General features: G+C 43.0%; 1 protein-coding gene across 2 annotated transcripts; it reads right to left on the bottom strand.

Annotated features, from left to right (window-relative positions):
- Positions 1 to 26,889: 26,889 nt before the first annotated feature.
- Positions 26,890 to 53,180, bottom strand: GPR84 (G protein-coupled receptor 84). 2 transcript variants are annotated; one of them, XM_077297928.1, is made up of 3 exons: positions 53,029 to 53,180; positions 52,836 to 52,953; positions 26,890 to 28,418 (listed from the first exon to the last, which is right to left on the bottom strand). In XM_077297928.1, the coding sequence occupies exon 3, from the start codon at positions 28,373 to 28,375 to the stop codon at positions 27,242 to 27,244; it is 1,134 nt and encodes a 377-aa protein (XP_077154043.1). In that variant the 5' UTR covers positions 28,376 to 28,418; positions 52,836 to 52,953; positions 53,029 to 53,180; the 3' UTR covers positions 26,890 to 27,241. The 2 variants fall into 2 exon arrangements, with proteins under 2 accessions (XP_077154043.1, XP_077154044.1); XM_077297929.1 differs by lacking the exons at positions 52,836 to 52,953; positions 53,029 to 53,180 and adding an exon at positions 33,212 to 33,264.
- Between the last annotated feature and the right edge of the window lie 18,909 nt (positions 53,181 to 72,089).

Below are 72,089 nucleotides of genomic sequence, written 5' to 3'. Positions count from 1 at the left end.
TAGCTGTGTGCTTAGGGTCATTGTCTTGTTAGAAGATGAACCTTCGGCCAAGTCGGAGGTCTAGAGCGCTCTGGAAGAAGTTTTCATCCAGGATATCTCTGTACTTGGCCTTATTCATGTTTCCTTCAATAACAACCAATCGTCCTGTCCTGCAGCTGAAAAACACCCCCATAGCATGATGCTGCAACCACCATGTTTTACTGTTGGGATTGTATTGGGCAGGTAATGAGCAGTGCCTGGTTTTCTCCACACATACCGCTTAGAATTATCACCAAAAATGTCTATTTTCGTCTCATCAGACCAAAGAATCTTATTTCTCATTGTCTGGGAGTATTTCATGTGTTTTTTTTTAGCAAACTCTATGCGGGCTTCAATATGTCTTGCACTGAGGAGAGGCTTCTATCGGGCCACTATGCCATAAAGGCCCGACTGGTGGAGTGCTGCAGTGATAGTTGACTTTGTGAAACTTTCTCACATCTTCCTACTACATCTCTGGAGCTCAGCCACAGTGATATTGGGGTTCTTCTTTACCTCTCTCACCAAGACTCTTCTCGCATGATTGCTCAGTTTGGCTGGACGGCCAGGTCTAGGAAGACTTCTGGTGGTCCCAAACTTCTTCCATTTAAGGATTATGGAGGCCACCGTGCTCTTAGGAACCTTGAGTACTGTAGAAATTCTGTTGTAACCTTGGCCAGATCTGTGCCTTGCCACAGTTCTGTTTCTGAGCTCCTTGGCCAGTTCCTTTGACCTCATGATTCTCATTTGGTCTGACATGCACTGTGAGCTGTGAGGTCTTATATAGACAGATGTGTGCCTTTCCAAATCAAGTCCTATTCAGTTTAATTAAACACAGCTGGACTCCAACGAAGGAGTAGAACCATCTCAAGGAGGATCATAAGGAAATGGACAGCATGTGACTTAAATATGAGTGTCAGAGCAAAGGGTCTGAATACTTATGACCATGTGATATTTCAGTTATTCTATTTATTAAGTTTGCAAAAATGTCTACATTTCTGTTTTTTCAGTCAAGATGGGGTGCAGAGTGTACATTAATGTGAAAAAAATGAACTTTTTTGAATTTAACAAGTGGCTGCAATGAAGCCCAGAGTGAAAAATGTAAAGGGGTCTGAACGTTTTCCGTACCCACTGTGTATATATATATATATATATATATATATATATATATATATATATATATATAAGTTTTAGGGTGAGGAACTCAATGGTTTTAATGCAAGTGATGCAAGTTTACATACTGAAAATGTCTGCAATGCTTCTTATGGACATTAGCTGCAACTGCAGGGCCAAATACTATGGGGCCAATTCATGTAAGTGTTTATGCCTTAATTCTGGTGTAAAACACCTTAATAAGGCATAACGTCTTAGGCTTCTTTCACACTAGCGTCGGGCTCGGCCCGTCACAGTGCGTCGGGCCGAGGTACCCGACGCTAGCGTTCTATACGCCGCACAACGGGGGGCAGCGGATGCATTTTTCCAACGCATCCGCTGCCCCATTGTGAGGTGCGGGGAGGTGGGGGCGGAGATTGCCTTGCGCAGGCGTGTACTACGGAGGACACAGCATGAACTTCAATTCAATATTGCAGCCAGCATGCAGCCAGCGGGTAAGGAAAGGGTGTATTAAACACCCGAAAACCCCGCCCATATGACCCAAAACCGGTCCCGCCAAATTCAGGTGACAGGTTCCCTTTAAGTTTTCATTCCAATGCTGGCCAGGTATGCCATTATTAATGGAGCATGTGTAGGATGAGGCGTGGAAAATACAGGGTGGTCCAAAAGTAGGTGGACAGTATGTGTACTAGGGTTATGAAGGGGGAGATTTATCAAACATGGTGTAAAGCGAAACTGACTCAGTTGCCCTTAGTAACCAATCAGATTCCACCTTTCATTTTCCAAAGAGTCTGTGAAGAATAAAAAGTGGAATCTAATTGGTTGCTAAGGGCAACTGAGTCAATTTCACTTTACACCATGTTTGATAAATCTCCCCGTTCATAACCCTATTACACATACTGTCCACCTACTTTTGGACCACCCTGTATATTAAAAGTTACTCTGGCGTAAGAGAGTGTGTTCTGGAGTAAGATGTTCAAATTCAATATGAGTCGCCTCTTATTTGGTGGATCCTTCAGCTGCCGTGCACCACAGTAAGAATTATGCCCCTGCCAGCTCAGCTGCCATGCACCAATGCAAGAAATTTATGCTACTTTCTGTGTTGTAAATTATACAAAAACTGAAGGCCGTGCTCCACCATGCCATCTCACACTTAAGCTTTGCTCATTTCTGGCATAGAAGCATCAAAAGTCACAACATTCCTGCACAACTACGAATGGAATCGAAATTATGCAACATTCAAACAGTTTTATGTATCAGTATCAAGGAGTTTTAAGTGTTTGTCGGCTGGACACTTGGAATGCCAGCAAGGTCTGTGAGTGCGAAGGTTTAGGCTGTAGGCCACAGACATAAGCTGAATTGGAAGTCTCATGCAATAACTCAGGTGCAGATAGCAGCACATGTATCGGAAATCCCACGTCGCTGATTGGTCGCAGCCGGCAGGCCGCGACCAATCAGCAACAGGCTTAGTCAGGCCGCAAATTGGCCCCTCCCTACTCTCCTCAAGTCAGTGCCCCCTCCCTACTCCCCTCCAGTCAGTGCCAGTGTGTCACCCCATCCCGGACCAACTTTTTACTATTGATGCTGCCTATGCATCATCAATAGTAAAATGATATAATGTTAAAAATGATAAAAAATAATAAAAAATTGTGCTATTCTCACCTTCTGACATTCACCGATGCGCGCGATGCTGCCACCAGCTTCCGTTCCCAGTGATGCATTGCGAAATTACCCAGATGAATTAGCGGTCTCGCAAGACCACTAAGTCATGTGGGTAATTTTGCAATGCATCACTGGGAACGGAAGCTGGCGGCATCATCGCGCGCAGCGGGACAGCTTCGGTGGACGCCGGAGGGTGAGTATATAATTATTTTTTATTTTAATTTTTTTTAACAGGGATATGGTGCCCACACTGCTATGTAGTACGTGGGCTGTGTTATATACTGTGTGGGCTGTGTTATATACTGCGTGGCTTGTGTTATATACTACGTGGACTGTGTTATATACTACGTGGGCTGTACTATATATTACGTGGGCTGTGTTATATACTGTACTGCCTGGCTGCTATATACTATGTGGGCAGTGTTATATACTGCGTGGGCTGTCTTATATACTACGTGGCCTTTGTTGTATACTGCATGGGCTGTGTTATATACTTCATAGCTGCTATATACTACGTGGCTTTGCTATATACTATGTGGCTGTCTGTGTTACGTGAGCTGTGCTATATACTATGTGGCTGCTATATACTATGTGGCTGCTATATACTACGTGGCTGTCCTATATACAACATGGTTGTGCTATATACTACGTGGCTGTCTGTGTTATGCTATGTGGCTGTGTTATATACTAGGTGGCTGTGCTATATACTATGTGGCTGGCTGTACTATATACTATGTGGCTGTCTGTTATATACTACGTGGCTGTGTTATATACTACGTGGCTGTGTTATATACTACGTGGCTGTGCTATATACAACGTGGCTGTGCTAAGTGCGACGTACATACATACACTTCACTATATAGTTGTACCAAGCAATGTCATCAGTTAGCAGATTGCATTCATCACAGACTGCACTGGCTTCCACATGATACCTTGCAACTACGACATGACATGGTATAGCACCACCGACTAAGAGAGACCATCTTACCCTGTGCCTCTGAAGGTGGTAATGTGGCAATTAGAATTGTTTCAGAAAAATTGGAAGCATTGCTCGCTGTACGGGCCCTTCTTGGTTGACCATGAAAATTGGAAACATTGCTGGCACCCAATATTCTCATTGTGTCTCTCGCTCTCTTTTATATACTGAAATAAAGTTGGTGCCTCTGTATAGTTACCAAACAAGATTTACAAACCAATTAATCTTTATATTTATTGCTGTCAATTTCCCAGCCATGAATAAAGCTCACACTGTACTATACACAGTATGGAAGGATTATTCACGGTGTAGTTAAACATACTTGTTAGCCCATCCAAAAATGACAGTGTTTGTAATGTTAAGACTATTGCCAATATTACTTCATATGCTGATAAACGCTATTCCTGGCTGTGCCTTGTGTTGTACTGAAAAAAGGCAAGAAAAATACACCCCAAGTTCCAAAAAATTTGAGAACCTGTATAAAATGTAAAGAAGCCAAGAATGCAATAATATGGAAATCTCTTATTGCCATATTTTATTCACAGCAAAACACATCAGAAGGTGAAAGTTGCAAATTTTTCCATTTCATTTGAAAAAATTCATGGCCACAGCGCATCTAAAAGAAGTTGGGAAAGGACCACGTCTGCCATTTTTTAGTATCTGTTCTTTTAAACAACAGTTTGTAAATGTCTGGGAAGTGAGGAGACCAATTCCTAGAGTTTTGGGAGAGATTGCTGTCCCATTATTGTCTGATGTAGTATTCTTGCTTCTCCACAGTTCAGTCCATATGTATTGACAATCTTGATTGTACACTGTTCTACAATTGCATGAATGATTCTGTCCACTGCATGAGGGGGAGAACAGAGATCATAATGTTGTGTATATACATATATACAGTGGGTATGGAAAGTATTCAGACCCCTTTACATTTTTCACTCTTTGTTTCATTGCAGCCATTTGGTAAATTCAAAAAAGTTCATTTTTTTTCTCATTAATGTACACTCTGCACCCCATCTTGACTGAAAAAAAAACTGAAATGTAGAAATTTTTGCAAATTAATTAAAAAAGAAAACTGAAATATCACATGGTCATAAGTATTCAGACCCATTGCTCAGACACTCATATTTAAGTCACATGTTGTCCATTTCCTTGTGATCCTCCTTGAGATGGTTCTACTCCTTCACTGGCTGCAATGAAACAAAGAGTGAAAAATGTAAATGAGTCTGAATACTTTGTGTGCCTACTGTATAAAACAACAGTTTTCTACAATTTTCTAAAGAGATAGATTAATGACCATAGAGCAATAACATTTCCATTAGTGATGTTATGGAGGAAGGAAGAGAGCTCTCCTAAGATTCGGGTCAGTATCAATATGAAGACATGGGTCCCAAGTATTAAAACACTTTCACTTTATCAGATCGAGTGGCTTCTATTCTCTCAAAAAGCATTATTAGATTGATACGTTGTTTAACAGCAATAAGGGAAATGTAGGGAGATTTCCATTTTGAGGCAATGTGGTTTCTAGTTGTCATATAATGCGATGGGTTTTATTGTTTGTCATAGGTGGTCCGTCCCCTAGCAAAATAACTGTAGATGTAAGAGCTATGTGCTATCCAGTAATGAAGGATATAAGGGATACCACTCTATTCCACAATGAGCGAACTACTGGACATGTCCACCATACATGTAAGATGTTTCCAAGGCTATCACATTCTCGAAAGCAAGGGAATATTTTATGTAGATATCCCGGGATATAATGAGAGGCAGAAGACAATAGTCAATACCGTATGTACAGTAGATATGCAGGGACATAACAGGTACAGTGAAAAAGTTTAAGAGATGTTTCTGTTAATTACACTTGATTACTCTCTTTTGAAATTGTTCCACTGTTGACTTGTGAGATCATCGATCTATAATAAGAGAGATCCTCAAGACTTCCTCCCATTGCTCCTTAGACCTCAGCTTTACATTTGGTAGTTAGAGTATATATCTACTATATAATTGTCTAAGGGTCACTTCCGTCTGTCCTTCTGTCTGTCTGTCTGTCTGTCACGGATATTCATTCGCTGATTGGTCTCGCCAGCTGCCTGTCATGGCTGCCGCGACCAATCAGCTATGGGCACAGTCCGATTAGTCCCTCCCTACTCCCCTGCAGTCACTGCCCGGCGCCCGCTCCAAACTCCCGCAGTCACGGCTCACACAGGGTTAATGCCAGCGGTAACGGACCGCGTTATGCCGCGGGTAACTCACTCCGTTACCGCCGCTATTAACCCTGTGTGACCAAGTTTTTACTATTGAGGCTGCCTATGCAGCCTCAATAGTAAAAACATCTAATGTTAAAAATAATTAAAAAAAAATAATAAATCATTATATACTCACCTTCCGCCGCCTTTCCGACTCTCCGGTGACCGGTCCATGCAAGCGTCAGGTTCCGGTGCTATGGTTGGTGTGCAACAAGGACCTGCCATGATGTCACAGTCATGTGACCGCAACGTCATCGCAGGCCCTGCACGCCTGCGCGAGAAGGACCTGCCGTGACGTCACGGTCATGTGACCGCGACGTCATCGCAGGCCCTGCGTGAGAAGTACCTGCCGTGATGTCACGGTCATGTGACCGGGATGCCATCACACCCTCGGACCGGAAGCTGCCGCCTGAACCGAACACAGGCGACAGAACTACAAGGGGCCCCTCGGATGGTGAGTATATGTTTATTTTTTATTTTTTAACCTGTGACATACGTGGCTGGGCAATATATTACGTGGCTGGGCAATATACTATGTGGCTCTGTGCTGTATACTACGTCGCTGTGCAATATACTACGTGGCTCTGTGCTGTATACTACGTCACTGGGCAATATACTATGTCACTGAGCAATATACTACGTAACTGGCAATACACTACGTGGCTGGGCAATACACTACGTCATTGGGCAATATACTACGTAACTGGGCAATATACTACGTAACTGGGCAATATGCTACGTGGCTGTATACTACGTCGCTGTGCAATGTACTACGTAACTAGGCAATATACTATGTGGCTGTGCAATATACTACGTAAGTGGGCAATATACTACGTGGCTGTGCAATATACTATGTCACTGGGCAATACACTACATGGCTGTGCAATATAATATGTGGCTGGGCAATATACTACGTGGCTGGGCAATATACAACGTAACTGGGCAATATACTACGTGGCTGTGCAATATACTACGTGGCTGGGCAATATACTACGTGGCTGTATGCTACGTCGCTGTGCAATATACTATGTGGCTCTGTGCTGTATACTACGTAACTGGGCAGTATACTACGTGGCTCTGTGCTGTATACTACGTAACTGGGCAATATACTACGTCACTGGGCAATATACTACATAACTGGGCATTATACTACGTGGCTGTGCAATATACTACGTAACTGGGCAATATACTACGTGTCTGTGCAATATACTACATAACTGGGCAATATACTACGTGGCTGTGCAATATACTACGTAACTGGGCAATATACTACGTGTCTGTGCAATATACTATGTCACTGGGCAATATACCACATAACTGGGCAATATACTACGTGGCTGTGCAATATACTACGCAACTGGGCAATATACTACGTGTCTGTGCAATATACTATGTCACTGGGCAATATACTACGTGGCTGTGCAGTATACTACGTGGCTGTGCAATATACTACGTAACTGGGCAATATACTACGTGTCTGTGCAATATACTATGTCACTGGGCAATATACCACATAACTGGGCAATATACTACGTGGCTGTGCAATATACTACGTAACTGGGCAATATACTACGTGTCTGTGCAATATACTATGTCACTGGGCAATATACTACGTGGCTGTGCAATATACTACGTGGCTGGGCAATATACTACGTAACTGGACAATATACTACGTGGCTGTGCAATATACTACGTCACTGGGCAATATACTACGTCACTGGGCATTATACTACGTCACTGGGCAATATACTACGTGGACATGCATATTCTAGAATACCCGATGCGTTAGAATCGGGCCACCATCTAGTACAATATGATTTCCTCCAAAAGAGGATCAGAGAGGCTTAGCTGTTCAAATCCTGTCATCCATATGCAATCCTTTATTTACAGCAGCATCTATTAATCATTTACAAGACCATTTAGCGTTTCCAATGCTACAAAATTGCAATGCATCAGTACTAATCAGATGCTGTACTGAGGCTCTGTATGACATCTGTTATTTTTCTCTCACCCATAGATTTGAATGACTGAGTCTCATCCGATTTATGTATTTATTGGTGCATACTGTGGGGTTTTTTTTTATCACGCGCATATTCAGTCAGTAAAAAAAAAAAGTTAATCTGCACTGCCCCATTGAATAACATTGGTCTGAGTGGGGATCTTTTTTTAACGGATAGCACTTGGACTGAATATGAATCATGTGCGTAAGCCCATATGATGTGTGAGTGTAATCTTCATCAATAGGGATGAGCAGACCCATGGAATTTCGAGTTCAGGTACCCGACGCGAACTTTATTCCAAACTATACCCAGAACCCCATTGAAAAAAATAGAAATGCAAACTTTTGAGCTGGAAATCTCTCTCCCCTCTCCCCCAGGATCACCAAACATTGCATCGGACTTGCAGGAGAATTCTATGTTTGGCATTTAACACCAGACATTAACAGTCCGAAACAGACACCGAACATTTAAGTTTGGATTCGCTCATCTCTAGTGATCACCTGTGGCACAGCAGTGTAAGAGGTTTGGGAAAGTGCTGTTTTCTCATTCATTGTCCATGTCGACAGACTGTACATCACCCATGCGGTCACCTCAAACTCAACCTGTTGTAAAGCACATCCCTTATCTCTAGGGGTATATTATGCCTGTTCTATTGCATGATTTATTGTTCCTTCTTCATTTCCTGCCTTTTTCAACATTTGACCACTTGAAATAAACCTGTTAAGGAGTTTTAATCTCATCTATAGAACACCCAGCAAGACTTGGGTGAAGGCACTGCCTACATTGCCTACAGAGACCATATTAAAGGAGTGTGCATTGCAACAATGTGTCAACCCAAGGTGGCCTCCATGAACCATAATGTAATTAGATCACCGTTAGCATTCCCTCTCCTGCATCTGGAAGGGGAATGTGTGTCTTTATTCCTCTCTGCAGAGGGTCTTGCTGATACACAAATTTTCAGACTGGCAAGAGACAGGACTTCTGGAATCTCGTTTGACTCTTTGAATTAAATGTACCTGATGGTTAACGGGGTGGGGCGTGAGTATCTCTTCAAAACAAGGAGGCTGCCTTCAAGAAGCAGGTAAGAAAAGAAAGACATGTTTGGATCTAGGATCTGCTGCTGCCGCCAGGTCCTGCTGCCAGTGTATGGACTATTAGATATTGGGGATCATCGACCACATGGTATTGTGATGTCTTGCCCACCCTGCTGGGTTTTAGGAGCTAGTCTAAGGACTATCGTTGCATTTTCCTTAGCACCGAATTAATGGGTGGCACCCTTGGGTTTGTCCCTGATGCCGTGTTATACACCCTGGGGAACTATATCTGTTTTTTTTTTTAATATTCTCCAAGTGACGCAATAAAGTTTGTTGGATTGTTCACCTGTCTGCTGTCCCTTCCTGCTCTGTTGCGCACCCTCGTCACAAATACAATATTATCATGAGCAAATATAGCTGCAATATGACAAGTTTTATGGAGTTAGACTGATTTTATGCCTTTCACAAGAAAATGAATGAGTTGTACATTTAATGACTTTATATGTAAATATACATCCTTGTAAAGCTGGTGTGTGGAATGATAGAAACTCTGAGCACTAACACATAAAAGCGTAGCCAAGGGAACAGGTTTTATGTGACTCAAAGTGTCTCACAGAACTGTGCCAGGTAAACAAGTAAAGCAATTTTTTACAGCGTTGTCCCTTTATGAAGTACATTATAATACGGAGATTAATGTCTACCTATTGGGGAAAAGCTCCGTAATGCCACAGCTGGAACATAAGAAAAATAAACATATATCCTAATTTATTGATTGTTTAATTATATCCAACATTGCCATTGTAAGAGATAATGAAAAATGGCGGTGAGGTAAACATGATTATATGTTCCTGTTGGTTACACATATCTACAATATACCATTCACTGGTAATAAATGCTTTCCCGTAGTGCAGGATCATAGCATATACTGTATACAGTATAAAGTCTTGTGTTCTGCAAATTAAATCTGTAATTCTATTGTGATCAGCGGCATCGGATACTGTAATCTTTGGATGCACAAAGCTTGTTGAGGCCAAAGCTGCTATGTATCCCCGCACTAAAGTTACAAAATGAAAGAGAACTATAACATTGGTGGTTTACTGTGGGAAAGGCAAATGGCCGGTTAACCACAACTGCGAACAGTAAATCCATTCAGTATACGCAGACTATTGCTCTCCAGCAGAGGTCCAACTTGGGTGAAGTTACAAAATCTAAAACAGAGCCCCCCAACTTTAACCCTTTCAAGACCAGCTAATTTTTCATTTTTGCATCTTCATTTTTCATCGTCTTCTTTCAAGAACCTGAACTTTATTTTATTTTTTTCCATTTGCAAAGAATGTAAGGGCTTGTTTATTTTGTGGAACAAGTTGTAGTGTTGAATGACACTATTCTTTTTACCTTATAATGTACTCAAACATGGGGAAAAAATTCCAACTGTAATGAAATAAGGTGCAGTTGGACCCTTGGCTTTGTAAGTTGTGGCCTCTGTTCACACGGGACGCATTACAGTTGGCACTGGGCAGCCCGCCACATGGCGTTACTAATAGGCTAGGATCCAGTTGCTGTGCATACTCTGTGTGAACATTGCTGCAGATTATTTATTTGCACTGGTGTGCCAAGAGGCCAATCCCTGATTGTAGGCTGGCTGTCTCATTTGGTATTACTGCACCTGTGTAGTTGCCATCTTTACTTGGGCCCGCTGCACCATGATAGTGCATTTGACTTGAGGCCTAGACAGGTAAGCACCTTTGCCTGTTGTTTTGCGGTGTTTTCTCTAGAATAATGGAGGTTTTTTCCTCCTTTTTTCCTTCTATTGTGGTTTTTGCTGCAATGAAATGTTAGAAGAAATGCAATTTCGCCATTGTTTAAAAACGAACAGAAAACGTCTTTATTCAGATGAGTTCAATTGCAATGATACCAAACATGTGTCAATTTTTTTTCTATTTTAGTGATGAAACAAAAATTCAGAATATTGTAAAAACCTATTTTTTTTTTTGCTCTGTATTGTAATTTTCAGAATCTCGTTATATTTTTCTGTTTCTTCTGATGAGGCTGAATGAGGGCCTGCATTTTGAGCAGTCAGTTGACATCATTATTGATACCAATTTCATGTATATACAATGCTTTGATTGCTTATAATTGCATTAATAGGTGGGTGAGATGACTATAAAAACAGAATGCTGGCATTTTGACTTATTTTCTCTTTACAACATTTATCTAATCAGTTTAATTAATTTTCTATTTTAATGGATTGGACTGTTACAAACTTGGCGATGCCAAATATGTTTATTATTTTCTTTTCCTTTCTTTATCTTTAACAGGAGAAAAGGGAGAGGGGGCTAATTTGAACTTTTACATTTTTTTAGTTTATTTGTAAATTATGTTTTAGTCTCCTAGGGGATTTGACTTGTTATCGTTTGATCACTTATGCTATATTCTGCAATACTATAATATTTCAGTATATAGTGAAAATCTTTGTTTCTTATGGAGCTCGGCCTACGGCTGAGCTTCACAGGAGGACCAATATGACAGTAATCTTGGTATTCAGCAAAGCCGCGGCTGTCACATTGACCCATCGGTCTCCCGCGATCGCATCGTGGGAGGCCGATGGGTGCGGGGACTAGCATGTTGCATTTTAATGCCACTGTCAGAGATTGACAGCAGCATTTAAATGACTAACAGGTGTATCTGGGATTTGGGACCAGTCGTGGCTGCTAGAGACAGATGCTATGTAATATTGCTGGCAGGGCCGGACTGGCCATAGGGCACTTCTGGCAAATGCCAGAAGGGCCGGTGCCAGTGGTGGGCCGCTCAATCCGCCGCCCCCGCCGTCGCATTCAACTATACCGGCGTATAGACGCCGGTACAGTTGAATGCAATTATGGAGTGGAGAGCGTCTACAGACGCTCCTCTCCCATCATTCCCCGCTCTGCCTCTGACACTGCGGGTGCGCGATGATGTCATATCATCGCGCACCTGCTGTGTCCCGGGCAGACTGCAGCTGCTGAGACAGGAGCAGGAACCAGGAAGCAACGCTGGGCACGAGGAGAGGTGAGGAGAGTTTTTTTTTTTTCTGGACTGTGGGGCCATTCTCGGAGGAGGTGAGGGGAGGAAGAGAAGAGATGTGGGCTGTATATAGTTCTCTGTGGGCTGTGCTCTGTGCTGTATACTGCTGTGGGCTGTATATAGTTCTCTGTGGGCTGTGCTCTGTGCTGTATACTACTGTGGGCTGTATATAGTACTCTGTGGGCTGTTCTCTGTGCTGTATACTGCTGTGGGCTGTATATAGTTCTCTGTGGGCTGTGCTCTGTGCTGTATACTACTGTGGGCTGTATATAGTTCTCTGTGGGCTGTGCTCTGTGCTGTATACTACTGTGGGCTGTATATAGTTCTCTGTGGGCTGTGCTCTGTGCTGTATACTGCTGTGGGCTGTATATAGTTCTCTGTGGGCTGTGCTCTGTGCTGTATACTGCTGTGGGCTGTATATAGTTCTCTGTGGGCTGTGCTCTGTGCTGTATACTACTGTGGGCTGTATATAGTACTCTGTGGGCTGTGCTCTGTGCTGTATACTGCTGTGGGCTGTATATAGTTCTCTGTGGGCTGTGCTCTGTGCTGTATACTGCTGTGGGCTGTATATAGTTCTCTGTGGGCTGTGCTCTGTGCTGTATACTACTGTGGGCTGTATATAGTTCTCTGTGGGCTGTGCTCTGTGCTGTATACTGCTGTGGGCTGTATATAGCTCTCTGTGGGCTGTGCTCTGTGCTGTATACTGCTGTGGGCTGTATATAGTTCTCTGTGGGCTGTGCTCTGTGCTGTATACTGCTGTGGGCTGTATATAGTTCTCTGTGGGCTGTGCTCTGTGCTGTATACTGCTGTGGGCTGTATATAGCTCTCTGTGGGCTGTGCTCTGTGCTGTATACTACTGTGTGCTCTGTGCTATATATAGTTCTCTGTGGGCTGTGCTCTGTGCTGTATACTGCTGTGGGCTGTATATAGTTCTCTGTGGGCTGTGCTCTGTGCTGTATACTGCTGTGGGCTGTATATAGTTCTCTGTGGGCTGTGCTCTGTGCTGTATACTGCTGTGGGCTGTATATAGTTCTCTGGGCTGTGCTCTGTGCTGTAGGCTACTGTGGGCTGTATATAGTTCTCTGTGGGCTGTGCTCTGTGCTGTATACTGCTGTGGGCTGTATATAGCTCTCTGTGGGCTGTGCTCTGTGCTGTATACTACTGTGTGCTCTGTGCTATATATAGTTCTCTGTGGGCTGTGCTCTGTGCTGTATACTGCTGTGGGCTGTATATAGTTCTCTGTGGGCTGTGCTCTGTGCTGTATACTGCTGTGGGCTGTATATAGTTCTCTGTGGGCTGTGCTCTGTGCTGTATACTGCTGTGGACTGTATATAGTTCTCTGTGGGCTGTGCTCTGTGCTGTATACTACTGTGGGCTGTATATAGTTCTCTGTGGGCTGTGCTCTGTGCTGTATACTGCTGTGGGCTGTATATAGCTCTCTGTGGGCTGTGCTCTGTGCTGTATACTACTGTGGGCTGTATATAGTTCTCTGTGGGCTGTGCTCTGTGCTGTATACTGCTGTGGGCTGTATATAGCTCTCTGTGGGCTGTGCTCTGTGCTGTATACTACTGTGTGCTCTGTGCTATATATAGTTCTCTGTGGGCTGTGCTCTGTGCTGTATACTGCTGTGGGCTGTATATAGTTCTCTGTGGGCTGTGCTCTGTGCTGTATACTGCTGTGGGCTGTATATAGTTCTCTGTGGGCTGTGCTCTGTGCTGTATACTACTGTGTGCTGTATATAGTTCTCTGTGGGCTGTGCTGTATATAGTACTCTGTGGGCTGTGCTGTATATAGTACTCTGTGGCCTGTGCTGTATATAGTACTCTGTGGGCTGTGCTGTGTATAGTACTCTGTGGGCTGTGCTGTATATAGTACTCTGTGGGCTGTGCTGTATATAGTACTCTGTGGGCTGTGCTGTATATAGTACTCTCTGGGCTGTGCTGTATATAGTACTCTCTGGGCTGTGCTTTATATAGTACTCTGGGCTGTGCTGTATATAGTACTCTGGGCTGTGCTTTATATAGTTCTCTGTGGGCTGTGCTGTATATAGTTCTCTGTGGGCTGTGCTGTATATAGTTCTCTGTGGGCTGTGCTGTATATATTACTTTGTGGGCTGTGCTGTATATATTACTTTGTGGGCTGTGCTGTATATATTACTCTGTGGGCTGTGCTGTATACTACTGTGTGGACTGTGCTGTATACTTCTACGTGGGCTGTGCTGTATACTACTGTGTGGTCTGTGCTGTATACTACTGTGTGGTCTGTGCTGAATACTGCTGTGTGGGCTGTGTTATCTACTACGCGAGCTGTGCTATAGTATGCAGGCTGTGCTGTATACTATGCGGTTTGTGCTATATAATATGCGGGCTTTGCTATATACTATGGGGAGTATATTATATTCTATGGGGGAGGCCATGTTATGTACTATGTGGCTGTGTTATATACTATTGTGGGGGTATATTATATTCTATGGGGGAGGCTGCGTTATATTCTATGGGGGGCTACATTATATATTATGGGGAGGTGGGCTGTATTATATTCTATGGGGGTTACATACTCTGTGGGGTGGCTGCATTATACTCTGGGGTGGCTGCATTATACTCTGGGGTGGCTGCATTATACTCTGGGGTGGCTGCATTATACTCTGGGGTGGCTGCATTATACTATATGTGGGCTGCATTATACTGTATCGAGGACTATGGGGAATACGTTATACTATATGAAGAACTATGGGGTGCATTATACTATGGGAAGTGAATTGTACTACATGGATGACTGTGGCGGTGCATTATACTATATGGAGCACTATGAGGATTGTATTATGCTATATGGAGGACTATGAGGATTGTATTATGCTATATGGAGGACTATGAGGAGTGTATTATACTATGTGGAGGACTGAGCAGTGTATTTTAATATATGGAGGACTATAGGGAGTGTATTATACTATATGGAGGACTATGGAGCACATTATAATATATGGAGGACTATGGGGTGTATTTTACTAAACAAGTAAAATGCTGCATATTCGGATTGTTTTTGCTGGAACAAAAAGCCTTGTTGTCAGCAGCACATTGCCAGTGTAAACTGTAGATGTGCTGCTGAAAACATGATACTGTATGGTGATCTATTAGTGATCGTTCTGTCTCATCATTATTCCTCAGCTGGTGGAAAGAGGCCGGGAAACAAGCGTTGAACAACTTCAGTATTGTCGATCAAACTCGTTTAGCGGCCTGAACTCAGCGCACGTAAATACAACAGAAAGGCTTCTGTGTGATGTGCAATATGTTAGCATTTGGGGACCCATTTTAAACTTTGCCTAGGGCCCCACTTTGCCTAAAACCGGCCCTGCCTACAAGTGTACAAAGATATTATACAGTCACCATGTGACAAGTGGGCCTGTGTAACTTCAAATGCCAGGGCTGAATTTTAGTCCCAGTCCGGCCCTGATTGCTGGTACCTGCTGTGTGTGGAGGAGTGTTCAACTCCTGAGCCCCCTTCAAATGTGAAGAGCCCTTCCAATGATGTGAATACAATCTGCCATTGGGAATCAATATTACTATTGCACCTTATATAGATGTTCACTCCTAAAAATATATTTGTAGTGTCAATGAATGGTCACAGAACATGCATAAGGCACAAAATGATACGAAACCACAGGCACATGAATCAACACAAAGCCACAGTGCACAGAGGGAAACACATTGGTGCCACTGTAAAAGGAAAATAAACAATGATATCACAGTACACTGATCAAAACCACAGTAATGTCATCGCACATGGATAATAACCACAAAAATGTCACAATACAGGGAAATCACCAGAGTTACAGTATATCATAGCACAGGTATAACAACCACAGAGAAGTCACAGTACCCAGCACAACTTGTGACTTTCCATAGGAGCCTGGCCAAAAGAGGTCATGCCTTGCCTCCCTGACATCAACTGATCATTGGCTGATTGCTATTACTTACTGGGGTGTTTGGGTACTTACAGTACTAGTTACTTTTCTTTACGGAGGAAAATTATGGGACATTTGAATTCAGTGGCACAGTGTGGAGTAATTTCTATTCAGGGGCACAGTGCTGGACATCGTTTTGGTCAGGGACACAATGTAGGGAATATTTTTATTCCGAGATACAATGTGATTCATTTATTTTTTTCTGGTACCCTATATGTGTCATTTGTTTTTTTCAGGAAGACAGTGTATGTGTGCATAAGCTCAGATAGCGAGGAGCTGACGTCACAGCTAGGAGAATTCATAGTAATGGCCTAGACTAGTGATGAGCGAGTGTACTCGTTGCTCGTGATTTTCCGAGCACGCTCGAATAGTCTCCGAGCATTTGTGACTGCTCAGAGATTTAGTTTTCCTTGCCGCAGCTGCATGATTTGTGACTACTAGACAGCTTGATTTCATGTGGGGATTCCCTAGCAACCAGGCAACCCCCACATGTACTCAGGCTGGCTAGCAGCTGCAAATCATGCAGCTGAGGCAACAAAAACTAAAACTCCGAGCAGTCACAACTACTCGGAGACCACCCTAGCGTACTCTGGAAAACCCGAGCAACGAGTACACTTGCTCATCACTAATCTAGACTAAATGAAAAAAAAAAAAAGAGTGACTCTAATTGGAGAAGATGTCACATGTGAATTTCAGAATGTCATAGTTTACTCTGTAAATGATAGCATCTGATCAGTACTGTAGTTATGCCTGCTCCACAGAGTGAAGGTAGATGGTAGAATTCTTGTTTGTATAGCAACAACTACTAACCTTCCTGCACCATTGCTACGGTCATACTGGTAGGTGTAGTTTTACGTGATACCTAAACTTAAATAGGTAAGTGGATTGATTTCTGTACTGACCTTGGTTCTGGTGCTGTATTTATGTTTTTGGTTATTTCTGCAAACATACATGGTCATGCTCAGCTGATCTCTAAGGAGGAGCAGTACTTCTCCCACATTGCCTTAAAGGCATTGCTTTCAGCTTGCTCTACACTGATGAGGGGTGAACATCTCCCAAAAAGCTACCTGCTGTCTACAGATGAGTTTCTGACTTGGCATTTACTCTTGGTCACGTTGTAAGGTTCCATAAAGTGTCTGAGCTTTACTTATAGGGTAGCTACTACTAACACCTTATCTGAGCACATTCGCTCATCACTAGTAGCTACCTTTTCTTGGTATTACTTGTAAAATACTTTATTTCACTTGGCCAGAGAGAGCTAATTTACACAGGAATATGAATATTTTGTAATACAAAAATGCATTCTTAGTGATATCGTATTTAGTAATACAGGTGAGGTGAGTAGCTGACTGTAAGGCCCAAGTGCTAAATGCCAGCGGATCACCCCAAGTTAATCGGATTTGGCCAGGGTTTACAAAGGGCTAGGGCAGCAGATGTAACATTTGCCAAGGGTGAAAGAACGTATAGGTGTGAGTCAGAGTCTTGATTGTTTTGCTATGATACATCATAATGCTATACTTCCATCATGTAAGATTACATTTTCTCATTCTGTAACAAATCAAGGTTCCTACAACCTTTGAATCAACTTTACTGTTATTCTTTTTGCATTTGTAGCAATATGAAACACAAATCATTTTCTGTTTGGGTTCCCTGAGGTTTTTCCATAATTATGGAAATTAGACTTGAGAGTCAGCAGGAAAATGACATCAAAATGTTTCCTTTTTATAAACCCCTGGGAACTGTCTTTCATTTTAAGGGGGAAATGATTGTACATGCTTGTTGAAAAATTGAGAAATCTAGAAATACAAGATGAAATACGTGGAAAAATAATGTTTGGGAAATGTCATTGGTAAGACATAAATCAGTTAATTATTAGGACAGTTTTATCTCTCGCCCCACAAATAAAATGACAGGCAAACCATTGAACAACTTGAATGAGGTCAATAAACCATTGGACGTCAAGATTTGCAATAAATGAATAGACCCTTGGGTCTGAACAAAAGGACATTATGGGCATTCCACTAGTCTGTCAAACACCTGAAACACTTCAGCATAAAAAAGGAATATGTCAGCGGGTTTTTGCTATGTAATCTGAGGATGAGGTAGGGATTAAAACACAGATTAAAAAGGGGTGCCACATGTCAGACTGTGTGCTGGTGTTTACTTACAATGAAGGTTTTATCACCTGGCTTCACTTTTTTGTATTGAAAAAAAAAACATGTTGATGATATTCTAATTTAGTGAGAAGCACTTGTATGTGTGTGTATATATATATATATATATATATATATATATATATATACACACTCACCGGCCACTTTATTAGGTACACCATGCTAGTAACGGGTTGGACCCCCTTTTGCCTTCAGAACTGCCTCAATTCTTCGTGGCATAGATTCAACAAGGTGCTGGAAGCATTCCTCAGAGATTTTGGTCCATATTGACATGATGGCATCACACAGTTGCCGCAGATTTGTCGGCTGCACATCCCAAAGATGCTCCATACAAGGCAGGATGGATCCATGCTTTCATGTTGTTTACGCCAAATTCTGACCCTACCATCCGAATGTTGCAGCAGAAATCGAGACTCATCAGACCAAGCAACGTTTTTCCAATCTTCTACTGTCCAATTTCGATGAGCTTGTACAAATTGTAGCCTCAGTTTCCTGTTCTTAGCTGAAAGGAGTGGTACCCGGTGTGGTCTTCTGCTGCTGTAGCCCATCTGCCTCAAAGTTCGACGCACTGTGCGTTCAGAGATGCTCTTAGGCCTACCTTGGTTGTAACGGGTGGCGATTTGAGTCACTGTTGCCTTTCTATCAGCTCGAACCAGTCTGCCCATTCTCCTCTGACCTCTGGCATCAACAAGGCATTTCCGCCCACAGAACTGCCGCTCACTGGATTTTTTTTCTTTTTCGGACCATTCTCTGTAAACCCTAGAGATGGTTGTGCGTGAAAATCCCAGTAGATCAGCAGTTTATGAAATACTCAGACCAGCCCTTCTGGCACCAACAACCATGCCACGTTCAAAGGCACTCAAATCACCTTTCTTCCCCATACTAATGCTCGGTTTGAACTGCAGGAGATTGTCTTGACCATGTCTACATGCCTAAATGCACTGAGTTGCCGCCATGTGATTGGCTGATTAGAAATTAAGTGTTAACAAGAAGTTGGACAGGTGTACCTAATAAAGTGGCCGGTGAGTGTATATATATATATATATATATATATATATATATATATATATATATATATATACAGTGCAGACCAAAAGTTTGGACACACCTCATTTAAAGATTTTTCTGTATTTTCATGACTATGAAAATTGTACATTCACACTCTATGACTTAACACATGTGGAATTATACACTTAACAAAAAAGTGTGAAACAACTGAAATTATGTCTTATATTCTAGGTTCTTCAAAGTAGCCACCTTTTGCTTTGATGACTGCTTTGCAATAGTTTTGATGCCTTCAGTGTGAATGTACAATTTTCATAGTCATGAAAATACAGAAAAATCTTTAAATGAGAAGGTGCGTCCAAACTTTTGGTCTGTACTGTATATATACATTAAGGAAGGAAAGAAACAAACTTTGTTTTGTATTTTGATTACAATATAAATGTAATATGAGTTAAATACAAACATATTCATACCTGAAAATTGTACCAAACGAAAGAACTACCGTACTGGTTTTGCAAAAACTGGGCTTCATATAAATATGTTATTCTGAAATGAATAACGCTATGGCAGTCAGAATGCAGAGACAAATAAAAACAGCTTTTTTTTGTCCTGAACGCTTTGTACAGACAACAATAATTTTGTTCAAGTGTCAATCAAGAAGTGTTTTGTACACCATAAGATAATATTGCACTTGTGGCGGTTTCAGCATATAGTGGCTTCCCACATTGTTAAACTGTATTGCAACATTAGTTTTTATTATCTCCAAGCAAATAAACTTAAAACATTATTAAATACACTTAGTGCAAGGTGAAGTACAAGGCTGCCGTCACACTATCAGTATTTGGTCAGTATTTTACATCAGTATTTGTAAGCCAAAACCAGGAGTGGAACAATTAGAGGAAAAGTATCATAGAAACATATGCACCACTTCTGTATTTATCACCCACTCCTGGTTTTGGCTTACAAATACTGATGTAAAATACTGACCAAATACTGCTAGTGTGACGGCAGCCCAAGGTGTTCAGTGTTCATAAACATGACCAAGGCAAGGGATACTGAAACCTGACCACCACTGAACAAGACAGAAGTGGAGACATCAAGGCTGGACCAAGAAATATCTGAAGACAGATCTTTCTAATGATTTATAGACTGATGAACTGATGAGAAAGAGTGACTCTTGAGGAAAAGATGGATGGGCTTGTGGCTGGATTAATGATGGGCACAAACCTCCACTTTGACTCAGATGCTAGCAAGATGGTGGTGGGGCATTGCTATGGGCTGGTATTATTAAAGATGAGCTAGATGGATCTTTTTGAGTTGAAGATAGACTTGAAATCAACTTCCAAACCTACTGCAAGTTTTTAGAAGACACTTTTTTCCTGCAACACTGCTTGAAGAAAGTCTTCATGTTTCAAGAAAACTATATTTTTTATGTAGGACATTGCTCCATCACATGCATTGAAGTCTCCACTGCTTGGTTGCCAGTTGAGGACTTAACCCCTTTTCACCCCATGTCGCATATATCTGTCATAAAGCATGTCAGGGACTTTGGTGAGATCATGGAAACAGAGCCTGGTCTTGTAGTGGTCTTGTACACAAAGTATGGAGAGATCAACAGGGACCACTAATGCATTGGATTTAACAATTTACATTTTTTGGGGGCAGTTTAGCACATTTTTTACATTAAAGTCTCTATACACCTTTAATAATTAGTTTGGATGCGATCTATATATCTATATTCCCATACTTAGGATACTTGCTAAGTATTCTTGTATTTTCATTGGGAACAGAGGATTAAGCCAGACTTTAAAAGAGTTTTTTTTCGCTGGACATTGCGCCATCGAATGCATTGAAGTCTCCACTGCTTGGTTGCCAGTCATGGCCTTAACCCCTTTTCACCCCATGATGCATATATCTTTGATGGAACATGTCAGGGATTTTGGTGAGAGCATGGAAGCAGAGCCTGGTCCACATAGGGCAGCAGGCACCTATAATATACAGGTGCTTCTCACAAAATTAGAATATCATCAAAAAGTTAATTTATTTCAGTTCTTCAATACAAAAAGTGAAACTCATATATTATATAGAGTCATTACAGAGTGATCTATTTCAAGTGTTTATTTCTGCTAATGTTTGATGATTATGGCTTACAGTCAATGAAAACCCAAAAGTCATTATCTCAGTAAATTAGAATACTTTATAACACCAGCTTGAAAAATGATTTTAAAATCTGAAGTGTTGGCCTACTTAAATGTATGTTCAGTAAATGCACTCAATACTTGGTCGTAGCTCCTTTTGCATCAATTACAGCATCAATGCGGCGTAGCATGGAGGTGATCAGCCTGTGGCACTGCTGAGGTGTTATGGAAGCCCAGGTTGCTTTGATAGCAGCCTTCATCTCATCTGCATTGTTGGGTCTGGTGTCTTTCTGTTGGAAGATATATAACAGATACAGACTTATTTGTGTGCAGGAGTTTACACTTTTCTGACAGTAGATGGCGATGTTGTTACTGTTATATGCTTAGTTGAATGTAATGCATATACTTGTTGTACTTTGGTTTCACTTTCTCTCTGAAAAAAAGGTCCTTTAGACTTCCTGTTATGCTGTATTAAGAAGCTGATGCATGTACCTCATGTTCTGTGTAGGTAAAAGTTGAAGTACCCCATATAATCTACTTTCACAAGTTTCTTCTGTTACCAAACTATGCAACAGGTTATGAGCCCAGCATCGAAGACAAAAAGGACTTGGGGAATGCAAAAGAATACTTCAGAGAAATTCTCTACAAACAAGCAAGATAAATAAGTGAAAGATGAGTGTAACAACCCTGCCGGCATCACTGCATGGCCTTCCATCCCCCACCTGCCTGATATATCAACTCACTCACCCTATGCCATGCTGTGAGATCTGTCTTCTGCCGGCTCCATGCTGTGTGCTTCATGGCCGCATGCTCTGTGTACACTTTCTGTCTGTGTGCATAGGGGGGCGGTGCCAGCAACTCCTGTTTCTTATTCAATCTGTGTGCACCTCCCTAATGTGTCCCTGGCCAATAGCCTAGAGGCCTCTGATTCTTAAGGCGTCCTCACCCATTGGAGGACGCCTGAGCAAACTTACTTCCTCAGTCAGTACTTTGCTGCTGAGTTGTCTGGTTCTATCTCTGTGTCTGCCACCCAGTGGGGTGTTGTACCCTGGTCTGTGTTCGCCACCCAATGGGGCATTGTACCCTGGTCTGTGTTCTGTGTTTGCCACCCAGTGGGGTGTCGTACCCTGGTCTGAATCTGTATCCATATCCAGTTCTAGTATCTGTGTTAGTTCCTGTCTGCAGTCTGGTCTATGTCCGTTCCTGTTGTCTCTTTGTTTGTTAACCATTTCCACTCTGCTCTGCTCTTGGCTCTGCCCTCTGTATCCTGCTCTGCTCTTTGCTCTGCCGTTTGTGTCTTGCTCTGCTCTGCACTCGGCTCTGCCCTCTGTGTCTTGCTCTGCTCTCGGCTCGGCCCTCTGTGCCTTGCTCTACTCTTGGCTCTGCACCCTGTGTCTTGCTTTGCTCTGCTCCTGGCTCTGCACTCCGTGGCTCTGCTTGTTTTCAGTTCTGCATTCTGTGGTTCTGCTTTGCTCTACACTCTGTGGTCTTGCTCTGCGGCTCCGCTCAGCTATCGCTCTTTGGCTCTGCTCCTTGCGGTTCTACCTAGCTCTGTCTTCTCCTTCTCTGCTCTCAGCTCCGCCTCCCGCTCTAGGCTCCGCCTCCTGCATTCCCCAACTTTACTCCGCTTCCCGCTCTTAGCTCCGCCCCCTGCATCTCTGTTATTGGTTTTGGCTCCTGCCCTTGGCTCCTCCTGTGCTCCTGCTTTGCTTCCGCTCTTGGGGTCTTTCCCTTCCTCTGTTCCTCCTGTCGAAACAGCTCTCTACCTGTTCCTAAGTATCTGCCGTGCCTGCCAGTGTTCCAGTTCAGTCCTCCTGTCCTGCCTAAGTGCTAGCATGCCCGCCTGTATGCCAGAGTGCCAGCCGTGCCTGCATCTCCGTCAAGCCAGTCCGCCCGTCCCGGCCTCTGTCGTATCTGTCCGTCAGCCCGTGTCTCTGCCGTGCCCATCTGCCAGTCTGTTTTTCCGTCAAACCAGTCCACCCGTCAGGGCCTCTGCTGTACCCGTCCGTCAGTCCGTGTCACAGTTGTGACTGCCTGTCTGTGTCCTGTTCCCTGGTGGGATCAGCATCCACAGCCAGACACCACCCTGGAGTGGTACCTGGTAGCTACCTGCCACACAAGTCTGACCTCACCATCAGAGGCTCCAACGAACACCTAGGAAGCTACTTAGTTACGTCCCTTCCAGGGAAGTCTGGTCTGTGGTCCAGTGGGTCCACACCCCCGCACGCCAGCGCCAACTAGTCTGGGCACGAGCGTTACAATGAACAGCAGTTCAGAGCTGAGACTCACAGTAGTTAAGCTGAACAATGAGAACTATCAGTTATGGAAGTTCAATTTGGAGATGTTATTGTCTAAAGATGATTTATGGGAGGTAATCACTACAGACAGACCCAATGATAATAATCAGACATGGGATAAGAAAAACAGACAAACAAGAGCTACTATCTGCTTATTAGTGGAGGATGATCAGTTAATCCACATAAGGAATGAGAACACAGCAAAGGAAATGTTGGAAGCATTGAGAAAGCTACATGAAAGATCCAGCTTAAATCACAAACTATTCCTGCAAAGAAAACTTTACAAGATAAGATTAAGTGCAAGGAGACCTGGGGCTCACTGCAGCCTCGAATGCTTAAGTGACAGCTGGTCTGCAATCATAAAGCAGGAAGCACACGACAGACTCTTGTGATTTCTGCTATACCAATCAGCATGATGTGTCGGAAGAGCATGTAAAAGGTACTGTGAAGCTGCCAAAGCAATGTGTGGCTGAGCAGCCCTAAGAGGCAGCTAGGGGACTGTCCTTGGGAGCATATGCACCTGTGCCCCCTGGCCCATCTATGTGACCTCATTGGGCTGTGATTGTCAGCAGTGGTCATGTTCACAAAGTAAGGAGAGAGTAACATTGACACAAATGTATGGTTACTTTTTTGGGGCAGTTTAGCACATTTTTGCCTTTAAAGTCTCTATACACCATAAATAGCGAGTTTGGTTACTAGCTATATCTCTATACTGTACTCCCATACTTAGGATACTTACGAAGCTTTCTTGCATTTTCACTGGCAACAGAGGATTAAGCCAGATGTCAGGGGAGTATTTTTGTCTGTGAAATTTAAGGGATTAAATTTTGAAATTCATTAAAACTGTATGTTCTTCCCAGCCAGTTAATGTCGGGGTGAAAAGTAAGGATTCTTCCATATACATTAGATGTTCCACCGATCATGCTGAAATTGTAGTGTTAACCAACTCATAGTTAAGATATTCAGGGTTTAGGAGGGCCTAGGCTTAAGGTACCGTCACATTTAGCGACGCTGCAGCGATCTAGACAACGATGCCGATCGCTGCAGCGTCGCTGTGTGGTCGCTGGAGAGCTGTCACACAGACAGCTCTCCAGCGACCAACGATGCCGAAGTCCCCGGGTAACCATCGGGTTACTAAGCGCAGGGCCGCGCTTAGTAACCCGATGTTTACCCTGGTTACCAGTGTAAATGTAAAAAAACAAACACTGCATACTTACATTCCGGTGTCTGTCGGGTCCCCCGGCGTTCTGCTTCCCTACACCGGAAAGTAAGTATGTAGTGTTTTTTTTTTTTACATTTACACTGGTAACCAGGGTAAATATCGGGTTACTAAGCGCGGCCCTGCGCTTAGTAACCCGATGTTTACCCTGGTTACCAGTGAAGACATCGCTGAATCGGCGATGTCTGTGGGAGATCCAGCGACGAAATAAGGTGCTGGCCTTCTAGCTCCGACCAACGATGTCACAGCAGGATCCTGATCGCTGCTGCATGTCAAACACAACGATATCGCTATCCAGGACGCCGCAACGTCACGGATCGCTAGCGATATCGTTGTTAAGTTGTTCAGTGTGAAGGTACCTTTAGGCTTTTAATTCATGGACAACCTCTTCACGGTATAGTCACAGATTAAAAAATTACCCTAGTGGAGTCAATTAAAGAGGATTTAGCAGGTAAATATAATCTAGTCTGGTATCAGATGCAGAATGACAGAAGGCTAAGAGTGAGGATCTATTACCAGGTAAAAAGATATCCAAGAAGTATAATTTCTCCTTGCGGAGATTGACATGCTAAGCATGCTGAGATGAGGAGATCTAAAGCCGCAATACTCCTCTGGGAAATATGCCAATTATGCAAATTGTCAGAGAGGAAGAGAACTAGAACTCTAGTGCCACCTATTGGAAGTAGCAATCCTAACAGTCAATGTCGGCCCTTTAACGAGCCTTGCAGTGTCTGCAAATTGAGATTCTGGTTTGGCTATTATCCTAAGTCATGTGACAAGGCTCGTTAAAGGGTCGACATTGACTTGTAAGATTGCTACTTCTAATAGGTGGCACTAGAGTTCTAGTTCTCTTCCTCTCTGAAGAGACAATTTGCATAATTAGCAGGTAAAAAGTTAAAAGTTTATGCTCCTACTTTAGTTTCACTGCTCTCCTGAGTATGATTTTTTTTTTTTAAATTCACCATTTGGTTCCATTTTTCCCCTTTTGTAAAGACTAGAAAAAGTATCACTAATTACAAAGTCCTATATCTCTGTAAGGGTATGTGTCCACGTTCAGGATTGCATCAGGATTTGGTCAGGATTTTACATCAGTATTTGTAGCCAAAACCAGGAGTGGGTGATAAATGCAGAAGTGGAGCATATGTTTCTATTATACTTTTCCTCTAATTGTTCTACTCCTGGTATTGGCTTACAAATACTGATGAAAAATCCTGACCAAATCCTGATGCAATCCTGAACGTGGACACATACCCTAACCGTATGTCTGGTTTAAATAAAAAAAAACACACAATAAGGAAAAAAAAGCAATACTTTATTCTCCCTTCTCCCCTTAATAAGAGCGAAAACTGGCCAAAATATTACATGATGACAGGTCCTTTTTAAGGAACGTTTTAGAGCCCATTTGGACAGTCTAATCAACATGAAATAAGCATTTGTTTGGCTGATCGAGAGCGAACATTCTATCTAAACTGGCCGGTAAACACACAACAAACGAGCAAAAACACTTTTTAGGCGTGATGAATGTTAAGCTTATCCAGTAAAAACACAATACGTGCTTCTGACAAAACAATTGTTCTGTGTGTACAGAACATCATGTTAACGATCGTTCTGTGCACATGGGGATGTGGTCAGCACATCTAAACCGGCTACTGAACGACCACCATTTGGCTTGCATGTACCTGATTGGCGATTGTTTAACGATTGCGATCGTGCCATCTAAACCCCAGTGTTATTCCGCCGTCTTAATTCAAACTTAGCCTTAAAAAAAAAGCTCAGGCTGTGAAGACCCAGATACCACCAAATTTCTAGTATTTATTCCCATGGTCGTAAGAACACCAACTAAGATTGACCCTGTCTAGCCAGTTGTCTGAGCCTAGATTATCAGTGCTGTTGTCACTTTCCTCTCCTTGGTGGGTAAAATAAGGTGCGACTCAGCAGGTAGACATAATACAGAGAATCATAATAAAGAAAGACAGATTTTCTCATCAGTTATAAGAATATAAACATTTATTATTAACTATATACATTTAATAGCTTCATAAATATATTATATACAAACAGGTTCTTGTGCAAGAAAATAAAAATTAAAACGTCAAGTTTTGAGTTATATTTCAACTGTTCTTTTTGGAAATAAATGTTAGAAAATGAATGCAAATGTCTTTTTGGATGCCATGCAATATTTTATTTTTTCTCTCCACATTTTGATCTGTGTTTGAATTCATTCAGAAATACTTTAGATGAAAAAAATGTTTTTAATAGCGACTCTTGAAAGAAACATTCCATTAGTAATGCCTGTTCTTCAGATTTCTAATGCTTGTTCACAGTACAGTTCTTGGAAGCCTTATGTTCTTCTGAATTTATTAATGATTAAAAAGAGCACTCTTTTGTATGCCTCACAGAACTGTCGGTTCATGGCTGCGTATAGTATGGGATTGATACAACTGTTTAACCAGGTGAGGTTTGCTGCTATCATATGAATAACTTGGGGTGCAGCATTTTTTGCATCAAATATGTTGAGCAACAAAAAGGGGATATAACTAACCACAAAGAAGAGAAAAACCACAAAGCACATGCGAGTGACTTTTTTGAAATCGGATCCAGAATCCTTTGGTTGGGGCACTGTGGCAGGGGCTGATTTAACATAATCAGTAGAATAAGATATCACTGTAGATTTGGAAGTCGTAACATGTTCTGAGATGATCTCACTGGAGGCCCCTGTGTCTACACCACTGTCTTCCACCTCCTGATATTTACTATTTACGCCAGAGTTAGCACTGGAAACATTTGCCTTTGTACTTTTGACATTGGTAAGTTTGTATTGGTCCAAGGCTTTGGAAGCAGATTTAACTTTTAGATGGATGAGCAAATAGAAGATTCCAACACAGCTTAGGCCCACCACAAAGTAAAATCCCATCAGAATGGTGGTGTAAGGTCTCCCTCTTATTCGATGGAAGCTACAAGTACAGACTTTAGGAACTAGCACGTAGACTGGCCAAAGTGGTGCAAAACTGGCAAAGCCTGCCACCCAGGTGCCCAGGAGAATGAGTGTTGCACCTGTCTTGGAAAAAATACGATCAAAGAGTTTATTGTTGGTGATGAGAATGTAACGGCTGATGGCGATGAGGCATAAATTCATAATTGATACAGAATTGGACACAAACAACAGCATTCCGAATATCTGGCAGAAACAGGCCCCACTTCTCCAGTATAAGTGTAGATAGGAGTCTACGGAGAAAGGCTGCAGGAACGTGCAGTACAAGATGTCCGCCAAAGTTAGATTGATGATGAGTAGATTGAATCGAGTCTGCAGCTTTTTATCCAAAGCAAAGGCAAATACTGTTAACACATTGCCGACTGTCCCCACCAAAGACACGATGATACCCCATGTCACTGCAAAGTAACGATAGTCTACAATAGATGGGTGATAGCAGGAGAACGGATCCGAACTATTCATCCCAGAATCTGAGTCATTCATGGTGATGTATGGTCTCTTCTACTTCAGATCTTCTTTCTAATTGCTATGAAAAAAAAAAATTCAAGTTAGTTACTTTAATTTACATTATCACACAAACATGCTTCAGGCAGAAATTAACATGCCTCTAAATTGAACTCCAATTTAGAGAAGAGGATGGTATTTGAATGTAATTTTTTTTCCCGCGATCGGCGTTGACTAGAGTTGGCCTTAGGGGTGGGAGATGCAGGCGCATACTACAACCCCCTCTTATGCCTCCTCCTATGTTGACAGTTTCTTCAGCAACTGTTCATTGTATCTGTTCTTGGGAAAGCTGTTCCCCCAATAACTTGCCAACCAGCTTTCCCAGGAAGAAAAACAACTAACAGCAATTGAACATAGGCACAGCCATTCGAGAGGGGTGGTGTCATGTGCACTGGCTTGGGTCATCACTCACCGATACTTACAGTGAACAAAGTGGAGCAGTCATATCATTGCCGGCTGCAGAGCTCTCATCACAATTATCAGCGAGTGGTAAAGTCAGGTTTGGGCACCAGGGCTTGGTGATGACTTAATCCAGAGAGCTGTTCTCACACATGGATGAAGGGACTACTGCTGCCCTGGTGCCCGGATATGTGCTCACCGCTCACCGGTAATGACTGATCTGAGCAGTGCAGCTGACAACCCTTCTCTCTGATCACAGTCGCAGTGGCAGAGGGAAAGTGCAGCACAAGGCATCGGGCTTTATCTATAGCAGAGAACTGGGCTTGACAAGGGGTGTGCACAGTTCACAGCTGATGCAGTTAGAGTGTAGGAGATAGGAGAAAGTGGCTGAATTAGTACATCACAATAAAAAAAATATTAAAAACAGTTTAATTTTAACAGTTAAACATTTTTTACATAAATACAAAACATTAAAAGTGCAAAACATAAAAAAAAAAATTGTAAACCATTTAAGGGGATAGAGAACTCCCCAGAGCATTAAAGCCCCATCATCAGCTGATAAATGGGGTCAGACCTGCACCAATCTCATATTTATTGCCGGTCTGAAGATAGACCATCAATGCCAAATTACCTTAACCCCTCCCCCCTCTTTAACTTATCTGTCCACTTCAACACATATAAGACAGGTAGGTACAGAAAGAAGTGCAAATTCGAAATATCTTACAAAAAAATGTAATGTCAATTTGTTTTTATTCCCTCTAATACACATTTAGTAGTACAGTAATTACATAGTGGAAACAGAACATATGTTTTATAGTGATGTCGTTAAGGTGTGGAATGTTTTGTTGATTTTTTTGCTAGCTTTATAAGCGAGAAGGTGAATTTCCAGGCTACCTGTGCAGCCAGTTGAAGCCTGTATTATATTTCCCGCAGGGTGAGATAATTCAGCACTGCACGCTGGATAAAAATATAGAAAACGTTAGTCATTATTAGGATTATTGTAATAATTACACATATGTGTGTGGTCTAAAATTAGCTGTAATGGAGCCTTGGCCCCCAAAATGTGAGAGATAGATAAATAGATAGTAGACTTGTGAATCTTTTTGCTCAACAGAGAAACTGGCAGATAAAGTTTTTGCATTTCTAGGTTGATCATCCCTACTGATCACTCACTGATGGCCTATTCAAAGTAAAGACCATTAACCCCTATACGCCCGGAGGTATTTTCGTTTCTGTGTACTTCTTTTTTTGCTCCCCTTCTTCCCAGAGCCATAACTTTTTTATTTTTTTCAGTTACAATGGCCATGTGAGAGCTTGTATTTGTGGGACAAGTTGTACTTTTGAACGACATGATTGTTTTTAACATATTATGTACTGGAAATCGGCAAAAAAATTCCAAGTGCCGTGGAATTACAAAAAAAAAGGGCAATTCCACACTTGTTTTTTTTTTTTTCACCATGTTCACTAAATGCTAAAACTAACCTGCTATTGTGATTCCCCATGTCATTACGAGTTCATAGACACCAAACACGTCTAGCTTCTATTTTATTTAACCCATTACTTGCCAAATTAGCAATTTTCATTTTTATTTTTTTTTTAATGACAGATTTTTAATGATTTGGGTCCTAATGAATCAGAAACATAATTTGCTAAATTTTTTTCAAGTACGGATTTTTCAGAAAAGGGCGTCCCAATATTCAATTAAAAATGACAATGACATGATTTCCTATTTTGTAAACATTCATTTTACAAACAGAACACAAAAAATTGGACCTAATTATAAAAATTATAAAATCTTAGTTGCTAGAAGCTAAAAAATAGGCGTCCCCAAAAAAGGACATTGGTAGATAATGGGTTAAGTGGTAAAAAAAATTCCAAACTTTGGTAAAAAAAAAATGGCGCCATTTTCCGAGACTTGCAGTGTCTCCATTTTCATGATTTGGGGCTGGGAGACAGCTTATTTTTTGTGCATCAAGCTGACTTTTTATTAATGCCATTTTGGTGTATATACGATCTTTTAGTCGCCCGTTATTGCATTTTATTGCAAAGTAGCGGCGACCAAAAAAAATGTAAATCTGACGTTTTGATTTCTTTTCTCATGATGCCATTTACCGATCGGTTTAATTCTTTATTTTATATTGATAGCTCGGGCGATCCTGAACGTGGCGATACCAAATATGTGTATGTTTGATTTTTTTTTTTTTATTGTTTTTGAACTTTTACATTCTTTTACATTTTTTACAAATTTTTTTAAACTTTTTGCATGCTTGTCTGATTGGTTCTGCTACATACAGGCGATGGCTCATATCAATCCGGCTCTGACAACCATAGAGGTCTGCTGGAGACCTCTGGTTGTCTTGCCAACCCATTGGTGACCCACGATCATGTGATGGGGTCAACGATGGGCGGGATTTCCGTAGCACTTACCGGAAGCATGAGATACACAGTGGCATTTAACAGGTTAATAGCTGCGGGTGGATCGCGATCCCACCCGCGGCTGTTAGACTGTTAGAGGCACATGTCAACGCCAGAGCCTATATCAAAGGGAGGGATTTCGACATGGGCGTACTACTACGCCCAATGTCGGAAAGGGGTTAAAGGGGTTGTCTTGCCTTGGGGTACAAGTCTGCAGTCACTCTATGTGACTGTAGACTTGTGAATCCTCACATTATTTGCACTGTGCACTGTGAGGATTCTCCGATGCCAGAAGCAGTGGGCGCGTGACCGCATGCATGTGATTTGTATACATGCAGTCATGTGCCGATTAGACTTCCAGCCTTGCTCAATGTAAGTGTATTAAGCGAGGTCAGACATGTCTAGTTGGAATATGGAAGGACAGCCCTTTTAAAAGCTACTCTAGTCTCTCTTTACCCAGTTCTTTTCAGTTTTTCTTCTGGCTCATAAAAAAGTACCATTAATCACTTTTTTTCAAGTAATTTTGAGAAGTCTGTGGAAAAAAATATACATTTAGGGCATGCTATGTTTGGTAAAAAAAAGTCACTAATAGAGATAGTTGAATCTCCAAGGTCCGGCTGCAATGTCAGTATTCTATGGCTTCCAATCGAAAGCCACGTGAGCTGCCTCCCCAATGCCTCTTCTGATTTGCAGATCCAGGTGCGACATCATTTTTGCATATATGACATAGTTATGAGCTTACTGATTAGAAGAGGTGCTGGGGATCTGGCAAAACAGAGCAGGTTCGCAGAGCTGCCATCTGTTGGCCAAGGACTACTGATGTGGTTGCTGCACTAGGGTCCTGCACAGTGCTTTTGGCCATTTAAAAAAAAAAAAAGTAGCAAAATTGCCAGGTAGATGCTTGAAAAAGAAACCCACAAATTTACTATTGATGTCTAACATTTAGATTACATATATGTAAACAAGACGGTCAGAAAAGGCATCAAAACATCCACAGCGGTGCAAGTAGTTCCGTAGATCTTATTCTTATTATTTTCTGAGCCCTTTTGCTTCCTCATACTTTTGAAAAGAGTCAAAAATAGCACTTTTCAGGTAGTGCCAAGCAGTTTGGCGGTAATGTGGCTGTAATTGCATAAAATTTAATTATTGCATAAAATTATCTATTTATGCAGTTATGTGGTTTTTTTCTGAATTAGGAGATCAAATACTTTTCACCGAACACCCCCCATGACTAATTCAGATGCTAAATTCTCTACAGAACTTTGCCTAGCTACGAAATTATGTGCTAAATTATTGGAAATTTATTTTATACCTGTCATATATCTATGTGTTAACGGCTAACGTGTAAAGAAACAATCCCACCCAGAGTCAAAGACCCCCATAATCAGCTTTCTGAAACCCCATTTTACCAGGCTTTAGATTAGGGAAATAATCTTTTTTTTTGTTGTTTTACCCTGGGTCAGACACAGACAGTAGTGGTACCCCAGACAATAACAGTAAATGGGCTCCTTGCTTCTTAATAAGCCATAGAACACACAATCTTTGTGCTTCTCCAGTAATCCAGTCTTACATATAAATCCCCTAAGAAATAGTTTATTAGAGATGCATTAAAAACTATACCCCTCAAAAAAGAGAATACAGACAGAACACCAAACTAAATAGGCCTAGACCAGGGGTGCACAACTCTGTCCTCAAGGGCCACCACCAGGGCATGTTTTCTGGATTTTCTTTGTCTTGGAATCATCACCTGTGCAATACTACAGAACCCTGAAAACATGCCCTGTCGGTGGCCCTTGAGAACAGAGTTGTGCACCCCAGGTCTAGAGAGAGCCAGAGAAGGGCACTTATTTGATAGAACCCTATATAATACCAGGACAAAGGTAGCAGTTAGGGTGGTCCGACAGTGCTGACCTTATTGACTACGGACTAAGACACACATTTTAGCAAGATGATCTTTCTGTTAAAAAGTGCGCCTTGTGGTCAGAAAAATACGGTACTCACCAGATACAGTGTCACACTTCTGATGATCTGATTTTGTATGGCCAGGCTTGTCTTTATATAATGCATTTTCTTAAAAGCCCCACCTTGCTCAATAATTTCCCATCAGCTCCGTAAGAACGTTAGTTCTCGTTTTAACTTGCAGTGGTTTTGCTGAATCTACTGTTAACTCTCGCTTCTCTGGACTATTTTGTGTTACTTGTTTTTTCTCATGCAAGTTCCTATACAAATTTACCACAATTATTAAACTAATAAATTAAGACAGTGATATCATCTGTCATGCTATGCTATCTATGGGAAGTCATATAACATTTATATCACAATGATACAAATACAAACACATGATTGACCATGACTAAATAACAGTCTTGGGGTTATAGCGAGATCATATGTTGGCTAAACTCAAAGGGGTTTTCCCGTGAACAAAAGTTCATTTTAAACAATAGATCTTGGAATAACAATAATTTCCACAATTGGATGTGTTCAAATAAAATGTTCCTGTGGTGAGATAATCTCATACATGTGCCCCTGCTGTGCACTGTGTAATGGCTGTGTCTGACCGTCCAGGGACATGGTCTGATCATACCACAGCTCCGGGGCAGGGGAGGAAGAAAAAGAGTATACTGGAAATTACAGATTTTATTCTATTCCCTTGAAACAAGACAAAGCTGCCAACACCTAGCATTACTGCTTCTAAATACAGTAGTGCCCTCTGATGAAAAAGAAATACATGCTGTCATGCTCGGGTTGAGAGAGCTGACGGTCAGTCCGAGCATTGTGTTACGATCCTCGTCCAACTTATACCGCCGTCTGACTCTATCCGAAAGACGATTAATGCTAGTAATTGATGTGCGGGCTCATCATTACTGTCTTGTTGCACAGAAGTAATGGACTAGGAGATATAAACAATTTTCCATTTAGCAATTAGGATTCTGAAATAGCTGTCCGACAACCCGTGAGGGAGCCATAATGGCCGACATAAGACTTTTCATCTAACCCTGATATAAATGTGCTGAACAGATTATATATGGATTAATGTTTTGTTAGCAGAAACATGGTTTGGTTTTGGTCAAACCTGCACAACACATACAAGCAGCATAGATCTAACCAGTAACACTGCCCAGTCTTTACTTTTTATGGTCACTATATTATCTAATTTTAATATAGTTGGGTAAGTAAATTAGGAGTAAATATCTTCTGCATTTGAGCACATCACATGGTATATTTCCTGGATCGCTTGCCAACACAAGAAAGATAATCATGGGTGAAGGTAAGATGGCTCAAATCCAGGTGACATTTTTTGCTTTGCAGTCTATCATTATAGGTAGCTTTACAGCTTATTACGTGAAGGATTTTCAGTATTCACATTCCATTAAGGTTCCTAATAACACTTTGTAGGAGGCTCTTAATTTACCTGAGATGACTCTTATGTAATGAGCTAGATTTACAATCCGGTTTATAATTAAAGGAATCATCATAAGATATAATTTGTGAATTCTTGTTTTTAACCAGAGATGGAATGGTAACCCAACTTTTCTGCAGTCCTGAATAGATGACTACAACACCTGCCAAGATACAGAAGTAAAGAGTGTTTTACTGCATCACTGGGCATAACAGAGGAAGGTCACTGTGCCTGGCACAGTTGTAATGGCAGCTCTGCTAATAGTCACCCACCTTTACCGAGTTTTTAACAACAGAAAACTTTTAAAGAGCGTCTGTCACCAGATTTCACAATATACATTGCATATATTATTTAACAGCTCTTAGACCTGATGAAACTTGTGTACACACTTTGAAAATTCATGTCAGAAGTGCCGTAGAGATTCTTTGTACCTGGACTAGATAGACTAGCTCATCTCAGCTTATCTGACTGGAAGACTTTCAGAAAGGATTATACAGCCATTCTGACACGTATCTTCAAAATAAGTACACCAGTTTCATCTGGTCTAAGAGCTTTATTTAAAGGATATATGTCTGCAGATTCTTGCTATGTATCACTTAGTGGACTGCTTGATGCAGTTTTGATAGAATCCCTTTTTTCTCAGTTGTCAGAATGTGGAGCGGTATATAATCCCGCCCATACCCCTGATTGGCAATTTCCTGTGTACATTGTCAGCAAGCTGCCAATCAGTGGTGATGGTGGGGTTTTACAGATGTATTGAAACCACAGAACACAGCCCATTAAGTGATACATCCCTGGAAGCAGGCTCTCTGCCACTACATTGTACTGCCCTCAGATTTAATAACAAAAATCTGCTAACATAGTCCTTTTTTTTTAAACAGTTTGTATTGTGAAATCTATTAACCGATCCTCTTTAAGAAGGTATTCCCATTGTCATCATTCGTGACATACATTTTATTGGATTATATGGTGACCATAGTGACTAGACCCCCATTTGCCAGATATTTTAGGGTTAACATGTTTAAGATTGGAATGGTGACTAAGATGACAGCCAATTTTTAGTGGATGGTCAGGTGATGTCTTAAGTTGGACATACAATTTACTTATGACTGACAGAGGAAAACATGTTCCTCGCGCTCTTATTCCTAGAAAGAAGAGCACCGGTATGAATCAGTTATTCAGGTTCCAGTGGGGAAAGCCTTTCTAACGATCGCTATCTTTGGATTGTGTATTGTTAGTAATGTTCTCGTTAGTCATCCATTAATTAGATTTCTAAGCAAACCCCATATTGCTCTGTTCTACACTGCGACTCTACAGTAAAAAGGACAGTTCTGCTGTAACGGCCCGATTTCCTCTTTATCCCTTTCAGTCACATTTAGGTTAGGCTTACACAATAACTTTACTGCAACCTTTACTTAACCTGCAATAACTGACCAAATGCAATATGACAACATTAATGCCAAACCTGGAGCTCAGAGACCGCATCACAGTCAGGCAGTGCGTTACAAAGGGTTAAAAGAAACAATTGCTGCTTGGTAAATGTGCTATGCTCATCAGTATTCCTTTACCAGGGAAAAAGGGGTTAATTATTCAAAGTGATTGTGTGTATATTTAGTTTTCCCCCCATACACTTGCATTAGATTAGGAAAATCAACACTAAAAACGCATGTAATCCGCACATGACTATATCAGTTAAGTTGAGTCAAAGCCAAATACCAGGAAGTATCAAAAACAAAGCAGTTTTATTAAAGACATGCGATACTAAAGAGAGACAAAAAAGGTGCAGAAAGGCTGCGGAAAATCGTCAACATCAAAAAATCATCAAATATGAAATACTCATCATGCGAACAAAGCCTAAGGATATGTTCACACAACATGTTTTTCAGGCAGATTGACTCTGAAAACAGCCTGAAAAAGTGCTAGCTGAATGCTCAAAAGCATGATCATATACATTTCTATATAAAAACACTTGTTCGTCATTTGATTAACTTTTGAGCTTCGATTAACTGCTTTTAAGTTTCCAAAAATCGCCAAGCGGTTAAAAAAAAAAAGTGACCTAACCATTTTTCTGGCATTTTCTGCTCTGAAGACGATCTATGCTTTACAACACAAATCAATGGAAAGTCTCAAGAGACGCCCTGGCACCTTTTTGAGCATTTTGTCAACATTTCTGCTTGAAAAATGCATGCGGTTTCTTCATTGTTGTATAAATTTTAAAAATATGACCTCGATACACCAATGAAAAAATGGCACAAAAATGCTGTAAAAAAACCAGAAACAAACATGCATCAAAAAGTGATCAGGAAATAAATTGTAAAAAAAAAATTAAAAAAATGCTTCAGAAAAAAATAAACCAGCATTTCCGTAAGAATGTTCCTTTTGAGAACCTCAACTGATTCACATGCTTGAAGAAGACGTGATGTGAAAATACTCAGAGTGTGATCTGAGCACCTCTCAATTGTGGGGTAGGACAACTTTTTAGGTTAGTTGAGGGTGGTATCTCTTGTTATTTATAAGCAAGTCTCACAATTATTAGGCCACGTTCACACATTCAGTATTTTACATCAGTATTTGTAAGCCAAAATCAGGAGTGGCTAAAATTCCTTGAGCCAAGCATCTCTCACCATAGAAATAAGCCTCTTGGTCGACAAGAACATGTATATGGCGTATTCCACTTTGTTTTAAAAGGACATTTTTTTTCCTTTCATACTAAATATTTGAGGCTGGATTTATGAAGGTGTTTTTGCCAGAATTCTGGCATTTTCACTATAGTTTTGCCCAGTGGGTGGAGTTGGCATGGGTCATGGCACACCTGACAATGTCATCAAAAGGTCTGTGAATGGAGTAGCATTTCTGGCACAAGTCACTTGTAAAATTAACTTTGCTCCTTCAGTGCTTTGTGCACGAACTGTCTGCCATTTGGCACTGACTGGTCCAAAAAACAGACAAGACCAGTGCATGCTCCACCGTGTGGTCCTTGTGGCCATCTCAGGTACATCTACAGAAATGGTGTCTTCCGAATACTTTGCTGCACTCGGGAACAGATATGTGGTCGTTCAAATGGGTGTCTGTCTTTACATTAGTTTCATGGGGGCCGAGAAACACAACAGGTTCATCAACGCTGTTTCCTCAACTCACATGAACCACAGAAGAGAAACTCATGCAAGTAATATGTCATATCTTAATTTCTGAACTGTGGGCATAGGAAATGGGGTCTCCCTATTCTCTAAAAGGTGGGAGCCCTGGAAATTAAACCTTTTGTACATTTATAGAATATATTTTGATATGCAATAATTGTCAAATATTCGTATCCATTTAAGTTTAATAATTGTAGCCCTTAGGTGTGGTTCAGTCTGATAAAGTGGCCCTCTAACCAGAAAAGCTTGTGCATCCCTGATCTAAATAAAGTATTGTGTCCTACAATTTTGTCAGAGTTATGACTACATAGGCATCCTTGTGAGGAACTTTCACAACTTTCACTCTTCCTTATTGGGATTTCCACACTGTCATCAGTTTGCCACCAGCTCTTACAAACAACAATATATAGATTTGTTAGTGACTTGTTTGTATTACTGGAAGGCAGGAAATAAGGAAGCAAAGTATCTGCTGAAAGCGCAAACATTAATATTTTTGAAATCTTTAAAATTTGTACAAGTTAGACCATGATTCATTATTTGCTTTTTTATAAGTGAATTTTCTTTTTGTCTTTTGGCATCTGTTGCATGTTTTGCTCCAAATTCTTCAAAATGATCCATGGCGGTTGATGAATATTGCGCAAAATAAAAGGATGCTCCCTTCTTTGTGACTTTTACTTTTTTTTGGACTTTTCTAATATAAAAGTAGCATGAACTTTTAAAATGTCACAGGTTAAGCTTCAACTAAGTAATACACTAAATAACATCAGGCAGATTTTGTACTTCACTAGGGTACTGGAGTACAATTTTGTCTCAAATGTGACACAGCACTGATTATTTCAAACCAAATGACTAATCTGGTTAATCTAATCTCACTAATCTGGCTATTTACCGTACTGCAATTTCTGGTTTCCAGTTTCTTTATGCTTCAGTATTCCTATTAGGCCACGTTCACACGCTGAGTATTTGGTCAGTATTTTACGTCAGTATTTGTAAGCCAAAACCAGAAGTGGAACATTCAGAGGAAAAGTATAATAGAAACACGTCACCACTTCTGTATTTATCACCCACTCCTGTTTTTGGCTTACAGGTAAAATACTGACCAAATACTGATCGTGAGACTGTAGCTTAGATACAAAATACTTATGAATGATCTTTGCTTCTGACTTTCAATATTGTACAACTGAATCATCTTCTAATAACATTTATCACTACGTGCCCATGATCAGGAACAGCAGTGTTTTGGACACAGTGTATTTTCTCTGCATTCTACATAAGCACAGTGGATGGGATTTATAGAAATCCCATGCTCACTGTGCTTCTATTTGACACTCCATAAACTGACCCGCGGTGCTATTTTCAGAGCCGCAGCATGTTAATTTCTGTAGCAGAGATGCTAGTCTCGACTGCAGAGTTTGACCACTTGAATGTCATTACATGTAAATCCGCATGTACTGACAAAGAATTGCGGCAATTAGAATACAGCATTTTGGACACAGCAAAAATACACTGCTTGCAAAACATTGCCATTCCTGATCGTAGGGACGTAGCCTTAGACCTAACATGCCAATGATAGCAGAGATGCTACAGTGCAAACCAAATCTATTAAAGCAATGACAAGCAGCTTATTGATGGGGAACAACTGCTTACCAAACTTTTGCAATAATATGCATGAGTAAAAATGGACACTCGTAAGATATACGACTGGTCAGAGAGTGGATGGATGCTATGACATCCATCCATCGCAAAAAATATACACTAAACAATATACTTTTCTTGCGGCAGTGTAAAAAGGCGTTTGGAATTTATCAGCGCAGAAGATGAGGACGCAGCGTTAACTTAACCAAAGATTGATTATTATTCTGACATAGGAATTTGAATGATTAGGATACAAAATTAAACAGGGTTAGTAGATTTTGAGCCCAACAAACTGTTTTGCAATCTAAACATGAGTTACTTCTTTGGTAAGAGGCAGCATTCACAGTTATAACAATTAAACCAAATGATGCCAAGCACTGAACATTTAGATACAATCCTCTTTATCCTGTCACTCGGTTCCATTTTGTGTCACAGTCAGATCCTTCTCAATCACCAGGTCACTCTGGTGGTAGTGACACACGCTGTCCAGGCCCTAATGGGAGTCTATGTTAATAAACCGTTAGTCTGCATGGCCTTTCTTGGTGGGTCCCTTCTAGCATACATTCTCTAGCTGCCTCCATACTCCGAAGCATGGCCCAGGTTCCCTGTGTACCGTACTTCTGCCCCTCACATTGCAGATCTCAGGAATGTCCCCCAACACGATCTGCTCATTTCTCTTGGCTCTCACTCACTCAGTTCTGGCCCCCAACACTTAGCTCTGTTCCCAGTCCCTCTGTCCTTTGCTCTGGTCTGTACACTCATAATGGCTGCTATAAGCCAACCTCGCTGCACCACACGTCCATCCTGCTACAGGTTCAAGTGCTGACACCTCCGCTTCACTGCACTCCTGGGCCTTTTATAATTAACAGCTGCCACCTGTCCTGGTGCCACCTCCAATCTCTTCCCTCAGAGAACATGCACTTCATTCTTCAGTTCTTAGTTATGTAATTCTCTACTATCTTGCTTCCTATCATCTTTGACAAGCAGTTGGAGGTGTACTCCTGCAAGCACTCAGTTAGGCATTAACTGTGTGAGTCTTCTCACTTGCCTATCTTCCTATACCAGCTCTCAGTAAATCTGTTTCAGCTTAGCAAATGACATTAGATGAGCACACAGCACACTTTGTATGGCAGAATCATTTTCTTTTACAATTTTTATCTGTTTTTAGTTTGTATGTTTTAAATAAAGTGATTTTGATTTGCCACGTTTACAAGTTACAGTGGGAGAAATAAGTATTTGATCCCTTGCTGATTTTGTAAGTTTGCCCACTGACAAGACATGAACAGTCTATAATTTTAAGGGTAGGTAAATTTTAACATTGAGAGATAGAATATCAAAAATAAAATCCAGAAAATCACATTGTACAAATAATATAACATTTATTTGCATTTCGCAGTGAGAAATAAGTATTTGATCCCCTACCAATCATTAAGAGTTCTGGCTCCTACAGACTAGTTAGACACTCCTAATCAACTCGTTACCTACATTAAAGACAGCTGTCTTACATAGTCACCATTAAAAAAGACTCCTGTCCACAGACTCAATTAATCAGTCAGACTCTAACTTCTACAACATGGGCAAGACCAAAGAGCTTTAGAATGATGTCAGGGACAAGATTATAGACCTGCACAAAGCTGTAGGGGGCTACCAAACTATAAGTAAGACGCTGGGTGAGAAGGAGACAACTGTTGGTACAAAAGTAAGAAAATGGAAGAAATACAAAATGACTGTCAATCGACATCAATCTGGGGCACCTTGCAAAATCTCACCTCATGGGGTATCCTTGATCATGAGGAAGGTGAGAGATCAGCCTAAAACTACACGGGGAAAACTTGTTAATGATCTCAAGGCAACTGGGACCACAGTCACCAAGAAAACCATTGGTAACACATTACTCCACAAAGGTTTAAAATCCTGCAGTGCCCGCAAAGTCCCCCTACTTAAGAAGGCACATGTGCAGGCCCATCTGAAGTTTGCCAATGAACACCTGGATGATTCTGTGAGTGAGTGGGAAAAGGTGCTGTGGTCAGATGAGTCAATAAATGAGGTCCTAACTCAACTCACCATGTTTGGAGGAAGAGAAATGCTGCCTATGACCCTAAGCACACTGTCCCCACTGTGAAGCATGGAGGTGAAAACATTATGTTTTGGGGGTGTTCTCTGCTAAGGGCACAGGACTACTTCACCGCATCAATGGGAGAATGGATGGAGCCATGTACAGTAAAATCCTGTGTGACAACCTCCTTCCCTCCGCCAGGACATTAAAAAATGGGTCGTGGCTGGGTCTTCCAGCAAGACAATGACCCAAAACATACAGCCAAGGCAACAAAGGAGGGCATCAAAAGTAGCAAATTAAGGTCACGGAGTGGTCTAGCCAGTCTCCAGACTTTAATCCCATAGAAAACTTATGGAGTGAGTTGAAGCTCTGAGTTGCCAAGTGACAGCCTCAAAATCATAATGATTTAAAGACGATCTGCAAAGAGGAGTGGACCAAAATTCCTCCTGACATGTGTGCAAACCTCATCATCAACTACAAAAAACGTCTGACTGCTGTGCTTGCCAACAAGGGTTTTGCCATCAAATATTAAGTAGTGTTGAGCGATACCGTCCGATACTTGAAAGTATCGGTATCGGATAGTATCGGCTGATACCCGAAAAGTATCGGATATCGCCGATACCGATACCCGATACCAATACAAGTCAATGGGACACCAAGTATCGGAAGGTATCCTGATGGTTCCCAGGGTCTGAAGGAGAGGAAACTCTCCTTCAGGCCCTGGGATCCATATTACTGTGTAAAATAAAGAATTAAAATAAAAAATATTGATATACTCACCTCTCCGGAGGCCTCTGGACGTCACCGCTGGTAACCGGCAGCCTTCTTTGCTTAAAATGAGCGCGTTTAGGGCCTTCCATGACGTCATGGCTTCTGATTGGTCGCGTGCCGCTCATGTGACCGCCACGCGACCAATCACAAGCCGTGACGTCATTCTCAGGTCCTAAATTCCTAGAATGAGGAGTTTAGGGCCTGAGAATGACATCACGGCTTGTGATTGGTCGCGTGGCGGTCACATGAGCGGCACGCGACCAATCAGAAGCCGTGACGTCATGGAAGACCCTAAACGTGCTCATTTTAAGCAAAGAAGGCTGCCGGTTACCAGCGGTGATGTCCAGGGGCCTCCGGAGAGGTGAGTATATCAATATTTTTTATTTTAATTCTTTATTTTACACAGTAATATGGATCCGATACCGATTCCCGATACCACAAAAGTATCGGATCTCGGTATCGGAATTCTGATACCGCAAGTATCGGCCGATACCCGATACTTGCGGTATCGGAATGCTCAACACTAATATTAAGTCTTGTTTGCCAGAGGAATCAAATGCTTATTTCTCACTGCAAAATGCAAATACATTTATATACTTTATACAATGTGATTTTCTGAATTTTATCTTTGATATTCTATCTCTTAATGCTAAAATTAACCCACCCTTAAAATTATAGACTGTTCATGTGTTTGTCAGTGGGCAAACTTACAAAATCAGCAAGGGATCAAATACTTATTTCCCCCACTATAAGTATTTGGCAAGCATTTTTACTTAGGTATTTGCAAGCCAAACCAGGAGTGGGTGATAAATACAGAAGTGGTGACTGGTTTCTATTATACTTTTCCTCTGATTGTTCCTCTCCTGATTTTGGCTTACAAATATTGAGGCAAAAAAACCCCCACCAAATACTCAACATGTGCACGTGAAATACTTCCTGAAATATGACTTTGTCAAAACTTTATTGATACAGGCTTGGGCAGATTATATGCATTTTTTTACCTGCAAATTTTCAGCATCTAATGCAATTCTATTGAGAAAATCTACATATAAAAATCAGCACAACCTTTAGGCTACGTTCACACGATCCTTTTTTTCATCCTTTTTTTTTCAGGTCCTGTTTTGAAAAACCGCAGCTAAATTCAGCGCTGATTTTAGCTGCGGTTTTTGATCCTTTTTCTTCTGCGGATTCCACTGCGGGTTTCCAAATGCAGTTTCCTATTGGTGCTGCTGGAAACCCGCAGCGGAATCTGCAGAAAGAAGTGACATGCTACTTCTTTTTTCTGCAGGCAAAACCGCTGCGGATTTGCCTGTGGAAAAAAGGATCGTCGGCACAGCGGGTCCTTTTTTCCATTGGGTTACATTGTACTGTAACCTACATGGAAAACTGCTGCGGATCCGCAGTGCAATTCCGCTGCGGATCCGCAGCAAAAACCGCACCGTGTGAACATAGCCTAAGAGAGCTTGAGATGTTGAGGATTTCAAAAACCACAGATTAGTTTACACTGTGATATAGATATATCACAATAGGAATGAGATTTTTATAAATCCTATCCACTTTGCAGGAACTGTAAGACGCTGCCTTTTTGGCGCAGTGAAGACACACAGCATTAAAAACTCATAGGAACTTAAACCTAAGGACTTTTTCAGAAACAGAAAAGTAGATTAAAGAGGCATGATTATTTGGTGATTCATAGATTTTCAAAGTGTGTGGCAGGCTGTCGAAGATGAGATGGAAATAGGTGAGACAGTAAATTGTGATTACAACATGTAAAAATCCCAACACCATGATACACTCAGTATGGGTGTACTTGAAAGAATTGTTTTCTCTCTCATTTTGTCACACTTTTTTCCTGCGATCTTCATAATGACAGCAAAACTGCGGGGTTTAAAGATGGCACAATTTTGCCACAACTAAAACAATTTGGCAAAAAAATACATTAAAAAATATAGAGCAGTTTTGACAAAGTCAAGGCCAAAATCTTATCTTGACTTTAAAAAATGAATTGTCCCTTAGTATTTGCTAGTAAATCTCATGCACATACTGTAGCTATTAGTTTGTCTGGCAGTATAATATGGCACCCATAGAAATCAATGGCCTATCTATGAATTCATTCAGAGTTTTTTTCTTGTTGGAACATGGGAGAAAGAAAAAAAATATATAGAGGCATAGTCCATCACTGTGTGGGCAGGTTCCATCTATACATGGACCATAATGGCCAAAATAACTGCAAATCTTGTAACTCAAGCTTACCCCCTCATGGAACAAAGAAGGCTGTAAGCTTGGGTTGGGAGACCTTAGGTCAGTACGGACATCTTGTACAGTGGAATCTTATAGCATCACCACTATAGCTCTGCAGTATGGAGCTGGAAGGGTTCCATGTGCCATCATACAGTACAGACTCCATGTAGACAGCACTACAGTAAAGTAGTCTCAGCATGTAGCTGCGTACTTTATTCTTTACTTTATGATGTGTATGTTATATATGGCTAGTGAGCCAAATTTTTGAAATCTGACCAGTGTTACTTTATCTGGCAATAACTCTGCAACGCTTCAACAAATCCCAGTGATTTTGAGATTGTTTTTGTTCATGACACATTATACTTTATGATAATGGTAAATTTATGTCAAAATGTTTTATGTTTATTTATAAAGAATATCAAAAATTTGAGAAAAATGTTAAAAAATTTGCAATTTTCTAAATTTGAATGATTATCCCTTTAATCCAGATGGTCATACCACAGCAAACCATTAATAAATAACATTTCCCACATGTCGGCTTTACATCAGGACCATTTGTAAAATGTTATTTTATTTTGTTAGCATTTAAGGAGGTTTAAAAATGTAGCAGCAATTTTTCATTTTTTCAAGGAAATTTACAAAATTTATTTTTTTTAGGGATTTATCCATGTTTAAAGTGACTTTAGAGGTCCCATATATTGGGAAACCCCCAAACGTGATACCATTTTAAAAACAGAACCCCCTGACATATTGAGGCTATGTTCACACGGTGCGGTTTTTGCTGCGGATCCGCAGCGGATTTGCACTGCGGATCCGCAGCAGTTTTCCATGTAGGTTACAGTACAATGTAACCCAATGGAAAACAGGACCCGCTGTGCCGACGATCCTTTTTTCCACAGGCAAATCCGCAGCGGTTTTGCCTGCAGAAAAAAGAAGTACCATGTCAATTCTTTCTGCGGATTCCGCAGCGGGTTTCCAGCAGCCCCAATAGGAAACTGCATTTGGAAACCCGCAGTGGAATCCGCAGAAGAAAAAGGATCAAAAACCGCAGCTAAAATCAGCGCTGAATTTAGCTGCGGTTTTTCAAAACAGGACCTGAAAAAAAAAAGGATGAAAAAAAGGAACGTGTGAACGTAGCCTAAAAACTGCAGTCAGGTAGTTTATTAACTCTTCAGGTTCTTTACAGGAATTAATGGAAAGTGGTATGACAGAAATGAAAATGTGTATTTTTACCACCTAAATGCATCTAACTTCTGAACAGATTACTACAGCAGTCAGACTCTTTATGTGCACACGTAGGAAATGTGGTGCAGAATTTTCTGCACTAAATCTGCATCTGCAGATTTGATGCAGATTCTGTGCAGATTCTGTGCAGATTCTGTGCAGATTCTGTGCAGATTCTGTGCAGATTCTGTGCAGATTCTGTGCAGATTCTATGCAGTTTCTGCGCAGATTCTATGCAGTTTCTATGCAGCTTCTATGCAGTTTCTGTGCAGTACATTGTAAATCAATTTAAAAAAAAAAAAAGCTGTGCACATGGTGCAGAAAAATCTGCAGCAGAAACGCTGCAGAACTGCACAAAAGAAGCGACGTGCACTTCTTTGAAATCTGCAGCGTTTCTGCGCAGATTTTTCTGCACCATGTGCACAGCTTTTTTTTTTTTCCATTGATTTACATTGTACTGTAAATCACAGTGCAGTTCTGCAGCGTTTCTGCAGCAGAAAAATCTGCTGCAGTTATGCACCAATTCTGCACTAAATCTGCATCGTGTGCACATACCCTTATTAGGCCGCTATTTGGTCATGAATTGCCATGGCAAATATCAGGACCACACAATCATGATCTGAGGGCACCAATTTGGATAAAAAGGAAGCCCCCACACTTTAACCATTTATAATGATGTAGTCACTATTGACAGCAGCATCTAAGGCTACGTTCACACGTTCCTTTTTTTCATCCTTTTTTTTCAGGTCCTGTTTTGAAAAACCGCAGCTAAATTCAGTGCTGATTTTAGCTGCGGTTTTTGATCCTTTTTCTTCTGCGGATTCCACTGCGGGTTTCCAAATGCAGTTTCCTATTGGGGCTGCTGGAAACCCGCTGCGGAATCCGCAGAAAGAATTGACATGGTACTTCTTTTTTCTGCAGGCAAAACCGCTGCGGATTTGCCTGTGGAAAAAAGGATCGTCGGCACAGCGGGTCCTGTTTTCCATTGGGTTACATTGTACTGTAACCTACATGGAAAACTGCTGCAGATCCGCAGTGCAAATCCGCTGCGGATCCGCAGCAAAAACCGCACCGTGTGAACATAGCCTAAGGGGTTAAAGAAATTTGGATGGTGCCAACACTGATCTTGGTGGAGGCAGCAAGTTGTCAGCTATAGTGTACAGCCGACAGCTGCTGGATTGTCACCTGTATGGGGAGGCTATTCTCTTATATCTTAGGTCAGTTAAAAGACGTATTGGCGGTCATTAAGCGGTTAAGGCTGGGTTAAGACAACAGTATTAAATAATACAAATCGAACAGTAACTTCTGCAAAATGTGCTTGGCTTCTTAGGCCGGGATCACACATACGCGAGATACGGCCGAGTATCGCAGGTGAAAACCCAGCTCTGGCACCAGCACTCCGGAGCGTGTAGCTCCATGTATTGCCTCCGAATCCAGACTGGTGTGAGCAACGCCAGTCATGACTAATAGGACCCACAGCATTTTAAAATAGTGACCTGCCCATTCTTCAGACCTTTATCCTTGGAAGCTGCTTACTAGTTTATGCTATTAAAATTTAAAACAAGTCGCTGAAAAAGACACCAAAAATTACACTTCTGGAAGAAAAAAAATACCACTGTTTCCTGAAAGAAAACTCAGAGAATGCCCATACCCTAATATATATAGGAACAAAACACTATGGCCCTTGTAAGCAAAAAGAAAATAATCCCGTCACTCATAACACTAATATTACTGTCCAGAAACTTAATATTGTAGGGCACTTTACAATTTTTGTCTTGTGGTATTCATTGACTTTTTTGAGTCAAATTCTTAAAAATATCAAAGAAGTTTATAAATTTTTGGCAAAATTAAAAGAGCTCTTTATCATTGCTTTCAGCCTGCTTTGTGAATTCCAGAAAGTCGCACATTTTGCTAAATATCACAACATTTGCACAAAAGTTTCTAGTGTACATAAAATTATTCCAGGAGAGATTGGAGTAAATTTGTACAAAATTGTTGCAACTTTTTAGAAACTGCAATTAATGAATCGGTCCAAAATATCTTCAAATCTCAACCGCAATGATGATGTGAAGTGAATAACAGACACATAGAAATCTCGCCCTGTGGGTATGTGTCCACGTCCAGGATTGCATCAGGATTTGGTCAGGATTTTTCATCAGTATTTGTAAGCCAAAACCAGGAGTGGGTGATAAATGCAGAAATGGTGCATATGTTTCTATAAGGCCGGAGACACACTGGTGCGAGAGACGGCCGAGTCTCGCTGGTTAAAAGCAAGCTGTGGCACCTGCACTCCGGAGCGGAGCGTGCGGCTCCATAGCAATACATGGAGCTGCACGCTCAGCTCCGGAATGCAGGTGCCACAGCTTGCTTTTAACCAGCGAGACTCGGCTGTCTCTCGCACCAGTGTGTCTCCGGCCTTATACTTTTCCTCTAATTGTTCCACTCCTGGTTTTGGCTACAAATACTGATGAAAAATCCTGACCAAATCCTGATGCAATCCTGAACGTGTACACATACCCTTATTATAAGTGTTCTAGTTTCTAACCATTTTCTAGATCTTTGATTGCGGTCAGTGGATTAAGGGCTGTCCCACACGTCCAGATAATTCCGGTACCGGAATAAATCGGTACCGGAGTTATCCGTGTCCGTGTGCCTGGGAACTCACGGAGGCCATACGAGCGGGACACGTGTGCCGCCCGTATGGCGAGTGGGTACCACACGGAGCGTGTGGTACCCACTCTGTATGGTGCTGAAGCTGCGATTCATATCCTCTCTGCAGTAGCGTTTGCTGCAGAGAAAATATGAAGAATAGTGTTAAAAATAAAGATTTAGGTGTCCGCCGCCCCCCCACCCCCTGTGCGCCCCCCCGCTGGTCAGAAAATACTTACCCGGGTCCCCCGTCGGCTGTCGCTCCTTCCTGGTCTGGCCGCGGCTTCTCCTGCATGCGGTCACGTGGGCCCGATCATTTACAGTCATGAATATGTGGCTCCACCTCCCATAGGGGCGGAGCCGACTATTCATGATTGTAAATGATCGGCCCCACGTGACCGCATACAGTAGGAGGCGCGGCCAGACCAGGAAGGAGCGAGGGAGCGGGTAAGTATTTTCTGACCAGCGGGGGGGCGCACAGGGGGTGGGGGGGCGGCGGACACATGGATCTTTATTTTTAACACTATTCTTCATATTTTCTCTATAGCAAACGCTGCTACAGGGAAGATATGAATACCGGCTTCAGCACCATGTGGGGGGGACAGCGCTTACTGTAGCGCTGTCTCCGGCACGCACACGGACCCCAGACGGAGAATGTCCGTGTGAGGTCCGTGTTTTACGCGGACCCATTGACTCTATTGGGTCCGTGTAAAACGTGCGCTCCCACGAACACTGACATGTCTCCGTGTTTGGCACACGGAGACACGGTCCGCAAAAAATCAATGACATCTGCACAGATGCATTGATTTTTATGGGTCTACGTGTGTCAGTGTCTCCGGTACGTGAGGAAACTGTCACCTCACGTACCGGAATCACTGACATGTGAAACCGGCCTAAGACATGCTTGTGGACATCCAGGCTGAAAGCTTTTTTTTTACCAGCTGGAAGGTAGACACAGTGGTATCCAGTCCAGATAATCACCTGTGAGCCGCTGTCTGAACTCCCCACTGATACATCAGAAACTGGTTTAATTGATTGTTGCAAATTAACGTCTCTTTCACACATTTGTTTTCTTGGTAGGTGTGCCATCCTTATTATTTTTACAATTAAATCATGGTCATATTACAATCAATGGGCCTTTTCAAGTTCCCTTTTTTTTTTTGCAGACTGATTGCCCACCTATGTTGTGTGTTTGTCTGATCAAACGCGCCAAATTTTACAGTTTGATTAGTGAAAACCACTAAGAACATTTTTTTTATACAGTAAGGGTACGTGTCCACGTTCAGGATGGCCGGCGGTATCGTCGGAGCGGGAAAGCAGCTCGGAGCTAAGCCCCGCCCCCTTCTGGGACGCGATGATGCCGGATGTGTTAACTGCACACATCCGGGATCATCGCACTCCTCGCATAGGGCCCTGTGTTATTCCTAGCAGCGCCGCAGGTAGCACGGACATGCTGCGATCTGAAAAGACGCACAGCATGTCCGGAGTCGCAGGGCCGCCGCGTGCGTGTTTCCACGCATAGTGGACACGGGATTTCAAAAAATCCCCTCCACTATGCTGGAACATCTGGACGCTGCGTGTTTGACGCTGCAGCTCTGCGCAGCGTCAAACAAGCAGCGTTTACTGACCGTGGACACACACCCTTAGAAATTTAAAAACCGAATCAAAACTTGATCCAGCAAATTGAAAAAATTTTAACAAAAAAAAAACCTCCCGGCCTAACAGACGGATGAAAACACAACAACTTTCAGCAAGCAGAGTTCTAGAAAATGGTGAGGAATTGAAACAAAGAGAAGATTTACAAGTGTGTGCTCCATGTGCCACACTAATTATAAGGGCACACGCCTTGTTGATGCATGTGGCATTAGAAAAAACAAGAGGCTGAGATTGATGTGGAAAGGAGAATGTATGTACCGCACTGTTTGGCACTGAGGAGTCACATGCAGGGTGCTATTCTTATGTGGGTTCGCTCACACTGCCGTATGTTCTCTCATGTGAGAGAATTGGGCTGGATATGCTAATGACCCTCGGCTCCAGCTACGCTGCAAGCGTGAGCTGAGTGTCAGTTCACTGTGCTGCGATCCTCTCACATGAGAACATTGCAGCACAGGTGCGGAGGAGAAGGAGAAAGTAGTTTCTCCATTGCCGACTGATCGGGCTGCACTCAGACGACAACTGAGTGCAGTCCATTGTTTCATACAAGTCTATGGGTGTGTATGATCTGTTTCTCAGATGCACTTGCAGCATGCTGCCATTGCAAAGGGCAAAACTCTTAGGGCATGTTCCCACCATCAGTAAATGCTGCGGGTTTGCGCTGTGTACAGTCGCAGCATCCAAATGTTACAGTATAGTGGATGGGAGTTCAAGAAACCCCATGTCCACTATGTGTGCACTGAGCCCCGCAGATCACCTGCGGAGACGGACATGTGACGCGTCTTTCCAGACTGCAGCATGTCAATTTATCTTGCGGAGATGCGAGTCTCCACAATATAAATGTCACCCGTACAATGTATCAGACACAGTGAATCCGCACGGTTCAGTGATCACATGGAGAATCACCTGCGTTTAATAACCGTCAGCACTTTGGAAGCAGTGGACATGTGCTGCCAATTACTGAACGTGGGCACGTACCCGTAAATATATGTTTTGATTGTGAATAAACTTTCCTGTCACCAATTACTTTGGGGCTCATACAGATGTCTGATTTTTGTGTAGGAGTGCTGTCCGGAATTTTCATGGCTAGCACTCGTATGTGTGACAGTGAATGGAGCCATTCAGATGGCCGGGAATTTTCGTGGACTTTGAAGTCCACCAAAAAATGTGCAGATGTCCAATTTTGATCGGATCAAAATCAGTAATGCAAGTATGAGAAAAACAAATGACACTCGAACCACCCTCAGATCAGACTCCGGACGCACCCTGATCAAAGTCTGAGCAGAATAATTGGTCTAGTTTTTTTTTTTCTTTGAAAATTTGGATGTCTAACCCTTAGCAAGACAATTATCAGCTGAATATCATTAATGGATAATTTGCCACCTCTGTGGTGAGATTCGTAGAACATATACAACTATTTAGAGGTAGGTTTAGGCTATGTTCACACGGTGCGGTTTTTGCTGCGGATCCGCAGCGGATTTGCACTGCGGATCCGCAGCAGTTTTCCATGTAGGTTACAGTACAATGTAACCCAATGGAAAACAGGACCCGCTGTGCCGACGATCCTTTTTTCCACAGGCAAATCCGCAGCGGTTTTGCCTGCAGAAAAAAGAAGTACCATGTCAATTCTTTCTGCGGATTCCGCAGCGGGTTTCCAGCAGCCCCAATAGGAAACTGCATTTGGAAACCCGCAGTGGAATCCGCAGAAGAAAAAGGATCAAAAACCGCAGCTAAAATCAGCGCTGAATTTAGCTGCGGTTTTTCAAAACAGGACCTGAAAAAAAAAGGATGAAAAAAAGGAACGTGTGAACGTAGCCTTACACAGAGGTTTTTTTATGTAGATTTTTTTTTATCAAAATTATTTTTATTAAGGGGAATTTTACTATATAAGGCGGAAGGGATAAAAATATGAAATAGGAACTTTTATAAATCAGATTGAAGCAGTATTACTTATGTAAAAGCTGTAACCAGGAGAGAATGTATGTATACGGGGATAGGAGAAGGTGGTTTATTAGAGTAATGTAGATTTCTACAAAGAAAGAGAAAGGGACATAGGAAATAACGAAGGGAAAAAGAAGGAAAACAAAATAAAGATCATCTGAGCAGAACATCTTCGTGGGAAAATTATAAGAAAAACATCGTCTGAGATATTTTCAATTCTCCTAATGTATTAATATTTGACATATTAACATGAAGTCTGGCAAAGAAAGGAAAAACTGTTTAGATAGATATGGAGGAAAACTTGTGTTCCAAGCGGTCCATACTTTTATAATAAATTATGTCTTAGGGCACGAGGTAATTTGATTGAATTATGAGAATTTTTTTTAGAATTTCACAGAGTAATGGGGGATTGGGAGATTATCACTTTTGTGCCATTAATGAGTTTGTGATGGCAGATATTTGCAGTGCGGTAAGATCTTTGTTCTATGTAGATTTTTGATCCACTTCTAAAGCCATGTAAGAGAAGCCGGTGTGAACATGCCCTTAATGCTCCACGGTGACTTCATACAATGTTAAAGCCAAGATGGGAATAGTTTTAAGATGGGGAAAATAATTGTCTTATGTGATAAGTACAAGCACAATATTGCAGACGTGTATACACTTGATGTCACCCAATGCCATAGAATAACATTACATACAATTTCACAATGTGTCTTCCCGGGTGCACACTCGTGCAATTATTGAGATCAATAAGTCCCAGTGGACTCCTGGTCTAAGTAGTAGGATTTTTTATTCCCCTTGTAATTTGGGTATTCTTTAACAAAGTGTTAATTAAAAAAATACAATAATTGAAGGTAATTCTGTTTTCCTTCCAGCTGCAGACTCCATACACACCTCACACATCCCTATAAGACTCACCAGATCACAGACAGGCCAGTCCTAGGCGCTCTCTGTCCTGCTGCTCTTCTTCTGCCTTCCCGCAGGACAGTGGGAGGAAATACTTCCAATACCTCAGTGTAAAGGGCAGGTACAGAATCTGGAATGGAGACAAACTATGTTGCAACATCATTAACCCATTCAGTTTCAGGAAGTGATGGTATGGAAGGCTCACCTTATACAACAGGGCGTGTAGTGCCGTCTTATCTGACTCACAACTTGGGAAATTCAAGGAACTTATTTTGAAGCTTTCAGTCTTCTCTAGACAGGAAGGTGAAGTGCTGCATTTATGGCGTATTGCATAACTCGGCCCTGTCTGACTGTAAACCAGTTTCTGGCTAAGGGGCAGAGAGAGGTTATAGAAGGGGTTGGGGAGGGAATGTTAATGGGGAAATTCCTGATTACTGGTCTTTTCTCCTAGCTCAGGTCTTCATTAGTGATGAGTTGGGTAAGGTGTTATCTGAGCTTGCTCGTGTCCTAATCGAGTATTTTCCACGTGCTTGAAGAATATGCTCAAGTGGCCACAGCTGCAGGTCTCTCGGCTGTTGGACAGGCTACCCCTGCATGTGTTGCGGCTGTCAAGCAGCCGCAAGAGATGGAGCCGCAGCACTCAAGCATATTTTTCGAGCACTCCAAAAATACTCGATTAGGACATGAGCATGCTCGCTCATCACTACTCTTCTTCTCTTCATGTTTATGGCCACTTTTACATAACATTTTAGTAAAGGTTTGACTGCTATTATACATCCTAAGACTATGTTCCCATGATGAGCTTTTGGTGAGTTTTTAATATTCCAGAAGTGTCGCAGAAAATCTGTACCTATTCTTTAAATCAGGTTGCTTGCATTTTTTCATTGCTTTTTTATATTTTCTGGTATTTGGCTTTGACAACTTTATTGATACAGTCATGTGCTAATTAAATGCGTCTCTGTCATGGATTATGTCCTAAAAAGATATGTGCAGAAACAGATTTTTACCTGCTTTTGCACACTAAATGCAAATCTATTGGAAACATCTCCACTTAAAACTAAGCGTACCCTCAAGAAAAAATTGACATGTTGCCGATTTGAAACTCGCACCGCAGGTCAGTTTACACTGAGTAGAAAAATGCACAGTGGGCGGGAGATTTTTATAAATCCAATCCACATTGCTATTTTTGATGCAGCAAAAATACACAACATCAAAAACATCACGGGCACAAAGCCTAAAGCAAAGTACGAATGAAAGAATGAAATTGATCTAGATCTAGAGGTTAAAGGCTCCCGAATATATTGGATAGCTGTAAGCTGAAGGTCTCTCTTGTCCGACTCCCCCATATACAGGAATGTTCGGCTAGGCTAACAGCTCCTGTGTTCTCTATGGGAAACACTGCCAGACTCCGCTATTAGTAGCTTTATCTTCTGGAGAATAAAAGGAATGACATGCAGTGTGCCGATCCTTCTCTCACCCAATGTCATCTGTCAGGGGAGAGTTGGGAGGCTGCTATAAGCATTACAGCTATTCATACGAATGTATAAAACATTGTTCACCAGAAAAGATTTTTTTCTCTCACTTTTGATCCGTGTGCAGTAGTCTGTATACAATCCGTTTTTTACAGTAGCTGCTATTAATCATTTACAAGACCAGTTACAGTTTCTATATTATAGAACTAAGATGTACGTAAAAAACTGTTGTTATACTGTGTCTCCATATGGCATGCAATTTGTTTTTGCTAACCCATAGCCTTGAATGAATGAATCTCATTTGTCTTATGGAAGTGTGGCACCCCAGGGTCCGGTCGTCACAGTAATATTGCTTTCCTCACGGGGAGAGTGATGTTACGCTTTGAGGCAAAGACGGATAACTGTCACCAGGTAAACACAAGCATGCAACACATTCACACTCCAGGCCACCAGGGGGAGCTTTTGATCCTATTCACTAGGTGACTCCCCATATACACTCACCGGCCACTTTATTAGGTACACCATGCTAGTAACGGGTTGGACCCCCTTTTGCCTTCAGAACTGCCTCAATTCTTCGTGGCATAGATTCAACAAGGTGCTGGAAGCATTCCTCAGAGATTTTGGTCCATATTGACATGATGGCATCACACAGTTGCCGCAGATTTGTCGGCTGCACATCCCAAAGATGCTCCATACAAGGCAGGATGGATCCATGCTTTCATGTTGTTTATGCCAAATTCTGACCCTACCATCCGAATGTCGCAGCAGAAATCGAGACTCATCAGACCAAGCAACGTTTTTCCAATCTTCTACTGTCCAATTTCGATGAGCTTGTACAAATTGTAGCCTCAGTTTCCTGTTCTTAGCTGAAAGGAGTGGTACCCGGTGTGGTCTTCTGCTGCTGTAGCCCATCTGCCTCAAAGTTCGACGCACTGTGCGTTCAGAGATGCTCTTAGGCCTACCTTGGTTGTAACGGGTGGCGATTTGAGTCACTGTTGCCTTTCTATCAGCTCGAACCAGTCTGCCCATTCTCCTCTGACCTCTGGCATCAACAAGGCATTTCCGCCCACAGAACTGCCGCTCACTGGATTTTTTTTCTTTTTCGGACCATTCTCTGTAAACCCTAGAGATGGTTGTGCGTGAAAATCCCAGTAGATCAGCAGTTTCTGAAATACTCAGACCAGCCCTTCTGGCACCAACAACCATGCCACGTTCAAAGGCACTCAAATCACCTTTCTTCCCCATACTGATGCTCGGTTTGAACTGCCGGAGATTGTCTTGACCATGTCTACATGCCTAAATGCACTGAGTTGCCGCCATGTGATTGGCTGATTAGAAATTAAGTGTTAACAAGAAGTTGGACAGGTGTACCTAATAAAGTGGCCGGTGAGTGTATATGGTAGTTTGTAGGGAAAGTTAGTCAGTTCTTGCCAGGAAACAGACTGGAGCAGTCTGAGGCAGAAGAGGGTTTACGGAGCTGTGTAGCCGCAGTGCTGCAGCTCCCGGGAAGAGATTATACAGAAAACCGAATATATTGCAGTGAGCATGTAGGAGAGGGAAGCACAGGAGATGATACCAGCGGGAGACCAGCCACGAGCAGGCTGCCTCCTTCTGAGGCGCAGAGACCGGTAGCCGGAACACTGAGGTTGTAAGGGCCTCTACGACTTACATCAGAGACCGGCAGGACAGCTGAACTTCACATTACCTGTCCACCTTAATACCCAGGAGGCACAGTGACAGCCTTAGAGCCCGGGGCATGCTAGAGTCCCTATAAACAGGCTCAAGTCACCAGTCATACGGGTCATATCCTATCCTTTATGGGGGACAGAGAGAACAATAGAACACCTGTGAGGAACTTACTTGAAGCCCTAGGCAGTAAGTGACTACAACACCATGGCGCTAGAGGAAGGCTTTGATTTCCACCTGGATAAGGGGACTCCTAACTTGCCTCCAAGCCCCGCCGGACCATGCCTGCCCTGTGATCTGGTGCCCTGGACTGTGGCTGCCTGAAGACTTCAGTAAACAAGGTAAAGAGACTGCAAACCTGTGTCCTCATTCTTTACTGCGCCATACACCATCTTCCATCTACACACCGGGAGCCCTGGGGATATACTTCACCTGTAGGGAAGTTATACCATCTAGCTGCCATAACATCACCCCAGAGGACCCCTTAAAGCAGCGTCGGTCACCCTGACCGAATACCACAGGTGGCGTCACGAACATAAACTTTATTCCCTTTAGGCTACTTTCACACTAGCATTAACTGCATTCCGTCACAATGCGTCGTTTTGCCGAAAAAACGCATCCTGCAAAAGTGTTTGCAGGATGCGTTTTTTCACCATTGATTAACATTAAGCGACGCATTGTGACGGATTGCCACACGTCGCACCCGTCGTGCGACGGATGTGTCGTGCAGTGGCGGACCGTCGGGAGCAAAAAACGCTACATGTAACGTTTTTTGCTCCCGACGGTCCGCTTTTTCCGACCGCGCATGCGCAGCCGGAACTCCGCCCCCACCTCCCCGCACTTCCCCGCACCTCACAATGGGGCAGCGGATGCGCTGGAAAAATGCATCCACTGCACCCGTTGTGCGGCGGAGACAACGCTAGCGTCGGGGACCTCGGCCCGACGCACTGCGACGGACCGAGCCCGACGCTAGTGTGAAAGAAGCCTTAAAGACCTTTCCCTTTTACATGGGTGCTCAGGGCCACGGACCGGGTCGCCACCGTGACATCCCCCTGTGAACACTGGCACCAGTACCGAGTACCCCATGGCCCTGGTGGGCAACTCAGAAGAATCTAGTGCATGCTGCAATTTTTAATTTATTTATTTTTCACATGTATCTTCGGTCAGTGAAAAAAAAAAAAATCCACACTGACCCATTGAATTACATTGGTTCCCAGAGTAAAGCCACGCAAACACAGGGAGAACATACAAACTCCTTGCAGATGTTGTCCTTGATGGAATTTGAATCTAGGACCTCAGTGCTGCAAGGCAATAATGCTAGCCACTGAGTCAGCATACTGCCCCAACAATTTCAGATTTTACACTGCTCTCACTTTTTTTGGTGTGTATTAATGGCTGTGGTTATTCAGGTGAATAGCTGTAGGCCAGATTTAGAAATTGCAACTTTAGAAAAAGTCACAATTCTTTCTCCAGTAGATTGGTGTTGAAAAAAAAAATGGCGAAACAACTTTAGGAAAAAAAAACAAAATACTAGAGAAACTACCGCACTATCACTGACAATCCAAATTTGAATACCAGTGCTAGGGGCAGAAGATTGCAATAATACAAAGAAATACTTCCTACATCAATCACTGACACCGTGCATAGCACTAGATGTAAATGGAGCAATCACGATGAAATTTATAATGCAAAATAAAACAAATACCATAAGCTAACAGCAGAGGATGAGGTTTGTGTATGCAGCTGTAAGGAGATGGACAAGTGAGAAGATGCGCACAGTAGAAAAAGAAGGTCAAGGCAAAAAGAATTGCATTAGTAGGAACTCTGAGCTGTGGTGCAGTTAGTAATTATAAAAGGCCCAGGAGGGCAGTTAAGGGGAGGAGTTGGTGCTCAGACATATAGCAAGACGGACAGGAGGTACAGCGAGCTGGCTTACAGCTGCCACTATGAGAGACCAGATATGAGCGAAGAGCTGACCCGAATAGTCAGATGTGAGTGAAAAGCAGAGAGAAAAAATCCATGTGAGAAAGGCCAGAGATGAGAGACCAGATCCGGGAGATCCGAGCCAAGTGAGTTGGGCTAAAGCCAGACCTGAGACATCCGAGTCAAGTGAGCCAAGCCAAAGGCAGAGACGAAAAAACAGATCTGGGTGATGTGAGCCGAGCCAAGGTCAGAGACGAGAGATGAAATGCGAGCGAGAGACCCAGCCGTAGAGGAAAGACATTTGTGTGAGCCGTTACTTTCAGGGCAGATAGTTCGGTACAGTGAAATTGGGGCGGTGCTTCAGAGAACGAAGATGGCCATTGTGACGAGTGTATCATACACCGAGTAACTCAACAATTTGAGACTTGCGGCCTAGCAGGTAGTATTGTCAACTCCTATTAGGGCTTGTGTGACATTCTGTACTGTTTAGGTACATCAGGGCTCTGCAAATGCAATGTGATGCCTGCAGACCAATCCATCTAAGTCTGCATTCCAAACTGCGCTCCTTCCCTTCCGAGCTCTGCCATGCCCCCAAACGGTGGTTCCCCCCCACATATGGGGTATCAGCGTACTCAGGACAAATTGGACAACAACTTTTGGGGTCCAATTTCTCCTGTTACCCTTGGGAAAATACAAAACTGGGGGCTAAAAATTAATTTTTGTGAAAAATTTTTTTTTTTAATTTTCACGGCTCTGCGTTATAAACTATAGTGAAACACTTGGGGGTTCAAAGCTCTCGCAACACATCTAGATAAGTTCCTTAGTGGGTCTACTTTCCAAAATGGTGTCACTTGTGGGGGGTTTCAATCTTTAGGCACATCAGGGGCTCTCCAAACGCAACATGGCGTCCCATCTCAATTTTAGTCAATTTTGCATTGAAAAGTCAAACGGCAGTCCTTCACTTCCTAGCGCTGCCATGCGCCTAAACAGTGGTTTACCCCCACATATGATGTATCAGAATACTCAGGACAAATTGCACTACAACTTTTGGGGTCTAATTTCTTCTCTTCCCCTTGGGAAAATAAAAAATTAAGGGCGAAAAGATCATTTTGTGAAAAAATATGATATTTTATTTTTACGGCTCTGCATTATAAACTTCGCTGAAGCACTTGGTGGGTCAAAGTGCTCATCACACATCTAGATAAGTTCCTTAAGGGATCTACTTTCCAAAATGGTGTCACTTGTGGGGGGTTTCAATGTTTAGGCACATCAGGGGCTCTCCAAACGCAACATGGCGGCCCATCTCAATTCCAGTCAATTTTGCATTGAAAAGTCCCCACATATGGGGTATCGGCATACTCAGGATAAATTGTACAACAACTTTTGGGTTCCATTTTCTCCTGTTACCCTTGGTAAAAAACAAAAAAAACAAATTGGAGCTGAAGTAAATTTTTTGTGAAGAAAAGTTAAATGTTCATTTTTTTTTAAACATTCCAAAAATTCCTGTGAAACACCTGAAGGGTTAATAAACTTCTTGAATGTGTTTTTGAGCACCTTGAGGGGTGCAGTTTTTAGAATGGTGTCACACTTGGTTATTTTCTATCATATAGACCCCTCAAAATGATTTCAAATGTGACGTGGTCCCTAAAAAAAAAATGGTGTCGTAAAAATGAGAAATTGCTGGTCAACTTTTAACCCTTATAACTGCTTAACAAGAAAAAAATTTTGGTTCCAAAATTGTGCTGATGTAAAGTAGACATGTACTTATTAAGTATTTTGTGTGACATATCTCTGTAATTTAAGGGCATAAAAATTAAAAGTTGGAAAATTGCGAAATTTTCAAAATTTTTGCCAAATTTCCGTTTTTTTTTAACAAATAAACGCAGGTAATATCAAATAAATTTTACCACTATCATGAAGTACAATATGTCAGAATCATCAGGATCCGTTGAAGCGTTCCAGAGTTATAACCTCATTAAGGGGCAGTGGTCAGAATTATAAAAATTGGCCCGGTCATTAACATGCACACCACCCTTGGGGGTTAAGGGGTTAAACTTCCCCTTTAAATGTATTGAAATGATATATAAGCTTTGGATTATTTTTAGTACTTATTTTTAGTTTCTTGACTACCATACCTTCATGCACAGAGATTGAACATCCCTGGAAGTGTTGTTATATTAAGATTAAGATATGAATATTTAAAACTTGCACAGGGAAACCAGACAACGTGAAGATTTTGCTTTGATCCGAGTTTATTGAGGAAGCAGAGCTAATTTTATACCATAATTCATACATAGAATATAATTAGTCTATTACATTAGCATAACTTTAAATTATGTCAAATCATGACTTAACAAAGAAATACACAAAACCACAAAATGCTCCTTTACTCTTAAATAAACTTTATAAAATACACTTTGCTTACAAATCCAGGACATGTAGTTAACCACAAACTAGAGATAAAGAGAAAATCAGACTGCTGTGTCTGCAAAAGTGGGTAACATAACACTATCGAGAGCAGGAAACCAAAGCAAATCTGAAAAAATGTTATTATCTAAGAAACTTATCTGATTGTTGTCAGCAAAGCAAATACCGTAGTTTTATTTTTACCTTAAACGGCTATACTTTCAAGTCACTTTTCAAAATAAGCGAGCCTGTGTATGCACATGAGGAGTAAACATTATTTTAGGAACTTATATGACTTGTATCATGCATTTCCCCCAGTTTTCCTCTCTGCAGGCTCTACCTCATAATTTACACTTGACTGTTCAAGGAAATCTATCAGCCCAAACTGGTCAGCCCTCATTCTACAGAAACTAAGTTTGATAAAAATGCTAATTAGCATGACCAAGAGGCTCAGTGCACTGTCTTGCTGATTGGCTTTGCATGCACTGCCTCCCTCACTGTTGATTGACAGCTCTAGCTTGCATGGCACCAGCAGTGTATGCAAAGAAAGCTTAGGCAAGCCAGCATTGTCAATCAACAATAAGGAAGGTGCGGCATATAAAACTTGTGGACAGAACAGCACACTGAGCACATTCGCTATGCCAAGCATTCACCAAAATTAACTAACAAGTTTGATTAAACTTCAGTTTCTTAACAAGGGAGGCAGCGAATAGATCACTAAAACTGCAATTTTTATAGATAACTTATTCCCTACAAGACTACAAGTTTTACTTATACAGTTAGCTTGGGCTAACAGACTTCTTTTAGCTTGTTATGATAGACGAGCTGTTATTATGTCTCCCATACACAGGACAGCATAAGGACATGAGGGTATGCTGGTCTTCATTCCTTAGTTATCACACAGAAAGAAGCAGCAGCATAGAATAAATTGTACAAAAGTACTGAGCAGTGTAGATGTGAATCCAGCTATGAGGTGAGGTAACAATGCTGATTAGAGATGAGTGAATCTTTCATGATTCGGTTTGGTTCTGCTCTGTGAATGTCCCAAAGTTCATTGAACCAAAAACAAAAAGCTGCTCAAATTAGGGGCAGACACCTGGAAAAGTGGCATCAATTAATCCAGAGTACAAATAGTAAAATTATTATTATGTGACAAGTGGTATACATAGCAAACAACAAGTACAATAATCTTGAACAAAAACAAGTCACCAACTGGTACAGAAGGAGAGAGGACCCTATCTGCGAAGTCTGACAATCTACAAGGAATGGGTGAAGATACAGTAGGTGATGGTATAGGTGGTCGTGCAGCAGTATGGTGGAATGAGGGTTCCTGCAGGTTGTAGGCTTGTTGGAAGAGGTAGGTCTTCAGGTTCCTTTTGAAGGTGTACATGGTAGGCGAGAGCATGATATGTTGGGGTACACAGTTTCAGAGTAGGGGGATGCATGGCACAAATCTTGTGTGCGATTGTGTGAAGAGGACATAAGAGGGGACTAGAGAACGAGATGTCGTGAGGAGCGGTGGTTGCTTGGAGGTAAGTACTGAGAGACTAGGTCCCAGATGTATGGAAGAGACAGGTTTTTGATGGCTTTGTATGCCAAAGTCTTGAAGTAGAGTCTCTGGGCAATGGGAAGCCATTGACAAGCTGGAATTGACAGAGGAGCGAAGCCAGGGAATAGCCGGGTAACAGGTGAATTAGTTGGCCAGCAGAATTTAGAATAGATTGGAGGGGTGTGAGAGTATTAGAAGGGAGGCCACAGAGCAGAAGGTTGCAGCAGTCGAGGCGGGAGATGAGGGCATGCACTAGTGTTTTTGAAGATTCATGTAGAGGAATGTGTGGATCCAGGAGATATTTTAGATGTGGAGTCATCGGGAAGTGGAAAGGGCTTGGATCTCAGGTTTTAAGGAGAGTTCAGAGTCAAGCTTGCAGAACTGCGGAGAGTGGGAAGCCATTGACTTTCATGGATAGGTCAGTTGGGAGGGTTGAATGAAATGGTGGAAAGATGATGAATTTGGCTTTATCCATGTTAAGTTTTTAAAAATCTATCAGCTAAGAATGATGAAATAGCAGACAGTCATTGTGGTATTCTGGTAAGCAAGGAGGTGATATCAGATCCAGAGAGGTAGAGCTGTGTGTCATCAACATAGAGGTGAAACTGAAAGCTGTGAGACGTTATGAGCTGTCCAAAGCCGAAGGTGTAGATGGAGAAGAGCAGGGGTCCTCAGGGATCCTAGAAATGAACCTTAGGGGACATCAACAGATAGGGGACGAGATGAGGAAGTGATATGTGAGTGGGAGACACTGAATGTCTGGTCTGTTGGTATGAGGAGGTCCAATATAGATCCAAGTCTGTGAGTCCAAGAGATGAGAGTCTATAGTTGTTATGGCTGGACCTGGTGGTTAGGAGCACCAGGAATGACCTGCTAGTCAAAACTGCAAAATAGAGCGAGCTCTGGGAAGTGGGAGCTCTGCTGACCGCAGCCCTAATCTATTATCACACACACTAGAATTAGCCGTGGATCGTACCTGACTCTGCCTAGACGACTCGACACAGCCTGAGAGGTAACTACACCTAAAGAGAAATATAGCCTCACCTTGCCTCAGAGAAATTCCCCAAAGGAAAAGAGCAGCCCCCCACATATATTGACTGTGAGTTAAGAGGAAGGCACAAACACAGGAATGAGACAGGTTTCAGCAAAGGAGGCCCGACTTACTAAATAGACAGAAGATAGATAAAGGGATCTTTGCGGTCAGCACAAAAAACTACAAAAAGCCAAGCAGAGTGAGCAAGAAACCCCCCGCGCCGACTCACGGCACGGTAGGTGCCACTCTGCAACCCAGAGCTTCCAGCTAGCGAGACAATATCATGATAGCCAGCTGGACAAAACTTAGCAGGTACTCAGAAATATATTCAGCACACAAATGAACAACAAATGAGCTTAACAGGGACTTAGCTTCTGCTGAAGTAGACAGGTCATCAGGAGATCCAAGTGAGATCTGAACCAGTACAGAAACATTGACAACTGGCATCAGGTAACGATCTGAGCAGAGTTAAATAGAGGAACCAGCCCAGTCTTAAACGATGCAGCTGAGGAAGCCACCTCCAGACCAGCAGCTCCACTTTCAGCCACCAGAGGGAACCCACGGACAGAACTCACAGAAATACCATTCCTGACCACAGGAGGGAGCTCGAGAACAGAGTTCACAACAATAGTAAGTGGGAATGGTCCACTATGTCGAAGGTACAGTAGATGACAGGTCACATTTTAAGTGGTCAAAGAGGGAGCAGGAGGAGAAGTGGGAGGACAGTTAAAAATGGATGTGTTGTTCCAGTAGTTTTGAGGAATAGGAGAAAAGTGATATGGAGGGATAGCTATATACAAAAGATGGGTCTAATGAGGGCTTTTTTGAGGATGGGTGTGATCGAGGTATGTTTAAAGCATAAGGGGAAGAAAACCGTTGCTAGTGGCAGGTTGAAGAGGTGGGTTTGGGTTGGGATGATGACTGTGGTATGGTTTGGAACGAGGCGATGTGGGATTGGGACAAGTTCACATTTGGTGAGATGTGATTTGGAGAGTAAAGAAGAAAGTTCATCTTTCATGATGGTGGAGAAGTTAGTTTTGGAGGAGAGTTATATTATTATTATTATTATTATTATTATTCATTTTTATAGTGCCATTTATTCCATGGCGCTGTACATGTGAAATACGGGGCAAATATAGACAAATACATTAGACATGAGCAAAAAAAACAAGGCACACGGGTACATAAGGAGAGAGGACCCTGCCCGCGAGGGCTCACAATCTGCAGGGGATGGGTGATGATACACTAGGAGAGGGCAGAGCTGGTTGTGCGGCGGTTCAGTAGGTTCAGGATCACTGCAGGCTGTAGGCTTGTCGGAAGAGGTGAGTCTTCAGGTTCTTTTTGAAAGTTTCTATGGTAGGCGAGAGTCTGATGTGCTGGGGTAGAGAGTTCCAGAGTATGGGGGAAGCACGGGAGAAGTCTTGGATGCGGTTGTGGGAAGAAGAGATGAGAGGGGAGTAGAGAAGGAGGTCTTGAGAGGATCGGAGGTTGCGTGTTGGTAGGTACCGGGAGATCATGTCACAGATGTATGGAGGAGATAGGTTGTGGATGGCTTTGTAGGTCATTGTGAGGGTTTTGAACTGGAGTCTCTGGGCAATAGGAAGCCAGTGAAGGGCTTGGCATAGGGGAGAGGCTGGGGAATAGCGGGGAGACAGGTAGATTAGTCGAGCAGCAGAGTGTAGGATGGATTGGAGTGGTGCCAGAGTGCTAGAGGGGAGTCCAGAGAGTAGGAGGTTGCAGTAGTCAAGGCGGGAGATGATAAGGGCATGCACTAGTGTTTTTGTGGTGTCACGGTCAAGGAATGCGCGGATCCGGGAAATGTTTTTGAGTTTGAGGCGGCAGGAGGAGGCAAGGGCTTGGATATGTGGCTTGAAAGAGAGGGCAGAGTCGAGGATCACCCCGAGGCACCGGGCGTGTGGGACTGGGGAAAGTGAGCAGCCATTGACATTGATGGATAGGTCTGGTGGAGGGGTAGAGTGAGATGGGGGAAAGATGATGAATTCTGTTTTGTCCATGTTCAGTTGTAGAAAGCGAGCAGAGTAGAGTAGTTATGAGGAGGGGCTGTGTGGACTTTAGGCAAAAGCTTTCTCTTATGTTGTCAATCTTCTGCTTCAAGAATGAGGCAAAGTTTTCAGATGAGAGGAGAGGAAGGGTGAGCTGAGGGATGGAGGAGAGAATTGAAAGTACTGAATAGCTGTTGATGGTTGTGAGACAGGGATGATATGATACGAGAGATGAGAAGTAGGGTTGAGCGACTTTCATTTTTTTAAGGTCGAGTCGGGTTTTGTGAAACCCGACTTTGTCCAGAGTCGAGTCGAGTGCAGTCGGCCGATTATCGCTAAAAGTCGGGGATCGACCGAAACACGAAACCCAATGCAAGTCAATGGGGAAGCATAGTCGGCAGTGAGTGGAGGCCAGGAAAACACCTACAGTGCCCATTTTAATGCCAAAAACATCCACTCTTGTTTCTGAAGCTTGTCAATCTTAATTAACTTTATAATAATAGTTGGGCATTGGAACTTGGGGGTCATTTTGCAAAAGTTGTGGAGGGTAGGGCTGGTTCAAGCTTTTAGTGGGCCCAGGAAACGTGGACTACGTCACGGCGGTGGAGCAGTGAGAGGTAAGTATGTCAAGTTTGCAAGTGCTGTGATCCTAAGCAAGCAGGGAGGCCCCCTCGTTGGCATTGGCACTGGCACAGGGCCCCTCAAAGTACAGCGGTGTGTTTGCACGGCGGGGGCGCCTCCCACCAGCAGCGACACTTTTGCGTACTCTGAGGGGCCCTGTGCCAGTGACGTCGCCAACGAGTATGCCCCCCCCACCTGATAAAGGAACCTGCACTTTCATCTGCACCTTCTTCTTTGTCCCTCTGTAAGGTGGTATAACATGCGGGAAGGGGAACCTTACTTTCAGCAGGGTCAGATTCTGGCTGTGTAGAGTGCAAGGGGAATGTAGTGGTCTAGGTCAATGTACCAGCAGACTCATCTAGCAGTGGCTGGGGAATGGGCAGGATGAGGAGGAAACAGATATAGGGCCAAAGAATAAAGTAGGCTAAGTGCAGTTCAAAATTGGTAACAGGACTAAACAGGCGGCATTGCTTTGTTGAGTGGAGTAGCAAACCCAGGAGCAGCAGACACTGTTTTAAGGGCCCAAACACACTAATAGGCCAAATGCAGTTTAATATTTGCTACTGTAGGCCAAAAGCCAGAAGGTAGAAGCTCAGCTTAATTCAGTTGAGGACAACACCAGGGAGGGGCAGACACCATTAGTAGGCCGGAACCACCAATTTTTTAAAAAAACGCACTTAATGAGAGCCAGAAGGTAGAAGCTCAGCTTTATTCAGTTGAGGACAACACCAGGCAGGGGCAGACACCGTTAGTAGGCCGGAACTACCAATCTTTTAAAAAACAGCACTTAATGAGAGCCAGAAGGTAGAAGCTCAGCTTTATTCAGTTGAGGACAAACACCAGGGAGCAGCAAACAGAGGTATTAGGCCCCATCCAGCAATACAAAAAAAAAAAAAAAAAAAAAGCTTAATCAGAGCCAGAAGGTAGAAGCTCAGCTTTATTCAGTTGAGGACAACACCAGGCAGGGGCAGACACCGTTAGTAGGCCCATAACCACCTATTTTTAAAAACACAGCACTTAAAGAGAGCCAGAAGGTGGAAGCTCAGCTTTGTTCAGTTGAGGACAACACCAGGGAGGGGCAGACACCGTTAGTAGGCCGGAACCACCAATTTTTTAAAAAACAGCACTTAATGAGAGCCAGAAGGTAGAAGCTCAGCTTTATTCAGTTGAGGACAACACCAGGCAGGGGCAGACACCGTTAGTAGGCCGGAACCACCAATCTTTTAAAAAACAGCACTTAATGAGAGCCAGAAGGTAGAAGCTCAGCTTTATTCAGTTGAGGACAACACCAGGCAGGGGCAGACACCGTTAGTAGGCCGGAACCACCAATCTTTTAAAAAACAGCACTTAATGAGAGCCAGAAGGTAGAAGCTCAGCTTTATTCAGTTGAGGACAACACCAGGCAGGGGCAGACACCGTTAGTAGGCCGGAACCAACAATCTTTTAAAAAACAGCACTTAATGAGAGCCAGAAGGTGGAAGCTCAGATTTATTCATTTGAGGACAACTTGAATTAGGGACTGCAGACAGACTTACCAGGCTGTCCCCTGTGTGGACCATGCATCCAATACATTAACCCATTGCGCCACAAAGGACACGTAACCTTCCGTGGCCATGCCTACCGCTCCATGTGTCTGTTGTCAGGTGTACCTTTGGACTCACAGATTGACAGAATGAAAGGACAATGTGGTCTTTAACATGCTGGTGGAGGGGTGGGATGGCTTTTCTCGCAAAAGAATTGTCAACTGGGTAGCTCATAGCGTGGTACAGCGTAGTCCATCATGGCTTTATTAATATTAAATAAAATAAAAAAATAGGCTCTATGCACTGTAAAATAGGTTCCAGGGGTACACGGGCAGCAGTGGTCAGGTCAGTGGAGGCCTAGTGGAAGGAGGGACCGCAGACAGGCTTCCAAGGCCTAACATAATAAAATGGGCTGGCTGTAGGCACTTTATAATTGGTTCCAGGGGTACACGGGCAGCAGTGGTCTGGTCAGTGGAGGCCTAGTGGAAGGAGGGACCGCAGACAGGCTTCCAAGGCCTAACATAATAAAATGGGCTGGCTGTAGGCACTTTAATTGGTTCCAGGGGTACACGGGCAGCAGTGGTCAGGTCAGTGGAGGCCTAGTGGAAGGAGGGACCACAGACAGGCTTCCAAGGCCTAACATAATAAAATGGGCTGGCTGTAGGCACTTTATAATTGGTTCCAGGGGTACACGGGCAGCAGTGGTCTGGTCAACGGAGGCCGATTGTAATGAGTGTCTGCCAGTTAGTAGTCCAAAACAACAAATAAATGTGAATGTCTCGCATTAAAACAAAACAAAAACACTAAAGGGTGCAATCATTAGGTTCAGGGGTGGGATCCTCTGCGTTGTTTCAGACCTACTAATTTAGCGCAAAGTATTTACTGTGGTTAATAGAGGACACTGCCCCTGACTATGTTAAGTACCATCATACATGTCAACACAATGGTATTGTCAGTGGCAGGTATGGAAGGATGTCAGCGCATAGACTAAACATTGGTGGAAGTGTGAGAGATAACTGTGGAAGTGGTAGAGCAATGTTTGACCTGGGGGTGGGTGAACTCTCTTGTGGCCGGCGGTACAGGCCCAGGGCCCCTCATATTACAACAGTGTGTCTGACGTTGGGTGCGCACCACCACCGCCAGAGACACTTTATTGTACTATGAGGGACCCAGTAGCAATGCCGTCGACCAAAAGCGGGCACACCCACCTCTTCAGACAAACAGCAGTCTCACGGGTGCTTGCGCCAAGTCGCGATACCACGGCCCCGTGTGGGGAGTTTGGCCATTTAGGGAGATGTAAACATGTCGTATGCTGGACAATCAGCTGCAGCAAATTAGACATTAGAAAAGTAATTCACAGTAGTCCACAGGCAAGAGATGTTCATAGGAAAGCTAGGTGTCGGCCGGGCAAGGTGGGGCAAAAGATTTCGAAATCCAGTTGTGGTTCATTTTAATGAATGTTAGATCATCAACATTTTGGGTAGCCAGACGAGTCCTTTTTTCGGTTAATATTGAACCTGCAGCACTGAATACTCTTTCTGATAGGACACTAGCTGCCGGGCAAGCAAGCTCCTGCAATGCATATTCTGCCAATTCTGGCCAGGTGTCTAATTTTGATGCCCAGTAATCAAATGGGAATGACGGTTGAGGGAGAACATCGATAAGGGATGAAAAATAGTTAGTAACCATACTGGACAAATGTTGTCTCCTGTCACTTTCAATTGATGCAGCAGTACCTGTCCTGCCTGCGGTCATAGCAAAATCAGTCCACAACCTGGTCAGAAAACCCCTCTGTCCAACGCCACTTCTGATGTGTGCACCCCTAACACTCCTAGTCTGCTGGCCCCTGGAGCTCGTGTGAGAACGATCACGTGCGCTGTGTGCTGGGAATGCCTGAAGCAAACGGTCAACAAGAGTTGATTGTTTGGTTGCTAATATTAGTTCCAAGTTCTCATGTGGCATAATATTTTGCAATTTGCCTTTATAGCGTGGATCAAGGAGGCAGGCCAACCAGTAATCGTCATCGTTCATCATTTTCGTAATGCGTGTGTCCCTTTTTAGGATACGTAAGGCATAATCCGCCATGTGGGCCAAAGTTCCAGTTGACAAATCTCCGGTTGTGATTGGTTGAGGGGCAGTTTCAGGCAAATCTATGTCCCTTGTGTCCCTCAAAAAACCAGAACCCGGCCTTGCCACGCAACCAATTTCCAGTGCCCCCGGGAAAGCTTCCTCATTAAAAATAAACTCATCCCCATCATCCTCCTCGTCCTCCACCTCCTCTTCGCCTGCTACCTCGTCCGGTACACTGCCCTGACCAGACAATGGCTGACTGTCATCAAGGCTTTCCTCTTCCTCTGGTGCAGACGCCTGATCCTTTATGTGCGTCAAACTTTGCATCAGCAGACACATTAGGGGGATGCTCATGCTTATTATGGCGTTGTCTGCACTAACCAGCCGTGTGCATTCCTCAAAACACTGAAGGACTTGACACATGTCTTGTATCTTCGACCACTGCACACCAGACAACTCCATGTCTGCCATCCTACTGCCTGCCCGTGTATGTGTATCCTCCCACAAAAACATAACAGCCCGCCTCTGTTGGCACAGTCTCTGAAGCATGTGCAGTGTTGAGTTCCACCTTGTTGCAACGTCTATGATTAGGCGATGCTGGGGAAGGTTCAAAGACCGCTGATAGGTCTGCATACGGCTGGAGTGTACAGGCGAACGTCGGATATGTGAGCAAAGTCCACGCACTTTGAGGAGCAGGTCGGAGAACCCAGGATAAGTTTTCAATAAGCACTGCACCACCAGGTTTAAGGTGTGAGCCAGGCAAGGAATGTGTTTCAGTTGGGAAAGGGAGATGGCAGCCATGAAATTCCTTCCGTTATCACTCACTACCTTGGCTGCCTCAAGATCTACTGTGCCCAGCCACGACTGCGTTTCTTGTTGCAAGAACTCGGACAGAACTTCCGCGGTGTGTCTGTTGTCGCCCAAACACTTCATAGCCAATACAGCCTGCTGACGCTTGCCAGTAGCTGGCCCATAATGGGACAACTGGTGTGCAACAGTGTCATCTGCCGATGGAGTGGTTGGCCGACTGCGGTCTGTGGAAGAGCTGTCGCTTCTGCAGGAGGACGAGGAGGAGGGGGTGCGAACGCCTACAGCCAACTGTTTCCTAGACCGTGGGCTAGGCACAACTGTCCCGAAATTGATGTCCCCTGTGGACCCTGCATCCACCACATTCACCCAGTGTGCCGTGATGGACACATAACGTCCCTGGCCATGCCTACTGGTCCATGCATCTGTAGTCAGGTGCACCTTTGTACTCACAGATTGCCTGAGTGCATGGACGATGCGCTGTTTAACATGCTGCAGCGCCCCAGAGTCCTGGTCGTTGCAGTACTGTGGCTCCGCCACTATGGGGGGCCATGGTGCGTCCGATGGCACTGAAGGAGTTCATCTGATCAGGTATCACAGACACCAATACATTTCACAGCCGGGCCTCCGGGGGGAGCTAAGGGTTCTATTCATTAGGCCACTCCCCACCATAGTGGGTAAACTGGGGGTCAGGCAGGAAGTTAGATCAGAAAGCTGACTGGATTAGACGAAGCAACACTCAGTGGCAGAGGGTGTTGTGGAGGAAGAGACAGTAGGGTCTCTGTCAGGGGTGGGATCCTGACAGAGGCTTGGCATTGGAAAGAACGTAACGGGTCCGCGCCAGCTCCGGGAAGCGGCGGGATTCAAGAAAGGACTAGAAGCGAGATAGATTGTGCTGAGTGAGAAACGAGATCAAGCGATAGGAGAATTCCAGCAGGGGTCGTGCTGTAAGACCGAAGCAACACCCTGCTGAGGCGCACTACCGGTGGCCGGAACGCCGAGGGAGTATTATAACATTCAGCTTCAAGCAATACTCTAAACAGCGGCAGGACAGTCAGTTTAAGGCGGGCTGTCTAACACATATCACCTATGAAGTCTTGGGAGGCAATTGCGGGAGAGGGGCGTCTCTAGGGTCCCGGAAGAACTCCAGGCCTACCCGACAAACGGGTGCCGTTCCAACCGTAACATCAGGGAGGGACGGACGATTAGAAGAACATCATTTAATCGAGTTGTGAGGGAACTTAAGAAACAGACACAACAGTTGTGGGGTACTTTCCGTAAGCACAGCAGGGGAGGACTACAACACATAGCGCTAAGAAGGAAGGCACCGATTTCCACCTGTGAAGTGAACTCTGGAGGTGTCATTGGACCGGCCGGACTTGCGCAGCCTGGTGAACCGTATTCTGGACTGAGGACCCAGAGATCCCCAGTAAAGAGGTAAAGAGACTGCAACCTGGTGTCCTCGTTATTTACCGCGACCTGCACCCCACAACTGCACCGTTACAACACCACTTATTGCACCGGACGTCCCCCACTGACAGACAGGGCCACGGACCGGGTCTAGCCACCGTGACAACCCCAGAACTGAGACTCAGAGGCCCGGCTCCGGGTACCCTTCGGCCCTGTGGCGGTGTGGGGGCGCTCCAACTTGGCGTCACGAACAGGATCTACTTAAGCCTGAAGAATCAGGTCATGTGTGCCTTGGAACTGTGATTTACTGTGCTTGGACTGTACTTTATTGCAAAGACTGTGTGCTGCGCCACTTGCCGCCAAAATCCGCCGCCATTGCAGCGCTGAGGAGAGCGCCGGAAGAGAAGAGGGGCGTGGAGTGGGCGTAGACAATCTGGAGAGCGCGAACAACAATGGCCGCCCAGTCCAAGTATTTTTGTGTCCTGAGGACGTGTCCGTCAACAGCTGAGGTCCGCCTCCTGATTCTGGTCGGAGGGTGGAGACCATGGGGACGGGGCCGCCCACGGAAGAGACCGCGGGAAGAAGACGCGGGAGAAGAGACCAAGATGGCCATGCCAGAAGCCCCGCATGAGAAGGATCGGGTGCGGAGAGAGGTCGGACAGTCCAATGTAGCTCCGGGTACGCCGTCGCTGAGGGGACTGACCCTAGCAGGACCAACGATGGGCCGACCTCCCCGGCCGCCGTCGGAAGAAAGCATGGCCGC

The sequence above is a fragment of the Ranitomeya variabilis genome, chromosome 3 (genome assembly GCF_051348905.1).
Source record: "Ranitomeya variabilis isolate aRanVar5 chromosome 3, aRanVar5.hap1, whole genome shotgun sequence".
NCBI lineage: Eukaryota > Metazoa > Chordata > Amphibia > Anura > Dendrobatidae > Ranitomeya > Ranitomeya variabilis.
This window is presented reverse-complemented; position numbering and strand designations above follow the sequence as displayed.

Coding starts and splice junctions, on each gene's coding strand:
- GPR84 (XM_077297928.1), bottom strand. CDS start 28,375: ATGAATGACTCAGATTCTGGGATGAATAGTTCGGATCCGTTCTCCTGC.